Source organism: Tasmannia lanceolata, unplaced genomic scaffold, assembly GCF_043159265.1.
Source record: "Tasmannia lanceolata isolate RefF3 unplaced genomic scaffold, GAP_Taslan_0.1 ptg000008l, whole genome shotgun sequence".
NCBI lineage: Eukaryota > Viridiplantae > Streptophyta > Magnoliopsida > Canellales > Winteraceae > Tasmannia > Tasmannia lanceolata.
In genome coordinates this window covers 10,273,064-10,329,663 of record NW_027518685.1, presented here as the reverse complement: position 1 = coordinate 10,329,663, position 56,600 = coordinate 10,273,064, and the positions used below count along the sequence as shown (strand labels likewise).

General features: G+C 38.6%; 3 protein-coding genes and 2 pseudogenes across 8 annotated transcripts; 4 read left to right on the top strand and 1 right to left on the bottom strand.

Moving 5' to 3' along the window:
• The first annotated feature begins 4,499 nt into the window (after nt 1-4,499).
• LOC143884308 (uncharacterized) lies at nt 4,500-7,180 on the top strand. Its single transcript, XM_077387811.1, has 6 exons — nt 4,500-4,745; nt 4,825-5,240; nt 5,330-5,647; nt 5,727-6,104; nt 6,353-6,564; nt 6,643-7,180. Exons 1-6 carry the CDS (start codon nt 4,582-4,584, stop codon nt 6,895-6,897), a joined length of 1,743 nt encoding a protein of 580 aa, XP_077243926.1. The 5' UTR covers nt 4,500-4,581; the 3' UTR covers nt 6,898-7,180.
• Nucleotides 7,181-8,670: 1,490 nt separating this feature from the next.
• On the bottom strand, nt 8,671-14,551 carry LOC143884307 (F-box protein At5g46170 pseudogene; annotated as a pseudogene). Of its 2 annotated transcripts, none has more exons than XR_013252814.1 (2): nt 13,199-14,551; nt 8,671-9,226 (listed from the first exon to the last, which is right to left on the bottom strand). The product of XR_013252814.1 is annotated as an F-box protein At5g46170 pseudogene, transcript variant X1 (transcript). The 2 variants fall into 2 exon arrangements; XR_013252815.1 differs by having other exon boundaries at nt 8,671-9,218.
• Nucleotides 14,552-22,006: 7,455 nt separating this feature from the next.
• On the top strand, nt 22,007-22,753 carry LOC143885579 (F-box protein At4g18380 pseudogene; annotated as a pseudogene).
• A 7,967-nt stretch (nt 22,754-30,720) lies between these two features.
• Nucleotides 30,721-40,872, top strand: LOC143884306 (alpha/beta-Hydrolases superfamily protein). 4 transcript variants are annotated; one of them, XM_077387807.1, is made up of 9 exons: nt 30,721-30,872; nt 30,978-31,187; nt 33,000-33,029; nt 34,455-34,581; nt 34,675-34,821; nt 39,067-39,197; nt 39,274-39,411; nt 39,638-39,736; nt 40,485-40,872. In XM_077387807.1, the coding sequence occupies exons 1-9, from the start codon at nt 30,771-30,773 to the stop codon at nt 40,713-40,715; spliced, it is 1,215 nt and encodes a 404-aa protein (XP_077243922.1). In that variant the 5' UTR covers nt 30,721-30,770; the 3' UTR covers nt 40,716-40,872. The 4 variants fall into 4 exon arrangements, with proteins under 4 accessions (XP_077243922.1, XP_077243925.1, XP_077243923.1 ...); XM_077387810.1 differs by having other exon boundaries at nt 30,731-30,872; nt 30,989-31,187; XM_077387808.1 differs by having other exon boundaries at nt 30,734-30,877; nt 30,989-31,187.
• Nucleotides 40,873-42,660: 1,788 nt separating this feature from the next.
• EMB1865 (CRS1 / YhbY (CRM) domain-containing protein) lies at nt 42,661-54,547 on the top strand. Its single transcript, XM_077387806.1, has 10 exons — nt 42,661-43,773; nt 45,095-45,593; nt 45,733-45,863; nt 47,088-47,432; nt 48,263-48,419; nt 48,494-48,786; nt 48,931-48,990; nt 53,753-53,836; nt 53,921-54,049; nt 54,181-54,547. The coding sequence occupies exons 1-9, from the start codon at nt 42,901-42,903 to the stop codon at nt 53,975-53,977; spliced, it is 2,499 nt and encodes an 832-aa protein (XP_077243921.1). The 5' UTR covers nt 42,661-42,900; the 3' UTR covers nt 53,978-54,049; nt 54,181-54,547.
• The last annotated feature ends 2,053 nt before the right edge of the window (nt 54,548-56,600 follow it).

Below are 56,600 nucleotides of genomic sequence, written 5' to 3'. Positions count from 1 at the left end.
TGTCCAGCATTTCCACCCTCTTTTGTTCATCTTTTCCTGATATTGGCTGTTTTTCCACTAGCTTTGTTTGTCGTTTTGTTCCTACATTTTCATGGAAATACACAAAAAAATGGGTGGAGATTTCCATTATCGATCACCCCCTTTATTTATGTAGGCATGTGGTGATCAAGGTTATTGACTTGGTGGGCCATCACATGCACAGTTTGGGATTCAATGGCATTGGATGGCTGGGATCATTTTGTTATTGTCACTCCTACAAAGCTACATAGAACACTTGGCAGCCATGATCAAAGAGACCCAGAAGTCGTCTGTACCACTTGTCTTGAATGTGGAGCTTCTCATCAAAGATTTAAGTTAATTAAGGAATGAGACATGTCCAATAGTTTTAGCCCACGTTGGTCATGGCTCTCAACCCCCTCTACCCACCCGCTGAAAACATACAAACTAGTCAAACCAGAGAGAGAGAGAGAGAGAGAGAGAGAGAGAGAGAGAGAGAGAGATTTAAAATGTAGCACTTTTGGTTGGTTCTGTAGATGATGTATGGATAGGATAGTTCGGTCTTCCTCCTATTTTCTTTCACATTTAAAACGAATTCGAGTATTTTATTTGTCGACTAGAGAGTATGCATGCTTCAATATTTATTAAGACATAATATTCATGTTAGATATTTAATTAAATTTGGATTACATCTTAACTATATTTAAAGAAAATTTTAAGAAATTATTTTTGGTCTATCTAATTTCTTAAAGTAAGCTATCTCAAGGGAAATGATTTCAGTATAAACATGTTTTTATACATGCGTGCATGTATCTTGTCATTTAGTATTAAATTGTCTCGTACGAGTTTTTTTTTTGGGAACCGTAATAACCTTTAAATAATAAAAGACAAGATACATGAGCGCATGTATCAAAACATGTTTGTGCTGAAATCATTTCCCTATCTTAATAATTTAATATTAAAAATCACAACATTTATGATCAGTAACATAATTTAGATAAAAGTGAAAAATACAAATTTGAAAGAAATTTATAGTATACGTTTCTGTTATAGATCGATTGATCAGATAGTTGGGATCATTCATTGCTTGTTTTTTCTTAATTGTTCAAATGCATGTGAGCTGTTGATCAAAAGGTCGGATTGATCGATCTAATACGTGTGATTTTGTTATATTTAATTATGTATGAATCTCTTTTCCATATATACTCTTATGGCCCCTTACGATTACAATACGGGCCAAAAGGGTTCATCTATGTGAAGGATCTTGGGAGAGGGATGCAAAGAATCAGGGGCAGGGGCGATGGCACTTGACAGGAAAGGGGGACAATTGACCCCATTAATTTTTTGGAAAAAATATATATACCTTTATTTTTTAATTTTTTTTATACTTACCCCATTTTAAAAAAAATATGCCCCCTTTTCCAATCATCCCTAAAATAGAAAATAAGTTTAAAATTTTAATTTTACCATTTTTATATCTCTTTCTTGTGCAAATTTTACTATAATTTTTGCCCCCCCCCCGGGGGCAAAATTTCAAATAGAAATTTTTTCTATCTTAATTTTAAGATGAAAAAAAATTACTATAATTTTTGCCCCCCTTGTGCAAAATTTCTAGCATCGCCCCTGCAAAGAATAGTGGTATTTTTATAATTCAAAAATTGCATATTCTTGTGTTTGGCTGAAACTTATGTATTGTGATTAAAATATTATATAGATTCTTTTTGGTAGACTTGTGATAGAACTTTGTAATCTTCGCATATATAGTAAAAGATCTTTATCATTTCGTCCAGATGAAGGGACCATTTCCAAACTATGTAAATTTCTTGTGTGGTTGTTTGATTTTCATCATTAATTATTCTTAGTTTCCATTGCAACCTTGATCGACATTTTGACAACAGATTTTGTGATTATGTCATCTTCATGACTTCGCCCACCAGCAAAGGGGCCCCTAATGTCCCCGCCAGACATGTTGCACATTTTTTTTCTTAGTATTCTTTACGTACTACTTAAATTCGAAATTATGCTTAAATTACTTGTTAGATTCGCTTTACAACTTATTAAGGTTTTTCGTACTGGAAAAATTACCATATTATCCTTGTACACACTACTCACAGTCTTCTTTTATCAATCAAAAATTTCAGTAGGACAGAAGACGACGACCGATGTTGGCGTTTTTTACTTCTATCTTCATCCTCTTTCCGTGGTCTATAAGTCCTCTAGATGAAAGAACTTGGAATACATTTCAACTTGTAATTCCACAAGTTTATTCATATTAATATGTAACTCCTTTCATCGGAAAATGTTTGTCTTCTTCATCCTTTTCCACTTGTAACTCTATAGAACAATGAAGTTGTGGAATTACAAGTGGAAAACTATTATGAGCTCTTAATGAAAGTACCTTACGGAACTAGGGAGCTTAATCAAACATTTTTGAATAAGATGATAGACATTTCTGAGTAAGATCCCTAGTTAGTCCTCTACATGAACGAACTTGTAATAGTTTTCACTTGTAACTCCACAACATCATGGTTCATTCTTGAAAGATTTGAGTTGCAGATGAATACAAAGGCCGCATATGGTTGATAGAGTGAAGCATAGAGGTGAAGATGGAAGAGGATCTGTTTATAATGGATGGTGAATACGAAATGATAAGAGGGAGAGCGACAGAGCGTCAAGCCACGGCCTTTCAGACGCTGTCATGTTGGAAATTTAATCGACAATGAAAGATTTTGGGCAGCGCGTAGAGGTGTAATCTGGTCTTTTTCCTGGCACAAAAACCTCAGTCGTTAATAAGTTGTAAAGCAAATTTGACACGTAATTACAGAATCTTTTCGAATATGTAAAGCATATTTTAACCATCTAATTTGAAGACATTGATCGAACATTTGGGACAAATGGGATTTTGTGGTCACGACATCTCCCCAATCATGCCTATCAAATTTGCACTCAAGGAGTCAAGGGTATAAAATAGTGGGTTTGGCCGGAAATGGGGGCCCAGCCATACCAAAACATGTACATGGGGTGTAAAATAGTGGGCCCCGCTCATGGTATGCGTGGGTGTAAAATGGCGGGCCTCACCTTATTAGAAAATGTACTGCAAAATGATGGGCCCCTCCGATGCAATGAATGACAGTAAAAAAATTCACATAGAAAAAATTCCAATAAAAAATTCACATAGAAAAAGTTATCCATGAAAATAAAACAAATGACAAAGGAAAGAAACATGCTTAAACAAGGGATTTGCTAGCGTCCATCGCAGAAGGCATTTCGCAGTTGGGCTGTTGCATGTAGAGTGTTGCATGTAGGGCAGCCACCTTGTGAATGAAAACAATATCTGCTGAAAAGTGAGCCTCTGCGGCTGCTCTCACATGCAACAGCCCATCCGCGAAATTGCTTCTGAGATGGACGCTGGAGAGAGAGAGAGAGAGAGAGAGAGAGAGAGAGAGAGAGAGAGAGATTGATTTGTGTCGGTCCGGTGCAAACTCACTGGATCTCCATTCTTAGATAAGATATGATAACATTAAAACATTTTCTTAATCCAAAGTGTAAGACGTCAACGAGGGCATTTGTTTGACACCCCATCATTATCCATGTAGAGGAGAGCTCTTAGTTTTCAGATTAAGATATGATATCACTATTAATCAGTATATGAGGTCTACCCTTCTCTCATAGTCTTCTCAATTACACTACACAACTTGGCCCCCTTTGGACTATACTAAAAATTATTTGCATGCAATCTTATGTGCAACTAATGGTATTGTCTTAGTGGCCTTAGGGTTAGGGTCCCATTTACAAATAAGATGAAATTAGAATAATCATATTTTTGAAATACTCTAGCAGTGGAAAGAATATTACATAAAAAATAATTATAAAATTGTTAGTGAGGGATAGCACACGCATAATTGCAAATTAGGCGTGTGCTGCAAGGATCCAAGCATAAGTTTTTTTTTTAAAAAAAAAGGAAATAAAGAGGGAAGAACCAGCAACGAAGATTCCCAAACCTTTCCAATTACAAAAATGCCCTTCATCATTCAAACAGCCTCCGAATATCCCCCAAAATATTAATAGGGATTTCTAGGGACCATCGCAGAAAGCATTTCAAGGGTTGGCTGTTGCATGAGAGAGCACCCAACTCAGATGAATTGAATGATTAAGACAAAATCTGTGCCTATGTGGGTGCTCTCTCATGCAACAACAGCCCACCGCGAAATGCCTTCTGTGATGATACCTAGCAAATCCCAAATTAATAACATACTCAAAATCTCGAGCATGGAATTTTAAAGGAGGGTTATGATCTGGTTAGAAACATATAGCTAAAGTTTCTACCATTCAAAAAAAAATAATATAGCTAAAGTTCTCTACAGGTTAACCTGATCACCTTCCTATCAAAGCTCTGATTGATAGTGATCACAGGTGTTTTAAGCTTAATTTTTTAAAGAAATTGAGGGCATTTTAGGCATTAAATGGTCTCATACATGCATGGGAATTTTACTTTCTTTTTACATTGCTTTCCACAGTCGTCCTTAGAAGCACATCTTCCATGGTTAAAACACTTTGCTACGTTCAATAAAAAAAACAGCAGTGATGTTGTTCTTTCAAGTGTCCACCTCTTTCAATTTCCTCTTCCTTTTCTTCTATTTCTCCTCCATTTTCCTCACTAAGTTCTTGCTCTCTCTTTGCCGGAAAACAGCCTATGCAAACACGAGATCAACAGCCTATGCAAACACAAGATCGCCGTCTAATTTTGGGTAAGTTGGGTTTTCAACTATTTGGGTTCTCTCTCATACAGACACCCATTTCTTATTCTTTCCGTTTCTTTCCTTGCAGATTTAATGGCTGTGATAATGGTTCCGATGACAAAGAGCTTCAGTTCTTTACCGACGAAGATGACGGAGAGATTCAGTTTTTTAGCGAGGAAGAAGGCTCAGAGAAAGAAGATCTTGTTGCTGATGTCATTCAGGGAGGGGAAGCTCTATTGTTCTTGCCTTCCAGAAGCTCGCAGAAAGATTCTCTTCTAGTTGAAGAAGGTGAATGTCCAGAGAGTCATAAAGCCAGTGATAACGCCAGCATAGAACAAGTTTCTGACTACTACTGCACTTCGGAGTCGGAAAATGATAGAGAAGATGGTCCTATTAGGGAGCTTGAATTGGAGGACATTGGTCACAGTAGTATGCCAAAGCCAGAGCCAGTGCAACCATATCATGAGTTACTGGGAGCCAAAGATAATATTGATACTTTAAAATGTATTCACCATAACTACTTAAGCTTTTCAATTAGGCTGTATATCTCCTCATAATCAATCTCTCTAATATTACAACCAAAGCTGAAACAGATCATGGCAAGGGGGTGAATGAAGATACGGAATTGTCTCAAGATGGAAGTTTCTTGGAGCCCGAGAACACAAAGAATCAGGCTCAAGAAGATGAAGGGGAGGAGATTCTTGCAGATTCATTTACTGGTGGTTCTATCTCCAACAGTTCTCGTGACTGGAGATGTTCAACGAATTTCCGGGACTCTGAGACCGAAGATCCCTTTTCATCTTCATCTCGAAGAAGCTCCTCCAATTGGGAAACATATACTGTGTTCAGAAAATATGACGAGGAGATGATGTTCCTCGATCGAATTAGCACACAAAAGCTCACCGAAACAGGTATTTTTCTCTTTCTATCACTTCTTTATCTTCTATTTATCCTCAACAGACTTACCTAACAATGAAAACCCACTGTCAGAATCTCTCAAGTCTGTACAAATAAATCCTAGATCGATTTCGCAAAGGATAGTCCACAAATTCAATGCAAAACGCAGAGAGTTTCCGGAGTTGCTAGGCAGGAGCCCTTACCAAGAACTGGAGGCTGCTTATGTGGCTCAACTCTGCTTGACATGGGAAGCTCTTAACTGGAACTACAAGAATTTCCGCCAACGGAAAGCTTCTGTGGGTGAGGATGAATCCGTCTGCCCTGGCCAAATTGCTCAACAGTTTCAGCAATTTCAGGTTCTGTTACAGAGATTCATCGAGAACGAACCATATGAACATTGCCGTAGGCCTGAAGTTTATGCTCGGATGAGGATTGCAACACCAAAATTACTTCAGGTTCCTGAGTTCCGAGGTACCCACAAATCAAATACTTCTCATTTGCCCACTGACGATGGTTTTAGTGGTTTACTGATCCAGTAGTCTTTCTTGATCATTTTCGCTGGCTTTCTAATGTAAGACTCAGAAGCTGATCGAATAGTCTAATTGGGCATGGGTGATTATTACTGACAATATAGTTCTTGGAGTCTGAAGCTATTATTCAGGCACCATTATTACTACTGTATTATTATTACTGACTTTCCATTTTATGGTTTCTCCAAGAGTCTGAAGCTGATCGAGGCAAGGAAGATAATAATACAAAGATCTCATCAGCTGAATTTCTCATAGTACTCGAAGATGCCATTAGAACTTTCATGAATTTTCTCAAGGCAGACAAAGAGAACTATTGGCAAATTTTTAGGACTCTTCTCAAGAAGAACCAAAGCTCAGTTGATCCAACCTTACTTCATTTAATCAAGAAAACCAATAGAAAAGTGAGTTGCTAGTCTTGATTTGCTTGTCTTTATTTTTCAAATGATATCTTATGTTCTTATTCTTATATAAATTCACAGAAGAAGAAGAAACTCAAAGACCTCCTGGGACGTCGAAAGTGCTTTAGGAAGAGGATATTGAAGGAGGTGGAGATGGAGATACTAATGGGTCTGATAGATCTGGAAGTTGTGTCCAGGGTTTTAAGAATATCAGCGATCAGCCAGGAGCAGTTGCACTGGTGTGAGGAGAAGATGAGCAAAGTAAGAGTTTGGGAGGGGAAACTACAAAGAGATTCTTCCCCGCTTTTCTTTCCCAGCACACTGGCCCACCTTTGACTACAATATGTTATTTGGGTTACTTGATGACTAGACAATGTGCAAGAAATGAATATGCACTATTACCATTTGTAAATACTGTAAATAAATGGCAGCCAAAAGACACATAGCCAAACATACCCACATGTGGTTTGACTGATTTTGAGGATTTAGAATCCATTAAAGTAGAATAAAGGTAGATTTGATGTATGATCTCATGTACAAAAGGGAAGAGCAATGAGAAAGCAAAAAGGAGGGAGAGGAGACAGAGATGAGCATAGCTTTAACTTTCTTTTGCTTTTAATTGGGGTTTGTTTATATGGGTGGGGCTACAATACTGAACATGGCTTTTATATTGAAAGAAGGGGCAATGAAAAGTAAAAGGAACCCTAGGAAATATCCAAATGACTCAACCTTGTAGTCAGTTTTGCAAGATAATGTGGCAGGCACATGGGACACATAAAAAGTTTCAAGAACTATCTAGGAGAGCAAGCCACGAGCATATCATACATTGTGATGTTGTGGTTTGCTCATCATACGATATATTGACAAAAGATTCTAGTATGAACAAGAACGCATTATTTAGCATATGCATGGCTTATTTATCTATATTATAAGAACTTAATGCAAACAAATTTCATGGTACTACAGTGAGAATAGTAATGGGTGAATCTCATCTATGTTTTATTGTAATTGGACAGTGATGAGAGGTGGCCCCACTAGGTCCAAAATAAGGATGGATGGGGCCAGTTACACTTTTTCAACTATGAGCAGAGAAGACACATCCGCATTTGAATTTGCAAAACTGTCAGGACCCACAACGAATTCTACTATACACCTACCCCCACCCCCCACACACGCCCCACCCCACGCCCACCCCGGGCAACATCGATCAAGTGGTTTGCAAGAATTATCAATGTCTCATTACTCAGAATTAATCAACTATATTCAGCATTGTTAACAGCTTACCTACCAAAAAAAATCTATATTCAGCATACAGACGGCATTTGTATAAACGAAATTTAAGACACAACGGAGAAGGGCAAAAAAGAGAAAAATGTATCTTAATTGTTTTCAAATTTCAATATACTTCTATTCTTTTTTTCTCCTGTAAATAGAAGTTGCTCTTTTACTTGACAAACCTTTTTTCATGATACGATTATTTGTTCAAGGTTAGTAAAGCATAAGCATTTGAAAAGATAAATCTACTTAATCTGCTTTTGAATGATTTGAATTTTATTTCTCATTCTTACTTTTGTCAGTATTTTGTTTTCATGAGATTAGCATCCATGTCACGAGGACCACTGGGACACCCGAGCTTGTCATAACTCCACCCGGGAAAGCATGCAGCTATCTACAGTGTGTTCTCGTGTTGCGATGAGCTCTCCCCTCGACTGGAAACGAGCGGGAGAAGAAAAGTGTACCACATTCAGGTTTGTTCATTTGGAGATAAAGAGAGTGGTCCCGCAGTCATGTTATCTTTATAAAACAACACTCACAACTTCCAGACCCTGTTTGCTTGCCGGATAAATGTATCCAGAACAGACTTGTTTAAGAATAACAATTGTAATAAGCATAGCTTCCAAGTGACCACCTTAATTTAGAGGAAGTGTCATGTTAGTTCTTTCTCTCTTCGAGTCATTTCTTTCCGTTTTTTTTTTTTTTTTGAAATGGTCTTCAAGACTTCAAGTCATTTCTTTATGACAATTAACTAAAAAAAGTTAAATTAAGAAAACAGAATGGAGAAAGTCAATGCGAGCAGAGATTTCCCCAACAGTTAGCAAGAGCATGGCAGACAGAAACACCTCCAAAGTCCAAATATTCAATTCTATGTTCCCCAAAGACAACAATTCCTGAATTTTCTTCATCGACATGACATTATGCTTGAAGAATCTCCTAGTAAAATAATAGTAGAATCCAAGTGACCACCTAGCAAAGATTTGTTAGCATAGATAGAAAAATACAAACATGATTACAAAGGAAGCAGCGGTTGCCCGCTAATAATAAATCTTATGGACCCCACTTTTAGCAAGAAAATTTTCTATTTTGTTTCCGGTCCTAAGAATAAGAAAAAGGAAAGAGAAACCCCTTACAGAGCATAATTCAAATTAACTTGACAAGTATATGTAGCAATCTCCACTCGACAATTATATGTAGCAATCTCCACTCGACAATTATATGTAGCAATCTCCACAGCCCCAAGCTAGTTATTCTTCTTTGCCCAAGCTACAGCGTATGATGAATCACCCTACAGCCTAGGAGAACTCCCAAAGTTGTCAACGAAAATATGGAGCCTGGGGAAAGGAAAGGCAGCACCTCCACTTCGTTTGAGCCCGTAATACCTGCCAAACTGGAGAAACTCATCATAGACGGGTGGAATACATAAAGACCATACGCCTGTCACTCCTCTATTATCTCCAAATACCCAACTATCTCAATCCTCTTCAGAAATTAAGATTGCCAAAGAACACCAATCAAAATGTTAAGCTTTATTGTTTGCTTTCACTAACCAACTATTCGAGACTTCTAGCCATTTCACAATAATTTCTTGAATTATATGCTTCTAAACACCCTCTTTCCTAGGATAACACTGATATATTAATACTTTCTGTTAGCTTTGAAACGAAGAATATTTATCTTCAAAAATTCTATCAATTCTGTATTTCCATAAATTGCAAACGAAGTCTAATTATCCTCGTTTCTCATTAACAGGAACGACCTTTGTAAACACCATGTGCTCACATTCTCGAAATACCAGATCTGACTATCCTCGTTTTTCATTGACAGGAACAACATTTGTAAACACCGTGTGTTCACATTTTCGAAATACCAGACCGGTGACTTAAAAACAGCCAATTATTGCTAATTGTTTTTGCAAGTTTTTATATGGTGTTTGAGTGTAGCATTCTGTACAAAAGCTAGTAAAGAGGATGGACAGTTGGAGTTAAAAATCCAAGTAATTGGGGGACTTTTCTGGATCTAAAGTTAATTTAAAATAATATTACAACTATTGTTATATGATAGGCTACAGGTGGAAAGAAATATTGTCAAAACAGGGGTGTAGGTTAGGCATGGCAGCCTACACATGCCATTGCAAACACTTCAAATCCTCAATTCTCCCTGCTTTTTTCTCCTCCTTCCCCTCTCGCGTTTTCTGCCTGCAACCCTCTTGTCCTTCCCCTCAAATGTGGCTCACAACAAATCTTATTATCTTCTCTAAATGCATCATAAAAAATTCAATTCAATATGAAATTATACCATTGATAAGAGCTTTACTTGAAGTTACAATTGCAGTTCTCACAAACACTGTTTCAGTCAAGGCATGACAAGCTTGACATTACCAAAAGCTCCATGTAGGATAGAATCTCATGGAGATGAAGACAGGACTTCAGGCAATTAGTCAATAGCCTATTTCTTCTTGTTGAACATGTCCTTTTCAATAGTAATAATAATAAATATATAGAAAAGCAACTCCTTTTTAGTTCAAGTTTATACCAAGAATTATTATCTTCGCTAAATATATCGTAAAAAAATCAATTCAATATGAAATTATATCATTGATAACAACCCTGGATTACATGGCATTAACAACACTGATAAGAGCTTTTCTTGAAGTTACAATGCCAGTTCTCACAAACATTGTTTCAGTCAAGGCATGACAAGCTTGACAGTACCAAAAGCTCCATGTAGGATAGAATCTCATGGAGATGAAGACGGGACTTCAGGCAATTAGACAATAGCCTATTTCTTCTTGTTGAACATGTCCTTTTCAATAGTAATAATAATAAATATATAGAAAACCAACTCCTTTTTAGTTTAAGTTTATATCAAGAAATTGTATTTAAGTTCACAAAGTTCAGTCATGATTTAAAAACTTAAGTGTATAGTCACCGTGTATTTTTATTTTTTTTACAAACTCAAGGAGATGGAGAAACAACTTCTGACGATTAGCCCTAGTGGCTTCTATTTCACATCAAATATATCGGCTTCTCAAAAAACAAAAAAAAAAGGATGCTTGTCTAAGTTCCAATCGATCAGAAGGAAATGTAATTAAATGATATAAATTTCAGTTTGAAGTAGATGGCTAACATAGACTTTCAGAGAACATTAGCCAGCAGATGGACATACGCATAGCTTGAAGCTAAGTTCATACATAAACCCAAGCCCCCCAAATTCAGAAATGCAGTTAGGATGCACCCACAGAAAATACTGGCATAGGCATAGCTAGATGCTTGTCTTAGTTCCAATTGATTTTGGTGCACACTGCCACTTTCATTTCTGTTAAATTCTGTTCTTATTAGTAGCTAAAGACACTATTTTACAATATCTGATGGGAATGAATGCACGCACACAAAACTAACGCTCACACAGAGATGTCGAGAGCAGTTTATATTTTGCAAACTAGAATAGAAGAGATAAAACTCCCCTTGGGTGGACTTCCAACATGGCTGCTTGAGACATCTTGACCAATGCTAATTTCTTTTGTCAAATTAAATACTTTGCAAAGTTGGTGCCCTCTCCATAGTATTGTTTGGTAGGCTATTGTGAAATCACTTGTTGAAGGTTTGATTTTCTTCTCATCTGGCGAGTCTTCCCCTCTTCTTTGTACCAAATCAAATATGGTACCAGAGCAAGTTTGATCTTAGGACTTGCTTCTAGTTTGCCGTGGTTTCTATGAATCAACATCACAATGAAAATGGTTGCACGAGATGTTCATCTCTTGCACCAAGAAGAGGCAGAGACCATGTTGACAGAGACAGAAAACCCTAGAAAATTCCACCAATCAATAGGGCGGTAATCAGGTTGGACCTCATCCAAGAACCTGATGCTTTAGGTACAGTTGTAGTAAGAGGACCTAGTAAGCAGTACGATGGGGTAGTTGTAATCTAAAGTTGTATTGACTTAAGGAGATTATCAGAGTGGGGATGGGGATGTGTGGAGGTCACAATTGCACCCAATTGCTTTACAGCTAGCAATCCTCCAAGACACTTGCAAAGTGATTATTGGCTTTAATATCTTGAGCTAGTAGGATTCGAGTCTATATATAGGGTAAACACAAACCCTAGTCACCTACAATTTTCACTTTCATATATACACTGTGAAGTGTTTTGAGATCTTGAAGAGTTGGCTCTCAAGAAATTCTTGATTTATTCTCCCCTATCATTTCTTCCACTTTTGTTAGAAAATGTGAGAAGCGGCATAAATGGTGCCACCTTCAGTACAGTAACAACTTTTAGCTTGAGAAGCAACCAAATTGCATACTAAGTGAAAGCTCCTCTATAGAATACTCACTCTAAGGGAAATATGAGTGTGATATCAACAAATGCATCTCACCAATATGTCCCCAACTGAAGCTATCAGTCTGATCTCTGAGATGCCAGCATCCAAAAATTTAATCCATCCACTTAGAACAATTACAAAAAACCTTCAACACCAATACCAAATTGGGTTTTTGTATCCCAAATGAAGAATCTACTCTAAATACTCAAAAACACTCTATGGGCATATTCAGCAAATACAGGTACGCTCCACTACAGTAACCCCTCTTTAAGCATTCACACCCATTTAAGGTCACCAAAAACAACTCAGGAAAAGTCACAGGTCTTCTTCAGCACTGTATAATAAAATAACAAAAGGAGGTACTATTACAGTGAGACTATTGAAATTTAGAAGATCTGCCAGAAGTTTGAACTAGGGAACCACACAGAACTGCAAAAGAAAATAATAGTAATGAACAACTATTGTTACATGATAGCGTGCATATTTGGAAATACATGGGTAGCCACAAGTAGAAGTTGGGGCTACTTGTTCAATGACTCAAACCATTTATTTGTTAGGACTTCAAATGGATGTAGCCGTATACAAAAATCCACCCCCTATGGAGCCTACTAAGTCTCTAAACTGTGCCTTAAATGGACAGTAAGAACATTAAAAGGCAAGGGCCTACATTAATCACAAAAGACTCCACGAGCTTGAGGATTACAGAGCTTGGGTTGTTCTATTTGGTGCATGACCTATCCATAGCAAGGACAAACAGATACATTATACATGACTTGGATCATTGAACAAGTGGCCCCAACTTGTACTTATGTTAGCTCATTGCATTATATAACAACTCCTAAATGAATGACCCAATGCAAATATAAGAAAGAAATTCAATAATGTAACAATAAAAATACAAATAAAACTATAGAGACCTTCATTGGAAGATAGCTTAAGAAGCACAAGTGCCAACTACATGTCAAGAAAGCATTTCTTTTTCATTCACTTTAAGCTAGCAAAATACAACCAACAACAGCAATTGGCAGAGATAAAGGCATACCTCATCTCTCCAAAAGCCACTGAATATGGAACATCATTTTCTAAATTGACAATCAGAAAGGATTCATTTCTAACAGGTATGTCTTCCTCTTCACCATCGCTTTTGCCGCCTCACCAAATGGCCCATCAAAAGCACCAGCCACAAGAACATCATTCTCCCTTTTGATAGGCCGATCTACAGGTCTGATTGCAACAAGTGTCGCTCCCTCCAACACATACCCAGATGGCAATTCTAGGCAGGGCGCATACCACAACCTCATGTTCAAAGCCGGCACCTGGGTTCGGTTCGCCGATGTTGATGCTGACAAAGGAGAACCCCTAAACTCCGCAAGCTGCTCCTTCCCCATACAAAGCATCCCTTGCCCATCAGCATCCGTGAGCACAAGGCTCTGAAGTGTTGGATGATCAGCCACAATTTGCTGCAAGAGATAATGCCGAGCAGACGCAGCAATCAGAGACGTAATCGTCCAAACAACACGCAATTTCAATCCCCCATTAGTGCAAAACGACTCCGAAATACTCCCCTGATCTTCAATTGACAGAGGAGCCTCAAAATTGCCATTTTCCAAAGACTTCTGTTGAAATGAGGTAGCGCCAAGGATCACACAGCTCTCAAGCGAGCTCCCAAACTCGGCCTTCCATTTAAGGAGCGCACCCCCATCCACACCAAGCTCGCCACCGGGGAGCTCGATCCGCAGGGATCGAATCTCTTTGAAGTTCTTCAAGACCTCGCCAGGCGAATGGTGGGATACCTCGGCGAGAATCACCTTCTTGGGAAGGAGGATCTGGTGGAGAGCTTGAAAGGGTTTAAAGACGCTGCCGAGTACTAATTTCACAAGATTCTCAAAGACCCCTTTGGGTTTGGAATTCGGACCGGAATCTTCGCCGGAGATGACGCAATCAACCCTCACGACGACAGTCTCCACCTGAAGTACGACGGAATTGAAGCGCTTGGAGACCGCGCAACACCTGCCTAGGGCTTTAATGTCTTGTAAACTGTTGAAGATGAGTAATAAGATCGAATTGGGGAGACGATCGAAGTGATCTTCTTCCGAGCTTAGATCTGATGACATCTCTTTCATAACTCCGCAAACCCTAGAAAATCATTAACAGAGAGGAAGTAGAATTTCAAACCCTAGAAATTCAGTAAAAAAGAAGAAATGGGATTTCAAACCCTAGAAACATAATGAATTAGGCGAAATTACAAACCCTAGGTCGAAACGAGAAAAGAAAAATGAAGAAGAGAAAAAAAAACGAAAACCCTAGCAGATTCGAGAAAAGAGAACCCCTAACCCTAGAGTGAAGTAAAGCGATTCCTTTTGTAGGAAAATTGGAGAGAAAAAAGAGAAGGAGATTGGTAATGGTATTCGGAAATGAGAGGCGGTTTTCTCGACACAAAATTTGAGAGCGCTTTTAATTTAATTTTGGTAAGCAATATGTTCGGTCTCTTTTCTTCCTCGGGACACCCCCTCTAGTGTATTTATCAGTAGAAACAAGGGCATGGTCGGGAAAGAAAAGGGGAGAAAGTATATCAATCATTTTGCTTTTAATATTTCAGGTGGGTTACGTGGCGGCCTCGCCTCTTCTACTCACTCTTGTGTGTCGCCTTTCGAATTGGACTATTACAGATTTTAATGCGTGTTCAGCGACAGCTGATGTTAATTGATGTGCCCTCGTTAGAAAATAATTAAGAATAATTACATGGTAACGGAGTTGGGGACCGCGAGTGGAACCCAACAATTCTTCACATGCCTCTCTTCACAAGCCTCCCATGCCATATGGCACGAGGGAGTTTGGTCGGTATTTTGAACTTACGCCCACCCACTGTCTTCACAAAACGACAAAAAAGGCATGTCCTAAGTTTTGTTAACGGGCCACTCATTAACAAAACCCATTAACTTATTAAGGCGTTGGGAATATCAATAACGGACTGATTTTTGCACTTCCATACTTTTATAATGGCACAACAAAAAAGGCATGTCCTTGCTGAGGCGTTGGGAATATCTACAGGGAAATGATAAATGCACCCTTTTCATCACTTGAGTCACCCTGCAGCTGCATTGTACGTTGCAATCAGGTCACTTCATTACTTCACATTTGAAGTACATCAGCCCCTTTTCAGTCGTAGACCCACTATAGCTGGGTGTCCCAGATAATGAAAAGGGGCACATCTATCATTCCCCTATCAATAACGGACTGATTTTTGCACTTTCATATTTTGATGATGGCACTGCTCATTTTGTCACCCTTTCTAATTAGCCTGCTGCAATACTCGATGCTCACAACATCACAAATGTAAAACAAAGTAACAGTGCCATTATCAAAATATGTTAGTGCATAATTAGAGGAATGATAGAATGACAGGCGCCCCGGCAAAAATCAGCTCCAAGGGCGTCCCTATTGGTTGAATTATGCAAAGTCAACATGTTTTTCACTTTTTTAGGGGCACATTTTCATTTTTTTAGGCGTATTCCACTTTTTTTGGTGCTGGAGTACTTTGCATAAATCAACCAATAGGGACTCCCTTGAGCTGATTTTTGCAAGGGCGCCTTTCATTCTATCATTCCTCATATCATGCGCCTTAAATTACAAAATTATTCTCTAATGGGCGGTGATAAATTCACCCCATCTAGGATAGATTCAGTAATTCACTCCCTCTGAAGCCCACAAGTCCACAACTGGTTCTCTCTCCTCTCACAAACCATGCATACCCACGGCTCTCTCTTACAAATCCTACATACCCTCACAAGGGGGTGAAAACTGAATGTTTTAGGTCTTTGAATAGGTAAGCCCCACTGTATTTTTTTTTTAAAAAATAAAGTGCACCTTCATACTACAAGTATGTTAAAAAAACAGGGAAATTGCTAGCGTCCATCGCAAAAGGCATTTCACAGATGGTCTGTCCCATGTCACACCTGCCACACAAGATCACTAGCATTTTGCAGATGGTCTGTCGCATCTCTGCGATGGACGCTAGCATTTCCCTAAAAACAATTAGGCCGAACTTATTCAAAGATCCAACCATTCATTTGTTGGGCCCAGTGTCAATAGGACTAGGACCGGTCCATAGAATTATCTCCATAGGAGGATCCTAATCCTATGATCTATAGATTGAAGGCAGCATATAAAAAATGAAAGAGTTAGGAACATCCCATTCCCATAGAGATGGGTTTTTTTTTTACAGGAAAGCCTATTTACATTGGGCCCAACAAATGAACGGATTGGATCTTTGAACAAGCTAGGCCCCAGCAAATTTTCTAATAATTGCTCATTATATGATGAATTTTCTAATAAATACTCGTTATATGGTACACCCTTGTGTAAGTGCACATATTTAAAAAAAATCACTTGGGCCCACTTTGTTTGAAGATAAGAAAATTAGGATATCATTAGAAATCTCTAAGGATCAGAAGGTTATGATTGGGGTTGCAACTTGGGCCCACTTGGATTCGGCAGCGACTGTGATTTGTGGAAGCCAAGGTCTCTCTCTCTCTCTCTCTCTCTCTCTCTCTCTCTCTCTCTCTCTCTCTCTCTCTCTCTCTCTCTCTCTCTCTCTCTCTCTCTCTCTCTCTCAGAACACATTATAACCCTTATGGTTATGGAGTCAAATTAGCCATGGCCTCTGAAAGAAAAAGAGGAAAACTATATATAAAGTTTACCCAACTAGAGTTGAGTCCAACAATCATTTTTTGGGTATTTTATAACATGTTGAATTCAATCACAGAAGTACCTTATAGTTATACTGTTATAGGAATGTTTGGTAATGTTGGAACAATCCATATCTTAAGTAGCCCAAATATTACGATTCTTAAGACTGTTGGAAAATATCCATATCTTAAGAAGCCCAAATATTATGGTTCTTAAGATTGTTGGATAAAATGGACGGATCAAATTTCTACATATCTTATAAACAAATGATGAAGAAATGATATATGGTTTAATCGAACCAAAAAAAAAGAAAGTCGAAGTCAAAACAAGTTATTTGAACCCAAAACATGTTACTCAACCTCAAATAGTGCAACTCGAAGCCAAAAATTCATGTACTGTAAATCAAACAATAATTGAAATAGAACCTAGGAAAAACAGATTCCACTTATCTCTTGTGATAAAAACCGTTTGAAAAAATCAGATTTGAAGAGAAAAGGCTGAATCGTGCCACTGGTCACTCTCCTAAAGAATCGTATCGGTCCCTACCGGTGCAACCGGGATCCACAAATTGACGCTCCAAGATAAAACAGCTAAATATGGCTCCAATTCACGTGCACTCGCTGACTGATCCACCCAGAACCACCTTAGATTTGTGCTCAGACGCGGAAGGAACGGAAGGAAGGAGATGAAGCAAAACCAAAAAACATAACCCTTTTTTCTGTGTAAATCTTTCTTTTTCTGTTGGCAAAAGCTACCCCAAATGTAGACCCCAGAAACTCTTAGCCTTACCCAAACCGTATTCTCTTCTCCTTTTTATAGACACCAAAGTATCTGTTGGAAAGAGCCACCATTTATGGATACTAATGTTGAGAAAAGCCACAATTAAGATTCTTGAACGTTTCTCTTCCAACATTCATATTTGTGACTGTTGGAGATGAACCGGTTTTGCAACTTTAATATGTGTTATTATCATGGGTGCCATTATAAAAAAACCTTTAGCAATTAATGGGGTAAAATGGAAACCGTTTTGGGCATTAAAAAGATCTTTTTTCATTTAAACCCAAAAAAGCACTCAAAAGTCACTAGCTTTTGAAATAAGAGGGAAACCAAATTTTGAATCTTTCCTTCTAAATTTTAAAGACAAGGCAAAAGTACTTTTTACTTTTCAAATTCTTTAAAATTTCCAACAGGTAACCATGAAAATTATTCAATGGAATATTAGGGCATAATTTGTTTGCTTTTTGCACCCAAAAAAATCTGAATATGATGTTCTTTATTAATTAACCACCTATTTGTTTGGATTTTGAGAAACGATTGTGAATTTGTGAGTCTGGAAGCTGATTATTGGACTCAAATTTATGTTTAACTTTGAATCCAATAGATTCACAATCTGTTATCAAAATCCAAAACAAACAGGGGCTTTGGATTTATGAGGGTGCTATGGTGTTCTTTATGAGGTGTATGTTGTTTCTATTTTTTGCACCCAAAAAATAAACAGGCCTTTGAATATGTTGTTTTATCCATGCTGTTGTTTTGAAAAATTAGGAACAAACTCCAAAATTATAATTCTTCTATGTTTAGTGCAATAATAATTGGTCATAGCATAGGCTAATTTCCAATGTTTTCTTACTTGATCATCCTGTTCCAAGTTTCTCGTATCTTTTTCATCAATTTTCATTCTCTTTGTGTAGGGCATCCATAAGTTATATCATATTTTAATGGAAATGGAGGATGTCGATATTGATGTAAGATTTAACTGTGAATGATTTGGGACAACTAATTTTCACATGTAGGGGCTCAGTATATGCATACAAAAATGAAAATGATGATAGAGCCCACCATCTATAACAAACCCATGCATAGGGGGAGCGGCCCATCAATTTACACCTCATGTCTGATAGTCTTGGGCCCACCATTTTAGTTTTGCATAAAACCAAAGGCGGCGATATGAAAAACCCGACCCGGCCCGAGTTGCAACCCTACCAAGGAGACCCATAGGATTGACCATGTCGATAATGCGTCAACATTGGAGTGATGAATTCGTGTTATGCATTCTTATAGCCTAAGGTCAAAATTGATCCGAGCGGTAGTAAGTGGAAGTGTGAGTTATGCATTTCAATTGATCATCAGCAAGAGTCTTCTTTCAAGGTAGATTAGCCAAAGTACTTTTCCATGTGAATCCATTTTAGGGGGGGGGGTGTTGTTAGGGGTGTAATATTAAAAATTTAGTAATGACACACTATCTTTTGTTTCTATAAGAAAAGTGAATATTCTTTTTAGAAAAAATAAAATAAAAACAAAAATAGCCCAAACCCATTCCATCAAAATAACCCAGACCCATTCCATCATATACAAAAAAAAAAAGGAAAAACCCAAAGACCACTACCAACACTATCATCCATCCCCATCGCCTCCCTCTCTCTCTCTGCCTTTGTTTTAAAAGGAAGAAGATGATCTCATATATTTTAGGGTTTGAGAGTTAATTTTGTGAAGAGAATGTAGAGGTCTAGTTTTAGGGTTTTGAAAATTCATTCGAGTAAGTAGGAGAAAAAAGATAAAGTGCTGCAATAAAATGTTCGAATTTATCGGATAAACGGATACGGATAATATCCGAATTCGAACAATATCCGACGGATACGAATTCGGTAATAGATATTAAATATCCGTCGAATCCGAATTCGGATAGTGTATATTGTAATCGAATTCGGATATAGCCATATCCGCTCCGAATTCGATCCGTTTACACCCTTAGGTGTTGTTGATGGGAACCATCATTACTCATTAACAACCAAAGAGGAGAACCAAAGGGGCCCACATCCAGTGATGGGATACATTTGCTTCACATCCGACACTGAAGGGGTCGTCCACGTCTTATTTGCCTTCATAGGGATTCTAGGAGTCGACCATGATTGGTAGGACCCAGGGGCGGATCCACGTGTAGCATAAGGGGGGCAGCTGCCCCCTGAGTTGGCAAAAACTCCTATTATGCTCACTTAAATAGTTATGTTAAACTTAAAAGGGTTGTCCGAAGTAATACAAGGCAGTGAAAAATGTTAAATATAAAGGCCTCGACTATCGACTCTCAACCATGGTTTTAAATTTCGACCGAACCGAAATTTTCTGAAATTTCAATTTCGCCATTTACGAAATTTCGAAAGTCCGAAATTTTGTTTAAATGCCATTATTTATTTATTTTAAAAGTGTTACAAAATTTCGGAATTTCAAAAATTCGGTCCGGAATTTCGAACCAAATTATCAAATTTCGGACCGAAATTTCGGTTTCCGGTGGGGTCCGAAACGGCTACCGAAACCGAAATTTTAAACCATGCTCTCAGCCACATACCACTTAAAACTCCTCTCTGAGTCTCAATCTCGAGTGAAAAACCCTAAAGGGCCTCAAAATGCGGCGCCGACTCGCAGTGAAGAAGCTCGGTGCACCCAAAAAAGAAATTTCTTTTTTTTTGGTATATTTATCTGATTTTCAGTTTTTTTTTCTCTCTCTGGAATCTATTTCTAGGGTTCTTTTTTGCAACCCTAATCAATGTCAATCTTGGATATTATCAACTAAGCAGATTTTATCAACCCTAAGTCCCTAATCAGATTTCAGTTTTATCAAGTATCAACCATAAATCCCTAATCAATGTCTATTTTTGGGTGTTTTTGCAACCCTAATCTAGTAATCTTTGATTTTGCCAACCCTAAACTGCAATGGTGTGGACCCCGATTCGAGAACGGCGACGGGACGGATCCCCCTACATCCTTTGGATCTCCACATGAGAAGGAGAGCTCTACCAACGCTCTCTCGAGACGTTGTCCCTCACAGCATGAGTGGCGATATATGAGATACCTCTTGATTCAGAGACAGAGCCCGGAATCAAGACGTACCTGAAAACAAAGAAGAGTCGTCATCCAGGGAAGTCGGCCCTGGAACCCATAAGATACTCTGTTGCAATGGATAACCAGAGATAACAAAGGCCCGTGCCTGGTTACGAGTTGGGAAAGTGTTAGGCATCCAACTCGCCCGAGCGCACTTGGTCTCTTATGCCATTTATATTATTTAAAAAAAAAATTTGGGCTAAAATCATGTGAAATGGGAGCAGGCATCCCTGAGAAAACGTCTAAGCATGCATGACCCAGGGATGGGCAAAGAAATCAAACAAATCCTAACTCAACACATATAAGAAAGCAGTAAACAACCACATGCACTGCTACAGCTAAGTATATAATGATAGATATGATGAGATAAGCAGGAAAAGCAGTAAAGAGTTATATCTAAGCAGATAATCAAGATAAGATGAATGAATAAATGCTACAGCTAAACATGTGAAACTGCACAAGAGATGTATCTAAAGAGTACACACTCATGATAACGAAGTAAGCACACAAACATGCACCTAACTACGCAGAAGATAATGCTAAGCAGTAAACAACCAAAGCAGTAGAATAAATACACTAGCATGCGAGCCTATGCAAGAGATAATGCTAAGAAAAAAGTGATCAATCACATGCTAGAAAAGTAAGCAAGCTAAAAGTAACACATCAGGTAGGGTCCATCATTGTACCTCATGTTTTGATGGTTGGGTACCACAATCTCCACAAGCCCAGAGTGGTCAACCAATTTTGGCCTTTTTCCTTTTTATCTTCCTCTTTGACTTATCGGACGTCTCTCAAAAAATTAAACCAAGAACACCAGCTAATGACTTCACATCTTGGAAGGTCCTTTTACTCGTAGGAAAACAGAGACTAATTTAGTAAATACCTCTATCAGTGCCACACGAATATCGTCTTTAACATGAGAATACCGCTCGTGCACGTCTCTCATGATAAAATCACTCAATTCACCGTTGAACTCCACGCCAGTTGGGCCACCTCCAATTACAACAAAGTGTAAAAGACGCTTCTTTTATTCTTCTGAAATGCCTGTCATCATGGAGTTTCAACCACATTCATATAAGAGTGTGGTACAATGGAAGAATATGTTTGATTAAGGAACACATGGTTGAATTTGGTAAAGAGAAGAGCTAGGCAACTGTGTAGAAGATAAAATAACTAACTCTAAATTTTGAAACAGAAAAAAAAGGAGTAATAAATGGGTAAAAACAGGTAAATGTGTAATGGAAAAGTTTTTGATAAGTGAACTTTAAGCAAGAGTCAGTTGACCATGTCGAGAGAGACAGGTGACCATGTCAGATGCAAAATCACATTAGTATTCTGTATACAGTACTAAATCAGAAACTAAAATGGTTTCCATACCAACACTAAATTAAGTGGAAGGCCGAGTTCAGAAGCTCGCTCCACAGCTGTTTGATCCTCGGCGCCACCTCCTTTCAACAAAAGTCTCTGGACAGTGGTAATTTTGAAGATCAGGGGTGGTTCTTCAATAATGTGGGGTTTAAATTGCGAGTTGTTTGGACGATTACATTTCTGATAGCTGCATTTTACCGGCATTGCTTCTTGCGGCAATTTGTGGCTGATCATCCAAAGCTTCAGAGCCTTGTTCTTATGGATGTTGATGGGCAAGGGATGCTCTGTATGGGGAAGGAGGAGATTGTGGAGTTGAGGGGATCTCCTTTGGTAGTATCAACATCAGATTTGAACATGACGTTGTGGTATGCGCCCTGCCTAGAATTGGCGTCGGGCTATGAGTTGGAGGGAGCAACACTTGTTGTAATCAGACCGGTCGATCGGCCTATCAAGAGGGAGAATGATGTTCTTGTGGATGGTGCTTTTGATGGGCCGTTTGGTGAGGCGGCAGAAGCAATGGCGAAGAGAAAGGCATACCTGTTAGAAATGAATCTGTTCTTATTATCAATTTAGAAAATGCTGTTCAGTATTCAGAGGCTTTTGGTAAGATGAGGTATGTTCTTATCTCTGCCAATTTCTGTTGTTGGTTGTATTTTGGTAGTTTAAAGTGGATGAAAAGAAATGCTTTCTTGACCTGCAGTTGGGACTTGTGTTTCTTAAGCTATCTTCCAATGAAGGTCTCTATAGTTTTCTATGTATTTTTATTTTTTTTGAAATGGCAGTTTTCTATGTATTTTTATTGTTACATTATTGATTTTTTTTCTTTGTATTTAGCCTTGGGTCATTCGCTTTGGAGTTGTTATATGATGCAATGAGCTAACAAAGGTACAAGTTGGGGCAACTTGTTCAATGATCCAAGCCATGTATCTGCTAGGCTTTGCTATGGATGGGCCATACACCAAATAGAACAGCTCAAGCCTTGTAAACCTCCAGCTTGTGGAGGCTTCAGTGATTAATTTTGGCCCTTGCTTTTTAATTTTCTAACTATGTATTTCAAGGCACAGTTTAGACCTAGTACACTTATCGCATAAGGGGTGGATTTTTGTGTACAGCTACATCCATAGCAAGGCCTAGCAGACAAATGGTTTGGATCATCGAACAAATCGCCACACATATATTTCCAAATTCGCACTTTATCATGTAACAATAGATGTTGATTTCTATTGTTTTTCTTTTGTAGTTTCACGTGGTTCTGTAATTTTAACTTTTGGTAGATCTTCTAAATTTCAATACAAGTCTCACTGTAATAACTTGTCAAGGAAACAAACTTCGCATGATCAATCTTAAAGCGACTCTATATAGGTTGTAGCTGTAGGCCCTCTTGTTATTTTATCATACAGTACTGAAGAAGACATTTGATGGTTCGTGAGTGGTTTTTGGCGGTCTTACATGGGCATTAATTCTTAAAGAGGGGGTGCTGTAGTGGAGCCTGCCTGTAGCTGGATATGCCTTCGGTATGGATGCATGAGTTCACACACTGATAGTCGTCATAAGTGGATGAATTGAAATTTTGGACGCATGCATTTCAGTGTTCACACACTGATAGTCTTAGTTGGGGACACAGTGGTTAGAGAGAATAGTATATAGAGGTGCTTTCACTTAGTATAATATACAGTTTGGTTGCTTCTCAACCTAAAAAGTGTTGTTGTACTGAAGGTGGCTCCATTTGTGCAGCTTCTCACAACTCCTAACAAAAGGGGAAGGAAAGGCTTTAAATTTCAGTTTTGGTTGGCACGGAAATGGAAATATTTCGGTTTCAGTGGAAATCTTGTAAAATCACAAAAATGTAAAAAAACATGTGCAAATGATGAAATTTTAAGATAAAACATAGGGAATGCTAGAATAAGCACAAATACATACTTAGAAACCATTGCACAAGCAAGAAAGTTATCCATAATGGCTTAATCACAACGAACACCTAGTAATATGCATTATCGGTAACATGCATTATCGCACATGTTTGGATAGTAAAGTCAATAAAGAAGTACAATGTAATGAAGTATAGGAAAGTAGAATGACCCGTCCCCTCTCCAAGAACCCCAACTCTATGTCAATACCACATAGTTACGAGGTATTATTGGCTCCATGCCAATCTGACATCCAGTTCATAAAATATTGTTACTTATGAAATGAAACGAAATGCTAATCATAACATCTTTCCATTTTTTTGTCGTTCCAATCATTCTGGTCGAATTTCGGGAAATTCAGTCGAAAATAATGACCTAGAAGGAATTCATTGAGATTTCGCTTCGGTAGGGTTGGAAATGGAAACATTTCAATCGTTTCAGGCAAGTTTTGTGAAAATTTAAACCATGGGAGAAGTAGAAGGGAGAACGGAAGGAAGGTAAAAGAAACAATGTACAAGGTCAAGAATTTCTAGAGAGCCGACTCTCAAAAGATCTCAAAACACTTCACAGAATAGATATGAAAGTGAAAATTATAGGTAACTAGGGTTTCAGTTCACCCTATCTATGTTCTGGAATCCTAGTAGCTCAAGATATTAAAGCCAATATCCACTTTTGCATGTGCCTCAGAGGAGTGGTAGCTTCAAAGCAAGTGGGTGCAATTGTGACCTCCACACTCCCTCATCCCCACTCTGATAAACTCCTTAACTGACTCCTTAACTGAACACAACTACAGAGTACAACTGACTAACCCCTCTTACGGCTTACTAATTCTTCTTACTACAATTATACCTAAAGCATCAGGTTTTGGGATGAGGTTGATGCAATATATTTGCAGGGTAAGGTCTGAGGCCACCTTTTTGTATCCTAGTGACTTTGAAATTATTGTAAGCCACTTTGTCAGATAAAGGGAACTGGCACTCTTAGCAAATTAAAGTTGTTACACTTCCAAGTTCCAGCAAATATGTTAACTGTCAGCTGTACATAAGTCCATCACCCTTAACTTGTAGTGAAGATCAACCACTCAGATCATAAACTGTTTACTTAGTAGATGGACATAAATTTCAAATGCTGAAATCAACTAATTCAGGCATGAACATCTGTAGTTAATTGTAATGGTGAAAATATCCATGTCCTAAACATATGACCTTTAACTGTTTGATTGGAGCTCTCAGGCTGTAAATGGAACTACAATTCCTTTGTTAGATGATACTTAGCAATGATCTTATCCCAATATAATTGAGAGTCCAAATGCCATATAAATGTTAATCTAGATGGTCATTACAGAACAGTTAATTGCAACAGATGCTACATGGCAGATGGGATGGTAGCACTGTTCGTCTAGCATTCTTAACTGTATTTTTTTCACTAAAATGAAGCACAACTAGAAGGAAATACAATCACTTACAGATTGAGTTAATGGAGGAGGAATTCGGCATTGAGCGAAATCGATTCACTTTCCAGCAACGTACACGATTAGTGAAGACTTGCAGTCGGCCTCTTCTTTGATGAACTTGATCCATGGGTTTTGCTCGATCTTGTCTTGGAGACACCGAGGCATAATTCGGATGAAGGCCCTTGCAAATCAAGGGTAGAAGAAGGAGCTTGATCTCCAAGCTCAAATGTCTTCTCCTCATGATGGAATGTCACAAGGGGGAAAATTTTCCATCCAAAATGGATATTTTCTAGATCTAGATCTTGCTCCCCACAATCAAATTACAAATTCAAAGTCACTAATTACAATTTGGTGGGAAATGACCTTTTATAGGCTCCCCAATTACAGGAATGATGTCCCTACCCATGGTAAAATGACATAAAAGCCAAACAACAGAGTAAATTAACCAAACTACCGCTAATAAAGGTTAATGACATAAAAGGACATCAAAGACTATCAAAATGACCAACCTACTCTACTATTGCAAGTAAACTAATGAGACAAATGACCCTACACTAATGGAGCAACGTCGGATGCTAATGGGATAAGGGATGGTCCTACATCAGAGGTCCGCCTTGATTGCCACCCTATTCATTGGAATTTCTAGGTCATTTTTTGGGAATTTTCTTGGTCATGTAACCCTATTCAATGTCATATACTGATTTTGTTTCCTAGCAACCATTTCAAACTGGAAGCAAGTCCTGGGATAACTTGCTCTGGTACCATATTTGATCTGGCACAGAGCAGCAGGAAAAACTAACCAAATGAGAAGAAAAGCAGACGTTCAAAAAGTGATCTCACAATAGCCTACCAAACAACACTATGGAGAGAGGCCACCAACCTTACAAAGTATTTGATTTAGCATGGATCAATATGTCTCAAGCAGCCATGTTGGAAGTCCACCCAAGGGGAATTGCATCTCTTCTATTCGAGTTTGTGAAATAAAATCTGTGCTTGACATCTCTGTGAGCGTGAGTTTTGTGTGTGCGCGCTAGCGCGCATCCAATTCCACCTGACATTGAAAAATAGTGTGCTTAGCTACTAATAAGAACAGAATTTGACAGAAATGAAAGTGGTGGTGCGCACCAAAATCGGAAAATATGTACTTGAATCCTGTAAAATGGTAAAATTTTTAGAAAAGGATCGGGGAACTAATCTAAGATGTATTTGCTTGCCACCACAATTATACTGTTCTAAGATATATATATAGCTCCCACGTTATTCATACAATGTGGTCTCCTCTTCAATTCCAAGGAAATGAGCGACAATAGAACAATATGCAGAAGGTTCCTTAAACCACAGAAAAAGAACCAGTACAAATAATACGAAAATTTGATCTTTGATAGATGAAAGAAACTACGAAGAGAGAATAGATTATAAGATATACGTCTATAATAGTAAAAGAGTATTGGTTTTTAGGTCAGGTGATAGGGTAATTTAAGTTCAAACTGTTTGGGCACTTGATTTATCTTCAACTTCTCTAGGAGCTAGGATTCTTTTGCAAGTCTCTTATTAGTGCTCTCATCCAACTAATTCTCATCCATGGGCTGGGAACTGGGATAAGTGGCTTATGTCATTATCCTATTAATTGACAGAAAGCTACAACCAACATACAGTATGGTTGTTGTTAACTCTGTTTGGTTTCCGGGTTTTTTTTTCCCTGGGATTTATGTGGGAGGAAAAAAATCCAAGGAGATTGGTGGGAAAAAAAAGTCCTACAAGTACCCCGGTAAAATAAAAAACCCATGTTTGGTTGACCGGACTATGGTGGGCAAAAAAAAATATGCTTTGTTTGGTTGCTTGAACTGTTGGGAAGAACAAAATTCTTCTCAAGCTTATTTTTGGTTCCTGGGAGTATTTTTTTTCCTTCCTCGGATTTCGTGCGGGGTTATTTTGGTTTCTGGGATTATTTTGGGCTCACTGTGTTTATGGTAGAGGGCCCAAACCCCATACCCGAATCCAAAAACAGAGTGGGCCCACATTGTTTTGATGATCCAAAGCCTTCATTTGATGGGCCCTGACATAGATAGGGTGTGCCCAAAACATCAGCTCCATAGGATCATCCTAACCCTTCAATTTGTGGACGAACCGTCAACTGAGGTGGTCTACCTTACACAAATTAAAACCCCAGGAGGTCTACTTGTAACTGTTTTTTTTTTTGGGTAGGCATCTACTTGTAACTTTTTAAACATCAGAGGTTAAGTTGAATGTGTCAGGAACCACAGGGAGTCTAAGTGTATTTTTCCCTTTAATTTTTATGGAGTAACTTCTTGGTGCTTCACATTTTCATCCCATTTAACTAGTGCACAAGGACCAACCTTCAATATGAAAACCCTTTAAATTTCCCCTTTTCCTGATGGAGGTTTTGCTAAACAGCATTTGTTAATCGTACGCCATTAAGTTCTCAACCACCCAAGAGTTCAACCACACATGAGGTCGATAGCAGAATCAATGGATCGATGACAGGTACACTTGCCATTTGCCATGTGGGGCCAATCAATGGGAAAAAGGCTAAAGTGAGTCAAGGCTCTTTAGTTGTTGGGATATCAGGACGCGGGCTTTGCCAACAACCCTCCTAATATTGCCACGTGTACCAAAATAGGGATATGATCACAGCAATGATAAATTCGCACCCCTTGTAGGATAATTTGCTCCCCTCTAACGTGAATTGACGTTAGAAAGCGTTAAAGTCTGCCGCATACCCTCCTTTAAAGGGGTGCGAATTATCGAACAGGGGGTGCAAATTTATCATTGCCCTTTATACAAACATTAAGGGCCTGTTTGGATGCCGAGAAGATTTTGATTTGGATTCCTCACATTTGCAGCCCTTTTTGTGTTGTGATTTGGATCTGGATCAAATCCATTGATTTCCAAATCAGCGATTGGGCAGTGAAAAAAATCAGATTTCCAAATACGTGATTGGAAATCCACAGATCTGGCAGTTTCCTTCACCCTCTTTGCTCATCGACCTCTCCCCTCTACTACGAATTACGCCCTTCCCTCTCTGTCTCCCTCAACATGAGCTAGCAGATCTATTCATTTTGTATTCAAAACTCAATTCCAAATCCAAATACAAAATATGAGGTATCCAAACGGGCCCTATGGGTACTTTTGCCATAAGAAAGCCATTAAAGTGTTACTAGGTAAATGGCACTATGGAGGGCTGTTGGGAAGCATCCGACATACCTGTCTTCCTAGCAGCTCTTTTAATTATTGTTTTTTGACTGGGAAATAGATCTTATTAAAAATACAGAGACCGAGAAGATCCCTGAGGGGTAGCTATGCTCACAACGCAAATTCAAAAGAAATAAATAAAATGAACTAGGGAGAAGATAATCAACTAGCTCAAGGCTCTCTCTGTGCACCCCATCTCTCGCAAGCCTATCCGCTTCTCCATTAGCGGACCGCCGAACAAGCATAAATGTGATCGCAGCCGACCCCCAACCTATCCGCTTCTCTTGTCTTCAAGTTTTCATCACTTTTCTTTGTTTTGTTGGTGAAGGAAAGGATTTTCAAATTGAAAAGGCTTCATATCTAAACAGGAAAACATCCAATTTAATTGTCTAATTATTTCAAGTTGGGAAGCATTTGTGCATGTGGGGCCCTATTGGTTTTTAGCGTAGTATATGACTTACTAGTAAAAAACCCGTGCGATGCACGGGCCGACAAAGAACTGTACGGACCACGTCATAGGTTGATCCAAACCGTCCATGTGATGGAACAAAGCATAAATAGGTTGTGCCCCAAAAATCATTTCCATAGGCTGATCCTAGCCCTTCAATCTATAGATGTTTCCATAATTTCTCTTAAATCGGATGGTTAAGATCACCCTATAGATTTTTTATTAAAAAACCATAAAGGAGGGGGGTAAGATTGAAATTATACGGCTTTAATGGGTGCCTTTGTTAAAAGCATAAAGGAGGGGGTAGGATTGAAATTATATGATTTAGTGGGTGCCTTTGTTAAAAGCATAAAGCGGGGTAGGATTGAAATTATATGAGCTGAATGGGTGCATTTGTTCAAAAAAGTCAAAAAATATGATGCGTAATTCTCATGTAATTTTCCAAAAAATGGAAAAAACTCTCTTCTTTTCATCCCAGCTTATTGTAGTAGATTACGATATATGTGGGCCGCTCTGACTCTCTATCTTAGGCTCTTAGCCCCAATAGTAGTTTATTGTCGTACGCATTCAGGTTCTATAATTTTGTCCATAAGTCCTGTGTAGGCCTCAGTTGTAATTGCTCATTACTCATTACAATGGTAGAGTCTCATTGGTTATTGGCTGTTGGGCTCTCTGTCTTAGTCTCACTATTCAACCCCTTTTCTTCCCTGGGCCACTCCCTATAGTGTAAAAAGAGTCGTCATAAATACACTAGGGAGGGGTGGCCCGGGAAAGAAAAGGAGGCGAATATATCTTTTCCCACAGATTAATACAGGCGTGGAGTCTATAATTTGTATGGTCATTACGTCCGTCATGTAAGTCTACTAATATACACCTCATTCTATCTATGGGCACATTTGTTTTTGTTGTTTGATCCTCCATCTTTGCCCCTTCTAGAAGAAATACTCATAATTAGGGATTTGCAAGGGACCATCCCAAAAGGCATTTCACGGGCCAGCAATTGCATGAGAGAACAGCCACATAGGCTCACTTTTCAACAGATTCTGTCTTATTCATATAATTCATCTGATGTGGCCGAGCTCTATCATGCAACAGCCAGCCCTCGAAACTCCTTCTGAAACAGTCCCTACCAATCCCCTCTTTTTAATATAAGTTTTCCTATTTATACTGCGTTGCTCAGAAATCTGCCTCTACTTTCTTGTGAAGGGTTGAGATTAATCTCACTTAACATGTATTTTAATCTTTGGCCCTTGACTAAAAAGTGAACGACTGATCTGCCAGCGACAGTCTTGGTTGAGTTGGTAAAACATCCTCTTATTTTATTCCTTCCTTTATTAATTAGAGGTTGAGGTTGATAACTTTAGCTTCACCAACCCAATTTGAAAAGAACATAATAACTAAAAAAAGAAGAAGAAGGAGTGTCATGATCAAAACAAACCCTGAGAGAATTAATTGAATTCGCCCCATAAATAAGACCAATCTATCAATTTTTATTGTGGGTCCCAACCGAGAATCTCTCTTTGAGAGGAAAAAGTAAGCAAGTTTTTTATAACGTTGGAAAAAGCCAAGGGTCCTCTGTACACTTGTTTTGTCGTTAATTGTTAGATTCCGTTTTCCCCACTCCACTCCTATTAAGTCTTCCATATTTTTGTCACAAAAAATGCTTCTTCCTTATCTCTCTCCCTTCCAAAATTCCCGTTTCTTTTTTAAGCTCGCACAACTTTCGTGCGACTTTCGTGGAGCTTTTTCCTCGCCCTCCGACGTACGGTATACAAGTCATACATTCATACTCATTCGTGCACCACACGTCTCGTCGCCATGATCACTCTCATTGTTTTTCTTTCTCTGGATTTTGATTTTGGTGCAGTCTTTAAACAGATTGACGTTTCTAGAATCTAGGGTTAGGGTTTTCTGTCCGAAGAAGAAGAAGAGGAAGAAATTGCAGATGGGATTGGAAGGCGTGAGCGAGGAGCTGCAGAAGTTGGCAGATGTGAACATGGATGAGGCGCCAGTTAGGTGCCGCGTTCGTGAGGCGTTCAAGGAAATTCAGATGGGGCTCGATCACTGTTTGTTTAAGGTAATTCATTCCTCCTTTTCTAGAATTCGGTTTTTTAATCCCCCTTTTATTGTTTCTCTTCATCCATAGAAGACTTGCTCTTGAAACTATGAAATTTGAGCTGTTGTTTGGTCTCTAATTCAATTAGGATGTAATTGGTAGAACTTCCGTGCATGATCTGTTTTCTTCGATTGTAGAAAAATCTGTTTTTTTTTTCCCTTTTATTTATATCTGATTCATGGTTTTCTTGTGGAGAATAACTTCTTAGAAGGGAATATTAGATTGATAACACTATAGTGATTTTAGAAAGCTAGTTGAGATTGTGTAGGAGGGAAGTTGTGTGATAGAAAAAGATATCAAAGACACACCTCCCCGATATTCTTTGGACCTGTACATTAGCAAAAAGTACAGATATTGGTAACTGTAAAAAATCATGGGTAAGAATATGTATAGTATTTTAAAGAAATGGAATATGTATAATATTTTAAAGAAATGGATATGGGCATGACATCCCTACAGCCTACTGGAGATAAACATTTCATGTGATTACTTCTCAAGACTTAGCTAATACCCAACATTCAAAAAAAAAGAAAAAAAAAAGAAAAGACTTAGGGGCCGTTTGGATACGCGGATTTTAGAATACGGGATTTCTTCAAAATTGTAGCTAAGAAACAAGAGAAGAAGCAGACCAGCCGTCGTTTTTGACTCATTTTTTATTTCTCGCCCTTCTTTCCGTCTGCAAGGGAGTAGCAGATCCTCCTATATTTCCAGGTTTTAGAAATCTTAGGATGCAGGAGAGATTTTTAAAACCTGATTTTCTCACTTAAAATCCAAGAAACGCTGCCAGGACAGCAGCAGCAGCTTGGTCATGAACCATCTTTTACACTGTTTTCAAACTAAAAACCTGGATTCTAAAATCCGCGTATCCAAATGGCCCCTTAGGTAATATCATAATATAGACATAAAGTCTTGTAATGAAACATCCTTTGGAAGCATACGCAAATTAGACATAAAGTCTTATCTTATCATGCTGTTCTTCAGTAGAAATTTTATTGCCAAACAGTGTAAAGAGGGTATATTATGATATTACCTCAACTCAACTCAACTCAACAAAGCCTTTGTAACTAGTTTGAGACAAAGGCTTTGTTGAGTTGAGTTGAGTTGAGTTGATATCATAATATTCCCTGTTTACACTGTTTGGCAATAAAATTTCTACTGAAGAACAGCATGATAAGATACAAGACTTTATGTCTAATTTGCGTATGCTTCCAAAGGAAGTCTTATTACAAATATCTAAAAATTGTAGTACATAATACACATGTATCTAACACTTGGTTCCGCGCAAAGTATGTGTAACACTGATGGAAACATTTCTAGACATGGTTGTTATTTTGGTAGATTAATTTGTGGCGCGATTCTCTTGATAATTTACTGTTTCAGTTCCAACAAAATTGTAACTCGGTCAATCATGGTGAGAGTATTAGTTTATAATGTGCTTCGGCTATGATACAAACTGTGAGTCTTTGGCAGGTTTCTATGGAGCATTGTACAGCATAGGGATGACCAGTGTGCCACTGAAACAACTTTTCTTTCTTAAGATGCAACCTTTCTTTCTTTCTTTTTTGGTTTTTCTACTGTAGTTGATATCCGAAATATGATGTTTCCATGCATCCTGGAATTTATTAAATGCTTTGCGTAAAGTTTTTTGGTTAGTCTTGTGGAAGCATGATTTTAGCAAAAGCATTTTGAATATATACCTGCATTGAATGCTATTGTTTATTATTTGAATATTCCAAGATGATAATTGATATTTTCTTTTTGCTTGTGTTGTAGGCTTCACACACTGGGATAAAAATGAAGGAGGTAAACTACTTTTTAAGTTTGTTATAGCTGTTTTGTTCTTTCCAATAAATCATACTTTTATGGTAAATGTGATTGACCCAGGGACTAGGGTCTTCCGATCAAGTTATTCTTAATGTATTTTTCCAGACTTATTGTCGCTGTTCGGATCAATGGATCTGATCACATACGCCAGGCAGAGGTGTAGCCAAACTCTGTTAAGAATGAGCCTTACTACCCCTTTTTTTAGCTTTTTCGAGTAACATTTGTTCATCTTCTCCTCTCCTTCTATGATGAGTTGCAGCTTCTCCTTTGATGTCCTTTCCAAGGAGCATCAGTTTGATGGAAGAAAGTTGGGATGGCAGTTGAAGAGGGAATTCTAGCAACATTTGTCAATCATAGTTGTTGACTTTTTCTTTCACTTCAAAAAGTCATCACACCCCATCAACATAAAAAAACATCAATTTTTATTCATATTCAACTGTTTTTAAGGACAATAAGGCTTTCATATGTATAGCCTACGCAAATCATACAATTTTTTTTTTTTAAATCCATAATCCTTGATGCAAAACAACTCCCAGTCTAATTATAACTGCTATTGTACTAAACGACTAACTCCTTGTTGAAGTAAAACTCCTATTGCAAGGGCTCTTTCTACTGTTGGTAAATTAAGACTCTTCAAACCCACTAGGACTCCTAACTCATCATGGAAACTAACCCACATCAAGTTCCACAAATACAAGGGCTCTTTTATGTTCCAACATGAGCCCTTGTCGTCACTCAATAACTTTAGTGATTAATTAAAATGACTTAAATGCCCCTATTACTTAAGATTTTCGTAATAAACATGTGAGCCCCATTTTAAGCACCTACAACTTAAAGAAACCAAGTGATATTGGTGGGAAAAGACCGTAATAACCCTCCCATAACTTAAGGGACATGTGAGCCCCATTTTAAGCACCTACAACTGAAAGAAACCAAGTGATATTGGTGGGAAAAGACTGTGGTAACCTCCTATAACTTAAGGGACTTAAAAAACACCTAAAAGACGCTTAAAAATTAAAATATGGAACCTAGGATGGTCTATGTTAAGAGAAAGTGAGGAGGAAAAGTGGGGAAAGGAAAAAGAGGGAAGGAGTTTGTGAGGCATGAACCACAACCCCACAAACCGAATTGATCTGTTATATATAATTCTCTTAATGTTATTTACAAGTTTGTGACTAGGCAACCATTATGAAGGGTCCCATCCTACTTACTAATAATCATAAAAGGAGAAAAAAGGCAACATAAATACAAACTTAAACTACACTATCTCTTAACAGTTCATTTGAGCTTTCTACTTGTCTCGCTCAGTACTTGCTGTTGATAAATGTGATGTCTTCCCTCGTAAGAGCTTTGTCATGTTACTTTATTTGTAACACTACAACAAAGTTATTTGTTGTTATGCAGGAGTATGTAATAAATTCTAGAGGACTCGAGATTTTCTCTAAAAGTTGGATTCCAGAGACGACTCCACTAAAAGCTACTGTTTTTTTCTGTCATGGTTATGGAGACACATGCACATTTTTCTTTGAAGGCATGTACTCTTATTAATTTGCATTGAATTTTTATATTACATCTGTGGATATTTTGGAAAGAGTGCAGCTTACAAATTTACACATGGTTGCAGGAATTGCCAAGAAATTAGCTTCATCTGGATATGGTGTTTTTGCAATGGACTACCCTGGATTTGGTCTTTCAGATGGTCTTCATGGACATATTCAAAGCTTTGACCGTCTTGTTGATGATGTTATTGAGCATTTCTCCAAAGTCAAAGGTGTGGTGTCACTTCTTTTACAATGGAAATGCATGCCTTACCTTGGAATCAGTCGTTGCCATAAATGCTCGTGCCCATTAAATGATTTTATTTCTTGCGCATTAGAAAGAAAAAAGATCTAATGTTGGCTTTTTGAGGAGCTAGACATAAATAATACTAGAATGGCTTCATGCTTTGATATGAATGAGAGTTGATGCAGTAGCATTGCCATTAGTGAAATGCTTCTTAGTTACACACACACACTAACAAATGCATGCAAATATTCTTCTTAGTTACACACGCTAACAAATGAATGCACATACTTTTTTGTATGCTTTTATGTTTTGAGATTGATTTCCAAAATTGGAAAACTGATTTTCTAGTTAGATATTAAACTAATAGTACTTGAAAACCATTCTGGAGTTGCAAGAATACTTTGAGTTGCTCTAGCCAAGGTTCGAAGTGACGGTTTTGGATTGGCTAGGTGTAACCTACTGTCTGTAAGTGGAAAATGGAAGATAATGTTCATTAATTAGGATGTATTCATGTTTTTTTTTGAACTGGTGATTAAGTTGTATTCCTTCATGGCACTATTTCCCATATCATCAGCCTTAGCAAGGCCATGCACTTATTATCTTTTTGCATCTCTCTTTTTTGTTCCTCTCTCCATTTGCTCTTCAAACTTTTAGTGATAAAAGATCATTTATTCATCATTCAGATACAAGTTATGGACTGCATCTCTTTTCTCTTTTCATGAAAAATGTTAACTAACCAACTTCTCCAAAAGCTTAAGCTGTTGGAGAAAGGTGTTATTTATCTTTTATACTTTAACACTCCCCTGCACGTGTGGCCCACTTGGCAAACACGTGGCACATGTGGTCCCACTTTGGGCCGACCATCGCATGTGGATTTTTTTCTATGCGGGAGGTTTGAACTCGAGACCTTTGGCTTTGATACCATGTTAAGTAACCAACTTCTCCAAAAGCTTAAGCTGTTGGAGAAATGTGTTATTTATCTTTTATACTTTAACAACAAAAAAAAACTAAGATGAAGCAAACTCATTTATTCATCATTCAGATACCAAGTTATGGACTGTATCTCTTTTCTCTTTTCACAAAAAAAAAAACTAAGATGAAGCAGACTACTGGAAAAAATCTTACAGGACTTCTTCCTTCCTAAAAAACTGAAAACTAACTGGAATCTTTACCTACTTAGACTTATAGACATCTCTTCATAACCTAGGATCGATCCATCGATCAATGTGAGAAAAGTGTCTGAGAAATATTTTAGTGTAGTAGAACTATCATTTTCAATTCACATATTCCACTTGATCGTAATGTTAGTGTTTGTACTTCATACACCTCTTGTTCAAATAACCCCATAACATTCATCTCATTGCCCTGATAAATATACTATCTTTTGTAATAGCCCATTCAGATACTGATTTGGCATTAAGATATTTCATAAGACAGTTAAACTCCTCATATGCAAATTTACATGCTTTGCTTGCCATCCATATTGTTGAGAAAATCCGCCGGGCAAATCCAATCCAATCGTGCACAAATTAAACGGAAAAGTAAAATAAACAAATCAAGCCACAAGATGAACACCAAGATTTTACTTGATTCGGTCAAGCCTACTCCACGGGTGAGAAACACGATCTTCCACTATGAGAAAACAATATACAAGGATTACAATGGATTAATCACAAACCCACAAACCCGCAACCCTTTCCTTGCTTCTCAAACCAAGACCGTACACAAGAGATAACCCAAGAAGAAACCCGAGAAAAGCCCAAGAGAATAATACCCAAGAGAACCCCGAGACAAAGCCAAGAAGAAACCCTCTTCCCGTTCTCCTCTTCTCTCTCCTCTCTCTCTCTCTCTCTCTCTCTCTCTCTCTCTCTCTCTCTTCTAGCTTTAAGGCAGCCGACACACCTCACGCTAGCCCTCTTGTTTTTTGCCGCACACTTGATTGCAGCCCACACAAAGAGTCTCACACCCTTGACGTTGGAGAATGGAGTTTTATACCTTAGGTTTTCTAAAAACCTAGAAAATAACACTTTCTATTTTGCCTTGCCTTCCCACCACAACCCACCATAATCGGTGGTGGGAAATAAGGCAACTTTCCAACACATATATAAACTTATCATGCATAGATTGCCTCATCCATGATGAAATAGACGTATTTCACTGGGTACGCCAATGCAGAGATTTTCTTCTTCTTTGGTTAAAAATTAAAAAAATGTATGTTAAAGTGGGGAAGATAGGAAATATGAGAAATTCAAGAGATATTAAGAAGAAGACACTTATGTAGGATCTGGTGAGTATTAGGAAGACATTTGCTTTGGACCCACCATATTATAGTTTACAGTATATAATTTAGGAGATAGGAGGGATTGTGCCTCTAGCTCATTGGTCAAGGCTTTGTTCTTCAACCTAGAGGTTGGAGGTTCAATCCTAGCTTACCTACCTGAAAAAAAAAAGGAGATAGGAATCATTGGATCCTATCTGGCAATAGTTTCTGATTATGCGAAATGCCTATGGTTGCTTACGCAGGATGTCCTATCAAGGCTGCCAATGCAGTCCTGCTTTGTGTGTCCAATCACTTGGTCTGCACGTCTGAAAAGGCTAGATATGACCCTTTTTTTCTACGATAAGATATGTAATATTTTAAATCTTTAATACTATTAAATAGTCAATAAATAAATAAAATATCTTCAAAAGCATTCTGGTAACTATGTTGGATAGCACATGGGAAGAGATTTGAATGAGAAGATGAAGAGTGGAGCATCCTCGTCCCAGATGGAACCTCCCTCCTCCTGGGTACTTGAATGGTTCGAGCCTTAGCAATATGGGTCCAGATGGTGTTGGGGGTTTTCTTTGGAGCTCTGAAAGCGTGGTTAGGTGGGCTTTCTTTACCGCATTACTAAACCTCTCAAACCATGTCTGTGAGGACTGTTGGGGACCATAAAGTTCTTTCTTTAACCTACATACCTTTCCTTGTGCACCTTACAACTGAAAACCTGGTGGAGACTGCACATAGACTACTTCTTCTAGATCTCCATGAAGAACGACATTTGTGACGTCTAGTTGATGAAGAGATCAATCTAAGTTTACTGCAATAGAAAATAATACTCGGATGGAATTCATTGTTGCAACCGTGACAAATATTTCCTAGTAATCGATGCCATGGGGTTTGTGTGTATGCTTTGGCTACAATACAAGCCTTGAACCTATCGACTGATCCATCCTTCTTATATTTTACGACATACACTTACCTAGATTTCACTAATTCTCAAGTGCCATTTTTGAGAGCTCTCTCTCCTCATACATAGCATCCCTCCATTTAGGATGAGATAATGAATCTGCAACACTGGAAGGCATAAAAAATCACTAGATTATGAAATGTGGGAGCTCTTCTAGCAACAATTGTCTATGCCCTACTAAGAAATGGCCTACTGAGAAGAAGATGGATACACATGAAGACGTTTCGAGGCTACCGGAGAAGAAGAGATTGAGAGATTGGAGTCCAGCGGGTTTGGCGTCCCAAAGAGATGATCAGGACTCAGAGAAGGGCTGGACGAGTATCTGATGAAACTCAGGGTAGAGAAGCGGAAAGAGATAGACACAAATCGCATGGGGACTGGGAGATCCAGAGTAGGAGGAAGGAAAAGAGGTTATCCATAATTCTAGTTTCTTTTAATTTGCATATTAGACGTTCAGACTTGTTATAGGAACCCTACTTCTTACTATTCTATTGCATCCATCAGTTTTATTACAAACATATTCATCTACTGAAATTTTAGGCTTGTTCCTTTTCCCCTTTGATTGTACATTTTTTTTTGTTATTATAGCTTTAATATCTGGTTGCCATTCCTGTTGCTCTGTGTCACTTAGTATAAGAGCTACAAGAATCAATTTTCTTCCCAATTGGTCTTGCGTCGCAATAGTATGCACTAATTTGAAACATCCCAAAAAATTATTATTTCTCCAATCCATGGTTCGACATAAAAATGGGATATGCATGTCCCATCACTTGAGAAATTCTATACAGTATCACTCGTGAAAAATATCTGGTTAGGTTATAGAAAGGATTATTTCTGAGCATGATACTTGTTCTTATGCGCATATGGTACACTGGTTACATAAAATTTGATATACTACCTAACAATTAATGATTAATCTTGCATCTAATACTGATTTAGTTGCTAGTTATAAGACAATCAAATCTTTGCTTACATTACTGGTCTTATTTGACGGACAGAAAACCCAGAATATAAAAGCCTTCCAAGCTTCCTTCTTGGACAGTCTATGGGTGGAGCAGTTGCTTTGAGGGTGCACTTAAAACAGCCTCGTGAATGGAGTGGTGCTGTTCTTGTCGCACCTATGTGCAAAGTAATCTCCCTAACCTCAATTTTATTGTAGCCTCATCATTATATCACCACCATTTAACTGAAATATTTCTTTCTAGATTGCAGACGATATGGTTCCATCTTGGTTGGTGACACAGTTTCTGAAAGGTGTGGCTAAACTTCTTCCCAAAGAGAAGTTAGTTCCACAAAAGGATTTTGCAGAGATGGCATTCAAAGACCTGAAAAAAAGAAAAATGGTTTGACTCTCTACTTATTATTAGATTATTCCTTAGAATTCTGGATGTTGGATGGTTATTAAGTACCCACACATTGGATTCCTACATTGTACATTCACATGTTGCAACTGAAAAATTGCATAAACTTGCACAGATTTTACCATTATTCGTTTTGAATTTCACAGCTTCATATTTTTAGTAATGTGAATACAGGTATATAATTATTTCTGTTTTTTACTAAATGCAGACGGCTTTTAATGTTATTGCTTACAAGGGAAAGCCACGCCTGCAGACCGGTGTAGAGTTACTAAACACCAGCCAAGAGCTAGAACAACGTTTGGAAGATGTATGATAATTCCTACTCTTTTCTTCTTTATTTGCATGTTGTTTTATTTAGGCTATGTCTCAAGGAATCAATGGTTATTAGATAATATACCCAAAACTCACCTCTAATTACAAGAAATACGCAATATACCACTGATCTAGCAGGCCACCATATGGTTTTCCATAGCCCAAAAATGCCTCACAATCCAGAGAGGATGCGTCCTCTCCTTTAGAGAATCCTTCTGGTTCAGCTGTAGTACGTTGTATATAAATTTAATTTGCCACAGTAAACATTTCCATCCCATCACGTGAAACTTCTTATGGCTTATACCAGATGATCTTAAAGTGTCTTTCTGATAATTTTCCAATAAGAGCCTATCATGTCCATACTCCAAACCACCTTGACTATCACTTCTCACTAGTAACATCAATATGGACACATATCAGAAGGATATACTCAACTGATTGTGTAACTGCACGAACCCTGTATTTTAGCCATTTGATTATGTAGAGACAATGGTAAGAGTTGAATTAATCTAGGAGTTTTGTTTCGGATATTCCTATGATTTGGTAGCTGTGTACAATAATAAGCACACAGGCCACGGGCTTTTCAAAGCTGATGCAGACTTTGAATACCGTAAAAGCTCTCCTTTCAAACAAAAGAAAAAACTGTAAAAACTCATTTGTATCTGTATGCATGCATGTATATCAGTAATATGTTGTATTTGAAGAGTTAATTTGGTTTATTTAGATTAGTGTGGTTTTTCCAGGTTTCTATGCCATTATTTATCCTACATGGGGAGGCAGATACTATAACAGATCCATCAGTGAGCAAGGCTTTGTGTGAGAGGGCAAGCAGTTCAGACAAGAAGCTCCACCTTTACAAAGGTGCATTTCATGCTCTTCTTGAAGGCGAACCTGATGACACTATATTTCAAGTTCTTGACGATATTGTCGGTTGGCTCGACGAGCACAGTACCAGTGGTGATACCCCTAGTTGATCAGATCCCTTTTTAACACTTTTTTTTGGGGTTATATAACTTAATTCATTTTTTGGATGATCTTGTTATTTATATTCAGAAGATAAGGATGCTTGTAAACTAGTATATTAGTGGTCTGAACATCAGTTATTATTTTGAATAAAGTAAATGTTGACCAGACCCTTTTTTAACACTTTTTTTTTTTGGTAATATAACTTTATTCAATTTTTGGATGATCTTGTTAAAGTAAATGTTGATCAGATCCTTTTTAACACTTACTTCATTCATTTTTGGATGATCTTGTTATTTCTATTCAAATGATAAGGATGCTTGTAAACTTGTATAGTATTGGTCTGAACTTCATTTATTATTTTGAATAAAGTAAATGTTGTTTGGTGTTGCAGTAAGATCTTGTGGGGACTTTTTTAAGGACCTCTTTTCTTTGACAAGCAATATTTGTTGTGTTAGATACCAACTTTATTGATAGCTTCAAGTCTTCAACTGGTCACTTATCTTTGACTCTATTATTAGGAATTTGCTAGTGTCCATCGCAAAAGGCATTTCGCGGCTGGGTTGTCGCATGTCAGACCAGCCACCTCGCGAATGGAGACAGCTAGCAATTCCCCTACTATTAACTACGTGATAAATCGGTCCCCTAACATCTTAATCCACCCCATATATCTCTCTCTCTCTCTCTCTCTCTCTCTATATATATATATATATATATATATAAGCACCGCCTTATATGGGGGTCGATTTAAGATATATGGGGGTCGATTTATCACTGTCCTCTTAATTTTTCATTCACGATAGTTGCATAATCAAATGCAACAAAGTTGTTCTTGCAAAAAAAAAAAAAATGCTTCCTTTGGCATGCTGCATTTGATAGGCAATATGATCAAGGGAGTGCTACAACAAAGATGCAAACTGAGGAATTGCATAAGATAGGGCTTTGTATTGCCTAATTTCATGGTAATAATTTGGAAAGGCTCCGTTTCTTTCTATGTAATTTTTTTTTACAGAAAAAAAAAGAACCAATAAAAACAATTGTTTTTTGAGAAAAATTTTCTTTAAATTCCAAAGGTGAGTATAGATGATTTCGAGTAAAAGCTGCGAGAGTGTGTACTGCCCATTCTCATCGGAAATGGAGGAAAAGTTACTGGGCTATATATGTGGATTTCTCCTCTTCTTATGTAGATGCGTTTTCAGCATCTCCAAAGGACGGGCCCCGCAGAATTGGTCGGGCGTGGACAATATCTACACAGTGGGGTAGGAGCATGACAGAGACCCGTATGCTGCCTCACGATTATCCTCCATATCAACGGTCTTGGTAACACATACTTGTCCCCCACGTGAGACCTAGTGTTGATCGTTTGAAAGATTCCCTTCCTAGTCTTAACTCTTATAATTAATTAATAAGATATATTAACCTACATGGTTTCGTTCAAAGCCCAGACACTAGGCTACAAGAAAAAGTCCCAAGGTTAGTTTCACAATAGGCTGGGCCCAAAAAGCCCACCAATGTACCAAAAGGTCCAAAACACATTAATCTCAGAGAAAATTAATCGTCACCATTTGGCATTCAGGCGGGTTCCATTGTATCTTGAACTTTTAACCCTTGATTTGAAAATTCCCAAATTAAACACAGTGTGATCTGTGTGCAATGCTCGTTTCAGATTATGGCAACCTATTATGAGCTCTTGAGCCAATAATCGGATGTGGGGCTCACAATAGCTGTTCGTTTGAGATTGTGCCAAACCTTTTATGGACGTGCAATTTTGCGTCGATTAGGGCTCACAATCGGTTGTCACAATCTCAAACGAACACGGCCTTAGATAGTGGGCACTTCTGATTAGCAAATCTCCCATCAGTGGCAGGTACGGCGGGAATCCCATCCTCAATCAGTCTCATTTAATCGTCTAAACCAATGATTTAGCACCCTGATGAAGCGCTCATTTTAGCAGAAATCCATGTCAGCAAAATATCTCGTGGACAGTCTTATCCGCGCCATTGTGAAATTCTCAGCTGCAGAAACGAAATCTCTCTCTCTCTCTGAAATTTTCAGTTTCTTCATCTTTCCTTTATATTTCCCTTCTAATTTTCTTCTCCTCTAACAAAGATGATGGAAAGTCTATAGCAACGCCATGAAAGCAATCCCTCACTGAACTCTCAAAAAAGAAAAACAAAAATATTGAACAAAAAAAAAATGGCCTTCTCATCTACTACAAAACTATCGGAGCTCCCATTCCGCAATTCAATTCCATTTTCCTCATCTCACCCTTCTCTCACTCTCCTCTTCTCTCCCAAGAAAACCCTCCCTTTCTCCTTCAAACTCTTCTTCTCCATCTCTTCTCTTCGAACGCCCTCTCAAAACCAACCCCGAACAAACCCTAGAAATAATAATCCTCCTTATCCCTGGGACGAGAATGGAAACCCTAGAAAAACCAGAATCCCCTCCGCTTCTCAAAAATCTAGGGCTCCTTCTGCTCCTTGGCTCCAAAAATGGCCTGCAAATAAGAATACCATCGAAGAGCCGAAGAAAATTAGGGCAGACGAGGCTGAGACCCGGTATTTTGAGAGGGATAAAGGGAATGGTGCGCTCGAGCGGATCGTGCATAGGCTGAGGAATCTAGGGTTAGGGTTAGAAGACGGGGAGGAAGATGAGAATTCGTTTGATTCGGATGCGATGCCGCCGTATGAAGGTGAAGAGAAATTGGGGGATTTGTTACAGCGGACCTGGAAACGGCCGGATTCAGCGGCGGATTTTAGTGGAAAAGAGGAGACTGTATTGCCGTGGGAGAGAGGATGGGATGATGGTGAGAAAGATGAATTGAAAGGGTCGAGAAAGATTAGGGTTAAGGCGCCATCGTTGGCTGAACTAACTATCGAGGATTCGGAGTTGAAGAGGCTGAGGAAGCAGGGGATTGTGCTGAGGGAAAGGATTAATGTTGCGAAGGCCGGTGTTACACAGACGATTCTTGATAAGATTCACGATGCGTGGAGGAAGTCAGAGTTGGTTAGGCTCAGATTTCATGAGTCTCTGGCACATGATATGAAGACGGCCCACGAAATTGTCGAGGTTAGTGCGCCTGATCAATGCTTAGTTATTGAATAGTAGGATTCATTTCACTGTTTTATGATGTTGTTTTGATTATTATTGTTACCCATGAAGGCATTTCATGTTAATTGTTTGACCATCTTACTGAGTTGGATATTGGAGGGTATATGGTTATATGATTTGGTCTGTAGATATGGAGGGTACGAAGTATTTTTATTTCTTTGGTATTTAACTTCACAATGGAGAAATTGAGATGGTTGGTTGAGAAATTGAAATGGTTGGTATAGACAAACTTGTGATCTTTAGTTGTTTATCACTGACTATACGTGAGAGTGACCGGATGTCGCGAATTTGTATCCCTTCATTCTTTACCTGTATGAAGTATGGACAGTATTGCAGATGGTTTACACACTTCCAACAAACATTACTTTTTCATGATAAAACTGATAATTATAGGAGAGCTTATTTTTTTGCGGGACTATAAGTTGCTTTTCCAGTTATTAAAGAAAAGTAAAGAAAATTTTGACTAGTTACTTGCATTTCTGGCTCAGGAGCTTACAATACTACTTTTTTTTATCATGTGTGTGTACATATAATCCCAGTGTGTGAAGATACAATCTCCCGTTTTCTTCTCTATTATGTTTGACAATGCTGTTATGCTACTGATGTTTTTCCTGATATGCATATAGCTACGGGTCGACGGACCCATCTATGATTTCTTATCAAAGTAAGGGCCCGTTTGGATGCTGAGAAGATTTTGATTTGGATCTCTCACATTTGTAGCCCTTTTTGTGTTGTGATTTGGATCCGGATCAAATTCTTTTATTTCCAAATTAGCGACTGACAGTGAAAAAAAACAGATTTCCAAATATGCTGTGGAAATAAGTAATTGGAAATCCACAAATCTGGCAGTTTCCTTCACCCTCTTTGCTCCTCAACCTCTCCCCTCCAGCAGGAATTACCCCCTTCCCTCTCTGTCTCCCTCAACATGAGCTGGATGATCTATTCATTTTGTATTCAAAACTCATTTCCAAATCCAAATACAAACTATCAGGTATCCAAACAGGCCCTAAATTCATCATGTAGTGTTTTGTTTGCTATGAATTGCATCCAAATGCTCTTACAGGATTCCATTGTTTGGTGGGAGTTCTCCAAATTCTTAAGGTTCACAACGATTTTATTTCTGGTGGTGTAATTCTCTAATGCATCAGCTTTTCAACAGGGTTCTTGCTTTAAGTGTTGATCTCTGTTTATTTGTTATGCATTTACCAAATATCTTTTGGAACTAGTTTGTATTTAGACATTGAGTTATCTTTTTTTTAAATCGTCTTATGCTGATCAGCGTCGAACAGGGGGATTGGTTATATGGAGGTCAGGAAGTGTTATGGTTGTTTACCGTGGAAGTAACTATGAACGTCCTTCGTCAAGATCTCAATCTTCCGATGGATTAAGCATTTCCACAAAAGTCACACATGAAGGCGAGAATCTATTTGTTCCAGATGTTTCTCTCCCTGATAGTTCAGACAATGGAAATGGGAATAATGCTATTTCTTCAACACCAGAAAAGACCAGCTCATCTGTTACAAGTCATGCGTGTGTTGAAAGCTTGACAGCAGAGGAAGCAGAATTCGATAGCCTTTTAGATGGGTTAGGTCCTCGTTTTGTTGATTGGTGGGGTACTGGGCTTTTACCTGTAGATGCCGACTTGCTGCCTCAACAAATACCTGGTTACAAGACACCTTTTAGACTTCTGCCTACTGGAATGCGTCCACGTCTGACGAATGCAGAGTTGACAACTCTAAGAAAGCTTGCAAGAAAACTTCCTTGTCATTTTGCCCTTGGTCTGTTCGTTCCATTTTTTTGTGCTTATAATTATAATCGAACGATACCTTTCTTTTTTTTCTCCTTTTTTTGAATGGTTACTTTATTTTGTCCTTCTCTTGCTGTTTTAACATTTGTCGGTCTTTCCTTGTGATATAGGGAGAAATAGGCATCATCATGGGTTGGCATCCGCCATTGTGAAGCTCTGGCATAAGAGCACAGTTGTCAAGATTGCAGTCAAGCGGGGAATTCAAAATACAAACAATAAGTTGATGGCAGAGGAACTCAAGGTAAGCGTTTTCTTTTTCAGTCAAGGTTGCTTAATGTGGTGTTTAACTTGACAACATGACTTCCAATCGTGCATTTGTGGCCAAATCATGTTTCTTGATCAAAGCTATCATGGGAACAATGAATTCTGGTGTTTTGGTCCTTGTGTAGGTTTATGCATATGTTTTCTCGAGTTAAGACCATCTAAATTTTGTTTCACTCTATTGTCGGTATCTTCATCTGTTTGAAAGCAAACTGATTTTTGTCGTCAATTGGATTCTACTGTAGTAATATTGATTTCTTCTTACTTCGCATGCTTCTATTGTACACATCATGGATTGGTTACACAGGATTATAAACTAGGCATACAGCTAATCCTTTATTATATCATTCCACCTAGTCAAATCGAACTCTGATTTTCCCACAAGCTGCTACCATTACACCATTGGTAGTTTCATGATTTTAGAATTTGATATGCATAAATTATTAGAAACTAACCAGAAACTAACCAACATATACATCAACCTATTGTGATTTCTGATATATATCTTTTAAGTTTCAACTGAACAAGTCTGGCATGGTTTCCTTGACATATATACATAAAAATGATCATTTGGCCTTATAAGTTGTAGTAGTGCCAAATGTTACTGTGCAGTAAGGTTTCATCGAAGTAGTGAATTATGGAAGACTGGGGCTAATCATAGTTTTAACACCCCCACCTCCCCGGCGCGTGCTCGTCGTTGTGGACTACCCTAAGTCGACTCCCTTTTCCCTTGGCCGCATTCCGCGTTTTCCGTTTTGCCATACAAAGTCAATAAAAACTCTCGACTCTCCCGAGTTATGACCGCATCAACCGAGTACTCGACCACGTCGTGCCAAGTCGACTAGGATTTTCTTCGATCGCATTTTGACACTCATAGCTATTTCATTCTGCAAAGCTGCTGCCAGCCTTCCTGACAAGTTTGCGTGGTGACTCTTTGATAGGCATTACACATGTCCATTGGTTTTATACCATTATCATGTAACTGCTTCAGAGATCACCCTAGGCATAATGTTTTGTAATCTGTGCTTAGTACTTAATAATATTATTTGTTATATGATAAGATTCATTCTTGATTTGGTGTATCAGTCAAATATGCATTCTTTGTGATAGCCTCTTGACCATCAAAAGAACATAAATGTTTAAGTTATTAATATCACTATTCAATGGATATGGGCTGTGATCTATTTTAATAATTGCCTTGCAGACATTAACAGGGGGTATCTTACTGCTCCGAAACAAATTTTACATTGTCATTTATCGTGGAAAGGATTTTGTTCCTACAAGTGTGGCTGCTGCTTTAGCAGAAAGGGAGGAATTGACAAAAAATATTCATGACTTTGAAGAGAAAGCACGTAGTGGAGTTGTTGGGGCAGCTTATACGGGGGTGATTGAGGGAGGGGCCCTTGCAGGTACCTTAGCCGAATTTCATGAGGCCCAGGCCCGATGGGGAAGACAAATTTCTGCTGAGGAACATGAGAAAATGAAAGAAGACGCCTCCAGAGCTAAGAGTTCCAGGATAGTCAAGAGGATTGAGCATAAACTAGATGTTGTAAGTCAGATCAATCTCTATGTGAATGCTTAACTAATTGTGCAAAAGAATGCATACTGCCTATTGTGTTTTATAAAGTCATTTCCCTGTTTTTCACTCTTTACTACACCAACAATAATATATGGAGTGACTCTTATGGTTTTCCTTGTAAATGTCCTCTGTTTGGTTGTATTGTAAAGTGCCTTGGATCCACAGTTCCAACTATAAAAAGTTCTGGTTCTCTATTTTTAGTCTACTTGATAGTTGGGTGAGAGGTCAATGTAATTCCAGGATAAGTTTTAGCATTTCTGATTTAATATGGCAGGGTACAGTGTTTAGAGCTCATGCTTTTGATTGTTTGTCTTGAACTCCAATTTGAACTTTTGAATTTTGGTCTCAAGTTCAGTAATTTCAAGTTTATGATCTGCCTTTCCACTTATGTTAGGTTAATGTTTTAGGTTTTCCACATTAAGATTCTTGGCGTTGGCTGTTCTGCATCTAAATTTTGCAAGTTGAGGACATATATCGTTACATTCTAACTAGTTTGGAGGATATGTCGCTATTTTAAGTTTTTTTTTTTTTTTTTTTGGCTTAAGGAGAGGTAGCTATGGCTTATATTTTAAATCAGGATTGTAAGTGACTCATTTTCACTCTAATGCTTGTTGAAACACACTTTTGAATGCTGGGGTATGCCACTAAGTATTGTAGTCTGGGCCTAACTTGCCAAATCCTATGTTCATTAGTCTATACTTCTCTTTAGTCTGGGTTTTACACGTATTAAATTTATATGGAACTCAAAAGTTCCTTCCTCTGTATCATTGACCAATTTGAGTGCTCAATGTATGGAACAGGCCCAAGCCAAAAAACTAAGAGCAGAGAGACTGTTAGCAAAAATAGAAGTGTCCATGGTTCCAGTTGGGCCTTCTGATGACCAGGAAACAATAACTGATGAAGAGAGGTTTATGTTCCGCCGGGTTGGTTTGAGGATGAAGGCATACTTACCTCTCGGTATGTTTTTCCCCATTTTATCTAAATTTCTTCCCAATGGTCATGGATGATGATCTTTGCAATCCACGTGTTAGGTATTCGTGGTGTTTTTGATGGGGTTATTGAGAATATGCACTTGCACTGGAAGCATAGGGAACTAGTGAAACTAATCTCTAAGCAGAAGACCCTTGCATTTGTTGAAGACACCGCAAGGTTACTGGAATATGAGAGTGGTGGAATATTGGTAGCAATTGAAAGAGTTCCCAAAGGTTATGCACTTATCTATTATCGCGGAAAGAATTATCAGAGGCCTATTAGTATAAGGCCAAGAAATCTTCTAACAAAGGCGAAAGCATTGAAACGCTCAGTTGCAATGCAACGACATGAGGTTATTTCATCTTTCCGATGCACTTCTGTTCCCCTGCTTTTTTAATGCAATTTAACTGAGTGTGGCCTGCTTTCATAATTTTGAATTTTTTATATACTTGATTTACATTATTTTGTTGTGAGATGTTTTGAAAATGTTATGCAGGCTCTCAGTCAGCACATATCTGAGTTGGAGAACACCATAGAGCAGATGAAATCAGAGCTTGTAAGTGGAAAATCTCCCTTATTAGTACACTATTTACAACACCACATTTCTTATAGCTGAAAAACCATTTGTATACATGCTCTTGTGGTTATTGCTGTTGGACTTTTCAGGTGTCAGTGGATAGGGAAATGATTTACTCACCCTGCCTGCATTGATTTGATGAATGCTATATACTCTGGGAAGTAATGTTTTAGAAAATTTTCTTGTTTCATTAATCTCCTTCAAGGATTGGGTAGCGTGAGACCTGAGTGACTGCTTGTGACCAGCATAATTGTAGAAGAATATGTTCTTTAGTTATATTAGATAGGGGCATAGGGCTCACTCCTGTACGAACCCTGTGTATAATACACTAGCAAAAAAGGCATGTGACAATGCACACTAGAGAAAGATTGAGGGGAAAGAGAGACCTGAGCAAGACAGGGGGAGTGGGAGGTTACCGTTTGTAAATAATCAGGATAGGCCCCATCACAAGCCACTTATGAGTGGTGTACTTATAATTATCTTGTAATTATTTGAAGTTGGGTTGTGTATATAATAATGGGGAGTTGTGGGGTTCAACTTGAACCTCCATGAACAAATTTCTCTCCCTTTCTAAAATATATATATATAAAAAAAAGAATCTCTCCCTTTCTCTTCACATTTCTTTTCTATTTAACATGGTATCAGGGCTAGTTCTGATCTAGATCTAAATGAGAACCTTAGATTCATATTTCGAGGGTTTATGTTGCAGTGGTCAAGTAGATGCCATGTCATCTCCATGTGCACATCTAGGTGGCAAGCGTGGAGATTTGACCAAGTCTTTGGTCAACTAAAGAAGTTGGAAAGGTTGTCAATCTGGTTGAAGTTCATTTAGTATTTTGTTCTAGAACTCTTTTGCGTCATAACTAGTGTCTAGTAAGTTTTGTTTGCATTTGAAGTATATTTTGATTGCCATGAAAATGGTAGTTGTTGTTGGTAAACATGAAAGAGAAGTTATGAATTTATGATTGTATGGGAGGGCTACAGATGGAAGATGTTCGGGGTTTTGGATGGTTTCTCTATTTTGATTAAGAATATTAATGGTTGAGCATGGCTCCCATGGTTTCTTACATCTTTCTTTCTCTTGTTTCCGTCTTTTGGTTCTTGGTTTCCTATTGCTTCTTCTTATTCCTCATCGTTTGGTAATAGAGCGTGAGCTAAGCTCTTGGCCTGACTTCGTCCTCTATCAGTCTTCTTTCATTGTGGAAAGAAGAGGTAGAGGTAGACGTGGCAATCCCATTATGGCCGATGTAGAAGATGTTGAACTTCAAGCACTTTGGAGACAACTAACTGTGCAGCTTGAGCATCAAGAAGCTCGTTGTGAGCATGGACAAAGATGTGGGGATTGAAGTGATGAATCCAATTTCAACTCCTTTGCCAATCGACCTTCATGATCAACCGTTGATGGGAAGATTCTATCATGCTTCCAACACCGTCAACGTGGGCATCCCAGAGTTTCATTGCCGTCTTCATCTGGAAGAATTTCTTGGTTGGCTTAGTGCCATTGAGATTTTTTTAATTAAAAAGAGACTCCAGAAGGCAAATGTGTGAAGCTAGTGGCGACTAGACCCATGAATGTTCAATGTATGATGGAATCTCTTTTGGGGGAGCTCAAAGACATCACTGCAAATTGCTTTACCAATTGGACCCCTCCTTTGCAAGATGCACAACATCAAATTGGTTTGATTCTCTGTTCTAGCCTTTCAAATAAATCTTCTTATCGATTGGAGTATGGAAGAGCATGGACAACTTCATCAGAAAGTTAAGGAACTACTTAAGAAGGGCTACATTCATGAGAGTATGAGCCCATTCGTGGTGCCGGCATTGCTAATGCTAAATAAAGATGGAACATGATGTATGTGTATCGATAGCCGTGCAATGAATCCGTTTGCCATCAAATATTTCTTTTCAATTCGGAGGTTGGATGACATGCTGAATATGCTCGCTGGTGCAAAAATGTTCTCCCAAATTGACCTCAAAAGTGGGACCATCAAATCAGGATCGAGTTGAGTGATGAATGGAAGACAACATTTAAGATAAAAAATAGTATCTTTGAATGGGCTGTAATGCAAGTATTTTTTTTTATTTTTTTTGAGAAGTTTGCTTGCAATTTAACTCCTAAGTGGGGAGTTGAATGAAAACTCAAGAGTTAGTTTCTTTCAAATCCAGGGAGGATGATGTAATGGCCTAGTAGATGCCATGTCATTGTCAAGTGGACATCTGAGTGGCATTCGTAGACATTTAACCAAGGCTTTGGTCAAATTTATAAGAAGTTGGAAAGGTGTTCAAGCTAGTTGAAGTTCAGTTAATATTTTGTATTGGAACTCTTTTGCCTTGTAACCAGTGTATATTAAGTTGTGTTTGCATTGAAAGTGTATTTTGACCAGTGTTCAAAAACTCCTTGACTCGACAAGGAACTCCCCCGAGTCGACTCCTTTTTGCCTTGGCCGCGTTCCGCATTGCACCACATCCGCATTCCGCGTTTTGCCCTACATAGTCATTAAACTCCTTCGACTCTCCCAAGTTATGACCGCGTCAACCTCGTCAACCGCATTCTTGGCCGCGTCCGCATTGAGTCGACAAGGATTTTTCCTGGCCGCGTTCCGCGTCAAATCCGCGTTTTTAAACACTGATTTTGACTACCTTGAAAATGGTAACTGGTAAATGTGGAAGAGGAGTTATGATTCATGAGAGGGCTACATGTTGTTGGAAAGGTGTTTTGGATGTTTTCTCTATTTTGACTAAGAATATTGATAGTTGAGCTTGGTGAGGGCTGGAGTATCTAAGGAGGTTCTGGAGTTGTTTGACTTCCTCCCGCCTTGAGATCCTTTCTCCCACGTGGAGAGGGAAGTTTCCCCCCTGTATTTCTTTTCTTTTCTGTATCCTTTGTATTGACCACCTCGGTCTTTGCTTCTTCGGTTTGTGATCTTTGGTTGAAATTTCGGTTTAAACTTGTTTCATGCACGTTCTTCAACACAAAACTGATTCGAATGATCAGTTTATCACCGCCTCCAGTCTATAAGCAGCCCCTTTCCCTGCTTCATCTTCAACCTCCTTGAACCAAGGTCAGTTTCCTGAACTTTTGCACCTTTTAACAGTCACTACAAGTTTGATTTTAGTTGCTGAAATTCAGCAAGTGAAATCTGGTTCTTAGCCCCATAAATCGCCACCTTTTCCCGTCCAAAACCAGCGGCAACCTGCCCATACATCCCATCTTTTTCTCTGGTTCTCCCCCTATCTTTAAGTTCAGTTATCAGCCACCTGAAACTGCAAAAGACAGCCGCAGGTTGCACCCTTGCTGCTGCCGCCAACTCAGCCTTCATACCCTTCTCAGCCACACCCAAAAAAATGTTTGAATTTTCAGCCGATTAACAACCACCTGCAACCCAGTTTTGCCGCCCCTTCACCACCCAAACTGGCTTTAATTCTCATCTGCAAACTCTTCTTTCAGCCACCCCCTATTCCTTGATTTTAGGCACCACATACCACTCTGAAACCACCTCTCGCAATCCACTTAAGAACCTCAAAACCAACCGCTCATCTCCCTTATAAACCAGAAATTTCACCGTCCATCTTAACCGAATACCCCATTCTTGATTTTCTTTATCCACCACAGAAATCCCTCTTCTCGCAACCCAAAAACCCTTTCTTAATGGAAAATGGTTGCCTAGCACCCGTCGTTGCCTTAACTGAATTTCCTCTTCCCTAAATAATTACCCTCCTTCCAGGTACCTCACAGCTGCCCCTTTTTAACCCCTTCCCATCATTCCACATTCCTTTTCACCCCCTTTTCAATAGTTTCCACGTCCCCCTTTCCAAAGTTTTCACTTTTCTTTTCCTTACCTTTTTCGTATGGATCGTATCTATTTTTCACCGCACTTTTCCTGTTTAATATTAGAGCTCCCATTACTACGCCGCCCTGCATTATTTTGGTATCAGAGCTTCCGCGTGCGTTAGGTTGGCAGAAATTTCTGTTGGATGATAATACAAGGTAGTAGCTTGCTTCCGCCTCTACATTAGGTTGCTAGGGTTAACTAACTTTTTTTATCGAACCTGCGACCAAGGTTGAGAAACAAAGCAGCAACCATTGAGCTACAGGTCCAACCCCAGGGTTAACTAACTTAGTTTGGGTTGTACTGGTGGGACTTGCCTATGCACAAGATTAATGCCTGTTACAGCTGTATAGGAGATTATGGCAAAGGGACCATTTTTTCCTCCTTTTTACTATTTGGTCAGAGGCATTGGGTGTGTTCACGGAGAGGGCATCATGTGCGAGTTCCCTGGAAATTTAGACGGAATGTGTTGGTTATTTGTTTTGAATCTTTAATTTTCTGATAAACTCTGGACTCGTCTGTTGCCTGCCTCACCTAAAAAAATTAGGGGATCCATATGTGTATGTATGGGAAGTTATGAAAGCTGGATACCACATCTTGGTCTTTACTAAATATTGGAGTAGTTATTTTTTTTCCTTTAATTTTGGTCATGTTTACATTTTCCTTATTTTTGGTAATTTATATTTCATTATTACTTATTCATGTTTACTTATGTTTGTTTGGACATGTTGCGAGTTGGACGTCTTTAAGTAGCTGTATTGAATTCCATACCCATTTCTTATATTGATATGGGTATGGAACTTTGTTGCTTTTAGTGCACTCCTTCCAAATTTGCTGGGTCTGCGGACATTCATCCTGATAATATATTATTGTCAATTCATAATATTTCTCCTTGTCTTGTATATCCACAGGGTGACTCTGTAGATGTAGGGGACAGACATATTTGGAACTCGAAGGAGCAGTTAAAATTTGGTGGTGACCCAGAATTCACTCAAGTGAGATAACCTGCTTTTGGAACATACATACCTTTATGAGTTTGAGGGAATAAGAATAATAATCTGTAGCTTTATTACATGCAGAGTGAAAATGAAGGATCCTGTCTAGAGTCTGACGATGATGAGAAATCAGAATTTTGAGATACATGTTCTCGACAGAACCATTTCTCTTCATACATGGCATGAGTTTCTATCGGATTGTCATGTTTCAAGGTATTTCTCTAGTGTAAAATCACTCACTTCACTTCTCATTTTTGTGTGGTGTAATAGGGAATATTTTTAAGCAGGACCAATTGTTTTTTTTTTGAATGGTAGGACCAAATTTCTCCTTTATGCTTTTGCAGATCCAGGCATTGAGACCTTCGGCAACTAGGTTTGTGGCACTGGTTAATGTCCTTCATGGTGGGCATCCATCGGAATGTTCGGTTCCCTTGCGGCGTATTGTTTTGTCTACAAAAATCCTTGTTCACTCGCTGTTTGCTTCACCCTCTCAAGTAAAATCGGCTTGAACTTGGATCTGCTCATTTTGAGCAGTGTGGCTCAATGGGATTTACGTTTGGAATCAGAGCCCTACAGTCTATTGGTAAGGCGTTTGTGTCTGCTAAACTAAGAAAGAGAAGGGGTGACCACTAAACTAAGGGAAGGAAAAACCGAAAAATCTCCAGTGGCAAAATAAAATCATCAGAAGAAATTTGTGTTTTTTTATGTGTTTCTCCCTCTTTTCTGCTGCCTCATGCCAGCAGCCCATCACTTTAAGCCCCAAGCCTAGTAATATCCGGCCTGCTGCTCTAGGGCCGACTCTCATCTAATGATTCCAGACGTTTGCCTTTTTTCTTCAAACCTTTGATTTTTGCACCCATCAATCTTTCGAACTGGGTGAGCTTTGGCACAACGGTAAGGTTGCTCCATTGTGACTTGGTGGTCACAGGTTCGAGTCACGGAATGCAAAGCATATGTAATGCTGTGTACATCTAGCTCTCCCTAGACCCCGCAATGGCGAGAGCCTCGTGAACTGGGGTGCCCTGTGATGACCTGTGAGATCAACAGTCCCAATAACCAACCACTTGCCTATGTGTGCACTGAGCCATGGTTGTTCGTTAAATTGAGTCATTGAAGAAGTTTGTTCGTAAGACAGTATCCTCTTGCTAGTCCATCTTCTAAATGCAAATGTCCTAAATCTGAAATTTCATAGTCTTCGAGTCATCTACTGTATCAGATTTCAAAGCATAATATTACATTCTGTCTTGAATCTACAACTCCTTTCAATCTACAGTCTCTATGCCGGCCTATAGTGGAATGAGCCTCTGTGTGATCCCTGCCAGAAATTGAAAAGAAAACATCACTATACAGTCAATTCAAAATTTTGAAGAAAATCTTTAGACTGACTAAAGATTCTTCAGTTGGTCTATTCAATCTCTTCTCATGAGCTTGAAGAGATTCAATTAGCTCTTTAAGCATAATTAGCTGAAATTTTAAGGTCCTTCCAATCGGGAACCTCTGTGATTATTTTAGAAGGGAAAGTCGTATGGGAACGGATAGTGGGACCCATAAGCATACCCAACAATCAATGTCTGCTCGGGCATGGATGAAGCTTCTTCCGGTTGCCCGCCATTATTTCTGTTAAAATATAGTAATATAATCTAAATTAGTTTTAGAAAATTAATCCCAGGCACCTAAATTGGCCCATTCGGATGGCAGGAAATCTTAGGAATAGTTTGGAAAGGAGAATATTTCTAGATTTTCTTAATTTTTTACACATGAAAAACGGTGGTTGAGTTGTTCAATTTTTTGCTTAGAGGGACCTTTATTTTATGATGATATCCCTCCGAATTAACCATAATCATATCATTTACCTCTAAATAGTGAAACGGGAAAACTTTTCCAAACAGAGCCAAAGCAGAAATACTCTCGCTGGAGAGAGATTTACAATGGAATAAATTCTTTACCTTTTCTTTTGCTGTATGGGAGTAACATATTTCTTTTGCCCTATTATGCTATAAATAGTATGACTTTGTCAAATCACTTCCATATTGCTTGAGCATGTTAAATTGATAATCGAAAAACCTTTCTAATGATACAAAAATCAAGCTAAATGAAAGAAGATGTGATGCATAAAAAATAGATAACAAAGTAAGATGAGGAAAATAGAATTGAAGAATAAGAGGTATGTTTCACGCTCCATGTTATGCATCATTTGACCTGCTTGAAAAAAACTTGGCCTTGAGTTTAGGCCACTATCTTTCAAATCTAATTATTGTCACGCCCTTGCCCTGCTGTGTAAATATTGTCCAGTTCTGGGCCGCAGCCCTCCCCGGTTTCCGTAGAAAACTGTCTACATAGGGACAGGAGAAATCCACATATATAGCACAATAACTTTTTCTCTCTTTCCGATGTGGGATCTTTCAATCCACTCCCCTTAGGGCCCAGTATCCTCGCTGGCACACCGTATTGGATGGGAGGTCCCGCTCTGATACCATTATGTCACGCCCCGACCCCACTGTGTAGATATTGTTCGGTTCTGGGTGATCTACCCTCCCCAGTTTTGTTTTCCAGCAGCACTAACCGTGCCCGACCCACTCCGCGGGGCCCGCTTCTTGGAGATGTTGAAAATGCATCTACATAGGGAGAAGAGAGATCAACATATATAGCCCAGTAACTTTTACTCCCTTTTCGATGTGGGATCTCACAATCCACCCCCCTTAGGGCCTAGCGTCCTCGCTGGCACACCGTACTGGATGGGAGGTCTTGCTCTGATACCATTATG

Coding starts and splice junctions, on each gene's coding strand:
- EMB1865 (XM_077387806.1), top strand. CDS start 42,901: ATGGCCTTCTCATCTACTACAAAACTATCGGAGCTCCCATTCCGCAAT. Junction 48,420..48,493: donor GAAGGCATACTTACCTCTCG/GTATGTTTTTCC, acceptor TCCACGTGTTAG/GTATTCGTGGTGTTTTTGAT. Junction 53,837..53,920: donor GTGACCCAGAATTCACTCAA/GTGAGATAACCT, acceptor TATTACATGCAG/AGTGAAAATGAAGGATCCTG.
- LOC143884308 (XM_077387811.1), top strand. CDS start 4,582: ATGTTGTTCTTTCAAGTGTCCACCTCTTTCAATTTCCTCTTCCTTTTC. Junction 4,746..4,824: donor AGATCGCCGTCTAATTTTGG/GTAAGTTGGGTT, acceptor CTTTCCTTGCAG/ATTTAATGGCTGTGATAATG. Junction 6,105..6,352: donor TCAGGTTCCTGAGTTCCGAG/GTACCCACAAAT, acceptor GGTTTCTCCAAG/AGTCTGAAGCTGATCGAGGC.
- LOC143884306 (XM_077387807.1), top strand. CDS start 30,771: ATGCTTCTTCCTTATCTCTCTCCCTTCCAAAATTCCCGTTTCTTTTTT. Junction 34,582..34,674: donor ATGCACATTTTTCTTTGAAG/GCATGTACTCTT, acceptor ACATGGTTGCAG/GAATTGCCAAGAAATTAGCT. Junction 39,198..39,273: donor TTGTCGCACCTATGTGCAAA/GTAATCTCCCTA, acceptor ATTTCTTTCTAG/ATTGCAGACGATATGGTTCC.